At 41.2% G+C, this 72089-nt stretch overlaps 3 protein-coding genes and 3 non-coding genes across 6 annotated transcripts in view; 2 read left to right on the top strand and 4 right to left on the bottom strand.

Annotated features, from left to right (window-relative positions):
• The window catches only part of mats (MOB kinase activator-like 1), a 31251-nt gene extending 30006 nt beyond the window's left edge, over window positions 1-1245 (bottom strand). Inside the window, exon 1 of the mRNA XM_080277414.1 lies at window positions 1109-1245. Coding sequence (XP_080133540.1) covers window positions 1109-1122 — 14 coding nt within the window. The 5' untranslated portion in view covers window positions 1123-1245. The remainder of the gene's footprint in view (window positions 1-1108) is intronic.
• A 327-nt stretch (window positions 1246-1572) lies between these two features.
• On the bottom strand, window positions 1573-24349 carry LOC145406199 (heterogeneous nuclear ribonucleoprotein H-like). The gene is made up of 11 exons (XM_080277395.1): window positions 24172-24349; window positions 16200-16304; window positions 14025-14183; window positions 11045-11188; window positions 9158-9296; window positions 7485-7657; window positions 6804-6931; window positions 5249-5350; window positions 4994-5113; window positions 4655-4871; window positions 1573-2398 (listed from the first exon to the last, which is right to left on the bottom strand). The coding sequence occupies exons 1-11, from the start codon at window positions 24182-24184 to the stop codon at window positions 1989-1991; spliced, it is 1710 nt and encodes a 569-aa protein (XP_080133521.1). The 5' UTR covers window positions 24185-24349; the 3' UTR covers window positions 1573-1988.
• A 14271-nt stretch (window positions 24350-38620) lies between these two features.
• Window positions 38621-38692, top strand: TRNAA-UGC (transfer RNA alanine (anticodon UGC)). Its single transcript has one exon. It is a non-coding gene; the product is annotated as a tRNA-Ala (tRNA).
• A 9-nt stretch (window positions 38693-38701) lies between these two features.
• TRNAA-AGC (transfer RNA alanine (anticodon AGC)) lies at window positions 38702-38774 on the top strand. The gene has a single exon. It is a non-coding gene; the product is annotated as a tRNA-Ala (tRNA).
• A 13058-nt stretch (window positions 38775-51832) lies between these two features.
• LOC145406241 (5S ribosomal RNA) lies at window positions 51833-51951 on the bottom strand. The gene has a single exon (XR_013898516.1). It is a non-coding gene; the product is annotated as a 5S ribosomal RNA (ribosomal RNA).
• Window positions 51952-53641: 1690 nt separating this feature from the next.
• LOC145406030 (uncharacterized) lies at window positions 53642-68514 on the bottom strand. Its single transcript, XM_080277217.1, has 3 exons — window positions 68404-68514; window positions 58816-58928; window positions 53642-53911 (listed from the first exon to the last, which is right to left on the bottom strand). The coding sequence occupies exons 1-3, from the start codon at window positions 68512-68514 to the stop codon at window positions 53683-53685; spliced, it is 453 nt and encodes a 150-aa protein (XP_080133343.1). The 3' UTR covers window positions 53642-53682.
• Between the last annotated feature and the right edge of the window lie 3575 nt (window positions 68515-72089).

Below are 72089 nucleotides of genomic sequence, written 5' to 3'. Positions count from 1 at the left end.
AAACCTAGCCTAGTCTCAGCAGCCTTCAAACCCACCCTCATTATCTTCAGACATAAACTATGTAATGTACCAATGTGAAAAGTTTATTATATTCTATGTATCACAGAAAAAAGCTCATTATATTCTATGCATCACAGTAAAAATTCATGAGAATTAAAACTGTCAAAAAGATCCATCATTATACTTTTTCTTTCTCTACCTTCATCTGCATTTTACAGCTCAGACCATTTTTCTGTGTTCAGATTTTTACCATCTTTGCAGACTGTTTTGGCTTCTTAAGAGTTTTAATTTAAGCCAAATCACTGATGTGCCCAACTGCACACCACGCGTTTATGGTCTTGAAAGCACATACAGTATATATTTCAAGAACCTCTGGAAGTATGAGTCCCATCAGTATACTGAATTTACAAAATATCCCCAACAGATCAGTGGCTTTGGAAAGTGAATGGTAAATTTGCTGTTTTGGGGAGTCACGGTTATTGTGATTTTTTTAAAAGCCTAATCTAACTAATCTACCCTAACTTGGCCAAGACAACTAAGCAAACCCAATGACCTTAATCTAGCTCCTCAAACCTGACCAAACTTGCTCATGTAATGCATGTGACTGTTTGAAGTGTAATACCCTACTACATACTGTATATAATGACCAAGGTCTTTGTTCTCGGACTAATACATTATGTTCGTACAAATCTATCCAAAACTTGGGATAGGAGAGGCATAATCATCTCTTGCAAACATACCTCTCAATTGCCTAACACATTTCAGCTCTCCATATAAACAATGTCAACATGTTTTCCTATTATACTCCGATTTCTTTGTCTTCTCTTTAATCCCTTGGCCTATGTTTGCAAACTGTGGGAATCGCTGCCAACTTTTACCTGTAACACCTACGGTAACAAAACTGCATGGCCTTCAGTATTATTTACAGCGCATTAAACGTTCCAGTAAAATTCTTTGTCAGTCGTACACACCAAATTTATTCATATAACTAAGCATGCAACTTCATCCAAGGCCAAAACGTCTTGTATTACTTTAAATGGGAAACGCCTTTCCTGTTCACATTCCTACTGGATCAGCTGATCGACCATAACAAACCAAGTGTACTTACAAAAGGAAGCTCATGTTGATATCTGCCTATTTATTTTTCTATCCACTCTCTGCAGACAATCTGAAAATACGTAGCAACAATAATGTATCCACAAATCACTGAAAACAAAGGCGATGGCGGTAATAATAAAAGATCAAGTCAACCTGCCATCGTCCAACCACATTCAATATGGCTGACGTGGGTGCAGTGCATTGTGGGTAAGGGAGGAGCGATAACAACGCCCTACACACAAGCGCCAATTTTCTCCAGCAGGCGTTGCGTAATCATGCTTGAAACTTTCCCAGTCTTCATACTTATATCACCATCACTGCGCAATGACTTCACAGCCCCGCGTATAGCAATTACTGCTGTTCTCCCTTTCACCCGATGATTTGTATTATTTTTTGCATCATAGCTTAAAATCCCATCACTTTATATTTCCAACATTTCCCATCCATTTCAAGGATATACAAAAGAAATTTTGAATTACAAATTTATTCTAAAAGTACAGGCAAAGTCATCAACATAAACTGTTTCCAGCATCAACTTCCACATGGAATGTCACTTCTTTCTACATTCATTGTAAAGAAAGTTTCTTTTTAAGGACAACTTTATTACCGTCTGGCCAAGCAATCCAATAACCAAGCAACTTTCATAACAGGGAATAACCACAACACAACTGTGGTTGTGCAAAATCTATTGTTTGTATACAGTACTAAGAGTCCTGCCTACACAAGCATTCTACACATTGTATTCAAGTCAAACATAGATTACCTCTACATTCTTAAAATTTAAACAAAGTAATGTTTCAATCACACATGCTGCTTGATTAGTATAAAGACACTGTATCCAACAGTTGTTATTCAATACAGGAAAACATCAATCAGGAGATTCAAAATTTCTAGAAATTGTTGTAGTTGCTGCCCATCATCTGGTCACTGTAGCTGTTGTTGTTGGTACTGTAACCGTTGTTGAAACCGCTGGAGCCATATGAGCCGCTTCCACTCCCCATCCCAGAGCCCCCTGAGCCCAACCCCGAGCCACTGCTGCCCATCCCACTCCCCAGTCCACTGCTCAAACCACTGCCCATCCCCCTCAGGCTACTTGACAGGCTGCTGCCAAGACTGCTGCCCCCCATGCCACTGCCCATTCCCATCCCACTACCGAGGCCCGAGCTGCCCATCCCTCCGGACATGCCACCACCCAGGCCAGACCCACCCATGCCACTCCCCAATCCATCATCAAGGGAACTGTAGCCACCACTGTTGCCGCCACCACCGCCGCCCATTCCACTGTTATAGCCACTACCACCTGTACAAAAGAAGCAGGTTTCATTACTGCACTGTTATTATGAACTGAAAACTACCATGAAACTAGAACTCAAATCTGAGGGGGAAGCATTGTATAATGAATGTAAAAGCAGTTATACCTACATCAAAGTTTTGTTGGGAAGATTAAAAAACTTCTGGCTACAACTGGACCTTCTTTAGATAGCTATCTGAAGAAAGTCTATGTCTAGTAAGTTAGGTTATGTCCCTAATAAATAAATTTCCAAGTGTGGATAAAACTCTCATTTGAAAAGTCATAGAACTGTTAAGAAATTAATTCTTGTTCTGTCATTTTTGTCCATTTCAGCAATCAAGTCCAAAGTAAACTGCTACAAGACTATGCACGTTCCACAGTCATAATGAAACAGATTTGCCAGTTACTCCCATTTTACATCAACCAATATACAAGAGTTAGTGATAGCTGTAAACATATCCTTTAATGAGGACTGCCCATAGAGTATATAAAACTTCTTGTAACTAAATTCTAGTTGTCCAGTCAACTGTTCTGCAACTCTAGCTATGATTAAGGTAATTTTACAACGGTATCATATTATAGATGCTTGATATAAACATTAGGCTAACAATTGCAGAACAGGAAAAAATCAAACTCCTTGTTTCTTATAACCATTTACAACTCAGGTTCAGCGACCTGTAACAATATCAACCCTGTCAATATGAAGTACTGGTTTAGTTTTACCCTTGCTTCCTCCTCAAATTAGTAAAAAAAGGATTTGTAGTGTTGCTGGAGTTAATGTTAAATCCTACCCTCTTGCCCCCAGTAAACATATAAATCAATAAAAATGACAACACTGAATAGGTCACAATGCTGTACTATCGTAACCAAAAGTTCACCAACACCTCCCTGCCAGCAATTTACCAGTAGTGTTAGTACTAGTTGTGGTTCCGAGTTCATCTGGATATGAACCCAATGGACTAGAGGAACCCAACCACTTAAGTCAGGCACTCCCAGCAATCTTTAATTAGTTATGCTTACAGATTGTCTATGTTGTGAAAGTGAAGTGCATGAGGTACGGTGTCCTGTTGTGTGTGGAGGCTGTGAGGGTAAAAGTGGGTTGTTTGCAACTTATGTACTGGTAATGAGGCAAGAAGGGCAATGGCCACAATGTACTCAGGTGTATTTGTCTTTGGAAGGACAGTTTCTGGAGAACAAGTGTCTGGTGGTATTTCATGAAGGATGCAATTACGCTGGAGGTTTTGGATAGTTGTGGTGGCTGTTTGAGTACTTTTTTCTTCCTTTTACAAGGAAAATAAATGTAAGGGCTGGATATGTATTGAAGCAATGAAACATACACCTCACAGGAGTCTCCATACATGTACATCTTGTTGTAATGTGTTACATAGGTATTTAACCAAAATTCAGGGAGGAATAAAAAATGTCCATAAAAATTATGCTTGCAAGGAACTGTTGGTAAACTTTCAATTAATCTAGTACATAAATAAATAATGTCATAATTATAAAATTGTTTTTCTAATTACGGCAAACTAATACAACATAGCAAAACCCAAAAATAAGAAACCTGGTGATCATGTCTAAATTACTGATAGTATACTTTTATTTAAGCTTAATCATAGTTAATACACAGGATAACAACACCTTACAGTATGTTTACCAAAACTATATGTACAGCTACCTATAATTAACCACTTTTAATAATTGGTACTAATTCATCAAACAAATTACAATAAACATTAACCTAACGAACTCTGTTCATTCCCTGTCCATTGATAGCAAGTTTCTACACCTTGACTATCATATAACAAAATCATTACTACTGATCAGAATTTCAAACTAAAAATTAATACCAAAATGGGCCTTATTCAAATTCACCTACAGTAGTTTCTCAATTGTTTACAACTCATCCCTGTTTTACTTGCATGATTCAACTGTATACAGCGACAACTGTTAATCTTGACTATATACAACTGCAATTTCTAAAACAAACCAAATAAAGAGGTAAAGCATGTACAGATCATATTATTAACTACCCATAAACACATTTTCTTAATAATTAAACTTAAAACTGCATTTCTTGTTCAGTAAGTAATACTGCTTGAAGCTCTTATCACAGGTATTTTCTTAGTTTGCTTAACTTAAAGGAAACTTACATACTGTAATGTCTGTGATGCATACCCTAACCCTCTGCTGAGCCTGTCACTGGCTGCCCCCTATATAATTATCCCTTACTTACGGTAAATGGTGCGAATGCGACGTACCTACCTCCCCCCATACGGCTGCCCCCCCCATAGCCCCCACCAAACCCGCCGCCCATGTTGTTACTGCTGAAATTGCCGCCACCGCTACCAAAGTTGCCAGAGCCGGGTCCACCCATAGGGCCAACAGGACCACCCATTGGCCCTCCAGGGCCACCCATGTTTCCACCCGGGGTGGAATTTAAAAACAATTCGATGTAACGGTGCTGCATGTTGGCCTTGTCCTGTTAATGAAGAAAGTACATTCATGATACAAGGAAATTCTTAATATTTCAAGGTTTATACAGGCTACTCATATAAGAATTTAGTCAGTTAACTAAGTATGTACAAAGTGCAATAAAATTACCTTGCCCATAGCTTTTACTGCATCGTCATGTGTTGCAAATTCAATATCTGCTTCTCCAGATGGCCGATTGGAGCTGTCCATTATTATATTGATGTTGACAGGATTTAGAGGTCTGAAGAACTGTGGATGAGTAAAGAATTAGTTTTTTAAAAGCTGTCTATTCATGTATACTAGCAAAATATAAATACAAGGCTAAACTTTATTATAAAACTTGCACATATAGCAAGTCCAAGACAAAAATACATGCATACTTACATCGGCAATATCCATTTCTGTTGCTCTGAAAGGAAGCCCTCTCATGTGGACACAGTGCCCAGTACCATTGTTCCAGCTGCTACCACGTCCACCAAAGTTACCCTGAAAAACAAAATCCTTTTATGTACGCTAATCTATCAAGGCATTTCACATCACACTCACCCCATCTCCTCAGAAATGGGCTATCGGTAAGCTGGATCCAAAAACTGGGAATGGGAAATTATAATACATAACTATCATCAGAGCACCCAGTAACGAGCCATATACATCAATTCATGTCATTTAAATCTTCTCAAATTCGATGTTCCAACTCCCTAGCCTATATTTTCCACACCAGGTGTTTAATTTGAAGCTGACCTATCAGCAAACAGATGTCTCATCAACTCCCACATAATTACAATCTTTACCATGCTGCTCAATCTCTGGCACCCTCCCTATTCAGTCCCTTATCCCTGACCACCACTCTCATAACCCCGTCAGTTTCCCCTCCGCCTCCCTACCCTACCCCCAGTATTAACACTTCCCACCTTCAGGAACCAGTTGTCATCCTCAATCCTCTCGACATGCTCAAACTATCTCAATCTACATCTCCTCATCACACCACCAAAACACTGAAGCCCCATCCTTCCTTTCAGCTCTACAATCGCAATCCTAGCCTCCCCCTCCTGCCCCAGGCCTTGCATTCATGGACACACAACACATCCATCCAATCAATGTCATTTCTGTATGTCTGAGCCTACGAATATCCTCTTCCTTTATTACCCAGGTCTCACTACCATACAGCATTACATTCCTAACACATGCAGCATACAAAGATCCCTGGCACAGAGGGAGTGCCCTCTCAATGTTTAGAGTGGCAACAACTCCTTACCCTCACCACTGAGCTGGCTCCAGACACACCTAGAGTACAACATGTTCCCCAAACAACAAAACTCCACCACACACTCAAGAGACTCTCCAGCAAGATCAATTCTTTCACATTTGACAATCTCTACATGCTCTCCCCGAAACACCACACACATACGAAATCAGCATTATTTTGCAGCCCACTTCAAATACCACTACATCTCTTACGCATCCACTTATCACAAACACTGCAAGATGGAGATACTTCCCAAGCCCTTGTGGCAAACTGCACATGGCCACACTCCCTCTACTTTCATAGTACCGTCACCAGTCCTAGATGTCATCACTTTTGTTTATTTGCATTTACTCTCAAAATCTTGTACCCCATTCTGTCTCTCCACTGCCTATCTTACCTCCGCCTACCGTTCATTCTCCGAAATCAACACCAAGTCAACAGTATACATCTCCCATGCGAGTCCCTTCTGAAGTCATAAGAAAGCTTCAAGAACTTAGGTAATTTTACTTAACTTGGGGGAGACTTTTCAAGCTGGTGAGATCTGATTGTTTTCATTTACTCTTTCCAACAAGAGTTCTCATATAAGCTAAATAAAACAGTCAGGCTGTAGGAAGAATGTATTAATAAAAGATGAGACCACCAGATTCAAGTGACTGGGCTACTGTTGCCCCTGTGCATTGTCAGGCAGCTCACCTTCAGACCTGGGCCTCCCCCACGTCCTCCCCGGCCACTCATCCAGCCTGGACCATCATTGTAGCCACCAGAGCCACCCCAGCCAGGACCATCATCGTAATCATTATAACCACCTTCTGAGGCAAAGTCTGAAATACGATAGACAAACTTTGTTCTGGGGCAAAATAAAGCCAACATTAAATATATACCAGTATCTAACAATGGCAACCTCCTGGGAAGTAAATTATACAATGCTGTACAGGGGTAAAAACCACAGCACAAACAAATTGTTCAGCAAGGAGTTGTAAACCAGTTGCTAACACTTTTCAAGCCAAATGCAACAAAGTTATTTTCATGATTCTGAGGACTCCCTTTGGTGTTGGACACAATGAAGATACAGTACTTAAAATTAATTCCCATGGTTCTGAGGTTCCTCACTCTGGCACTACACAGTATGACACCCCCTTACATTGCAGTCATCATACATTAGAGATTCAGTTATCAAATTGTAACATACACTTTAGTTGCCAGATTTGGCTACATCCCCTTTTATATGAAATGTTCCAAAATGCCACAATAATGCTGAAAAGACATTGACCCATTTGCTACAGAGTAAGCTTGTTAGGCTAACCAGTGTGTGCATAGCCTGGCCAAAGAGTACACCAATGTGTGTATGTACATGTTATTGGTGCTGACACTTACGTGTTCGGCCGCGGCCACCCAGGCTGTACCGGTTCATGCCTCCAAATCTATCCCGTGAGTCATATGGACTGGGTCTGCTGTTGTATCCGCCCATGGGCCCGCCAGGACCTCGCATCTTGGGGCTCATGGCTGCACGCACCTCACCCAAGTTGCTCCTGAAGATCTCAATGTATCTGTGGGAAATATAACTGCAGTTCTCAACACTTGCACAAAACACTAGCTAAAAATTCTCCAATGCAAGTTCTTCTGACTGAGTTGAGGACAATACTCCAATTTTACATAAGTATCAGCCATTCTATGAAACTACAGAAATACTGGTTGAGACCCTTATCAGTGTATGACACTGTTCTTCAATTGTTTCCAAGAGAAACTTTCTTCATTCCAATCACTGTGACTGCCCAAGAACACAAGGTTCAGTATAATCCTCAGGCCAAGTAAATGGTTCAAGATTCAATTTAATGACAAATTTAACAACTCTGAAGACTGCTGTCACACAGCAGAAAATATGATCTCTCTTAAAGAACCTCTTTCTAACAAAGAAATCATGGTAACAAGTTTAAATTGCTACTTCCAATGTGTAATGACCATAACAGTCAGTGGTTACATCACAAAAACCTGAGTCAAGTGTTACCGCTATTGTGGATCATCCAACTCCCGTGCCCGTGCCCGGCCCCACCAGCCCGTGCCCGGTCCCGTCCCGGCCCGGCCCTGTGCCTCCTCCCGTCCTTCCCGGCCAGCCCAGCCCGGCCCGGCCCACTGCCCACAAGGTCTCTCTGCCTACCTCACTCACCGGCACCCTCCCGCCCAACCAGGAGTCCACTGCTGCAGCTTGACCCATACTGAACTGACTCTTATACACTAACATACACTCAAGCTCATTTAGATTGGGACATCAATCATCAAATTTCTACTGTAGCCAGAAGGAAAATCCATTCTGATCTGCTTACAAACTAAGAAAACAATTTACCTTCATGCAAATATTGTACAGTATATAAAAACTTAATGTCCCATCAGTATCAAAACTGCAAGATAAGCCCTTACCCACTGCAAGCAGTAATGGGTGTACTGCTCAGGATGTGAACCGAGTACTTCCTACCCTTAAGATTCACCCTAATTTAGCAGTACATTAAATCTAAAGGAACTGGGGTTTGGTTCTAGGGATCAGAGAATGGTACCCTCAGAGCTACAATTTAGACTACACAAACTGCAGTTTAAGTAAACAAATATTCAATGGATACCATTCTCTAAGGGACACTGGATATTCCTTGCTATGATTTGAGACTAATCACGATAGGTTTAAGCCTGACAGTATCTGCAGGTATAGGGCCTCCACCCAAAACTAATAAATGCAAGGAAACCCTCCTGGGAAGTGACACCCTCCCATTCCTCCCTCCTCCCGGCCTCCCCGCCAGTGGCTACGCCCCAACCAGTGCATCTCGGGTTGATCTGACTCAAATTTCACATAGTATACAATAGGCCATGATCACAATTCACTTGCTTTCAGTGTTCTCACTTTCCAGCAGGCAATACAGACAATCTGAAGTAATATTATAACTTAATTTGGTAAAGTAACAACTATATAAAGAAATCTGATGCCAGATCTTCCCATTTCCTGTACCATGTACTGATAACCTGAATGCAACACTGCTCCTCCTGTAGTGTTGCCATCCCACCTGTGAGCTATCTTTTCCTTATGCTTCTCAAGGGACTTTTCAGCGACCTCTTTGTTTATAAACTGAACGAATGCCTCCCCCGTATGCCGCCCCTGGTAGTCGGTAGGCAGAGCTATCCCGTTCGGAACTATCTCCAACCCTACCCAGCGACATTGAAAGAGAATAATGTTTAGAAAATTGTTCAAAAAATACACATCACTTACTTTAGTGGTCTGAATCAACTACATTAACCTTCTCATCATTATAGGGCCATATTAAATAACCCCCAAACTGCAATGTGAAAATCAACGTATAGTGCCTATTTCGTAACCTTGGTAAAAATATTCACAATTTTCACATAAACAAACATTAGCTTCTACATTGTCTGTCATTTTTCAACTCAATATATATGCAATTGTTATGGCTGAAACAGTTGAAAATGCTGCTACATAACTTCTAAATGTACAGTACAATCACTACAAACCCCCTGTATTTCAACCCCTACTGGACGGTCACAAAAAAATTTAACCAGGTCTAAGCCTACATTTTAATGGTTCACAATCACAAAATGATCACGACCTGTACTCAACTACTAACTCCTAAGTAGAGTACATTAAAGCTCTTTATAGCTACTAGTCTTCTGCTTTTTAAAAACATCTACCTACAGCACACTCTCCTCTTAAAAACAGAGGTTGAAGGTCTTTCAACAACCAAAGCTTAACTGTACTGATAATTATTATAGCTTTATTACTATTGGTTTTCACTACTAGGCATATATGGTTAACTTGCATGCCACATAAGTCCTATATCTTTACAGTTAAATTCAAAGGGTTAGAGACTCATGCCTGATGTGAATTCTGATACAGTGAAATCTTGTTTACAATAGACTGGGTCCTTCTTCAATCAGTCTGATATGGTGAGTTTTACTGTCTCATGCTATTACTATAACAGAGTATATGAGTGCCCCTAAGACCATTTTGGAAAGGATTTTCCATAATAACATGTTATACCTTGTAACATTATACCAACCTCTATACATATCAGAACATAGCCTCTCATTTCTTGTTAAATGTTCCAAACATCTTCCATTACTGTGATATGACTTTCGGTAACATCCAGGGTTGAAATAAAGAGGATTTGATACATAATACTAGTGTGTTATGGTCAAAAGGGCATGAAAATTATAAAGGCAGTTCCAACAGAAATTAATTGTAATAAAGTAATGAACAAAATCATCAACTAAAATCTAATATATTGCTTTACCAACAATGTAAACAATACAGTATACTGCCATACTTAGAATTCTGTGCTGAATTTCTTTGAAACTGCCCATGTCTGTTAAAACCTAATTTCAATCCTGTCTAAGATTTACATACCTAGTAAAAAAAATAAATAAATTAAAAAAAAAAAATCAAAGCAATTCTAGAACAATCATGTTTAGCAAATGATACTTATGATAAGCCCCAGTCTGTATAACCCTTATTAATGACTGCTGGCAAGCATGGGCTTCCAGATGAACCGAAGGCATTTATGAATTTGTTTAAACAGTATTACAACAAGTTAGTTTTGCAGGCAATGACATTTGCAATTGCTTTGTGGGCAGTGACATAAGGTATGTAATGAAGCTACTGTTCTGAGGGCAGTGACATTAATAGCTAATACAGCTAGTGTTTTTAGGGTAATTACTTTCACAGCAAAGCCACTGTTTTGAGTGTTAAAAGTGTAACCAAAACTTGATGTTCTGATCTCAGTAATAATGCAACATGTTTCCCACCCTTGAGCATCTTCCATCAATACCACCAGAATAACTACTGCGGGATGAGAATTATCTTTAGCTGCCCCAACAAGTATTTATACAGTTACTTAGAACTGTTATGGAACTACAAACCAAACTTTACTGAATCTTACCAGAGAAGAACTGTGCAATCTCTTCCTTTGAGCAACCAAATGGCAATCCACGCAACCTCACACAACCATCGTCTTCTCCTCCTGTTACTCCAAAACCGGCCCTCTTTACAACCCACTCCATTTCAGACTTCTTTGCCTTAAAAACTGAAATGAGAGTGTCATTTCTAGTTACTATTCTGGAGAATGATTTTTCTGCCTTAAATACTGAAACGAGAAACTTATATTTACAGTATTCAATTACGGACAGTTAACACACACACACACACAGGCAGTGCTCATTATATATCAGGGACAAATACATAATATTACACCTGTTATACAATGGGAACTCCTACGTTTGAGATAAACTGATCAATTAACTACAGAAACAGAAAAGGAGCTTCAACTACTAATTTTTCTGTAACGTACTTTCTATTGAAGAATAATGAAAGAAAACAGTGACAGAAGTCTTGTGAGTGGCAAGTACAGTTAATTACCGACCCTCATTCCGTGCATTCACGTTATTCAAGCCTCTGGAATCCTGACTCCCCTCACAAGAACACACATTCACATTCAAGCACTTCATATCAGCTATCAGCTGGTCAATCCGACAACTGATGTTCCATCGTTAAAGAACTGGCGTGTCAAACCCGTCATACACTCCTCTGTACAAAATTCTCCAATCAGCTTGATCTGCTCTAAGTTCCCTGTCATCACCCTCCATACCTTGCTTTCATGAGGTCTGAACTATGAAAACTGATGTAGAAATAAAATGGAGGTTGCTAAGAGGTGGTAATGTGATGTCCTATAAACAGGCTGGAACTGGAAGGGTGCTTGACATTTACCAAACTAAAGTGAGTTAAGTACCCAACATTACTTTAAGTAATGTTGGGTACTTAACTCACTTTAGTTTGGTAAATGTCAAGCACCCTTATTTGGCACACAGATTAAAATATCTTGGCAGGGAATGAAAACAGGCTTTAAATATTTTGGCAGGAAAGAGATAAACACAGGAAATGTTAAAATTACTAGCTCAAGAATGTAAAGTGGCCATAAGATACATGAGAAATGAGTACAGATACTACAAGAGGGATATATTTGTGTCATGCACAAATGAAGTGACAATAGGACTTACAGTATTTATGTGAAACAAGATTAAGAAACATTCAGCTGAGGTGTGAAAGCATACTGGTCAGTGTATAAAACTGCAAATATTTCTGCTGCTGCTGCTTAGCCCTGGTTTGTCTGGCGAAGCAGACTCATCAACAAGTAAGCAACTGCTTCTGGGGTTCATCCAACATGTACAGTACATGCAAAACATAGGGATCCAGTGTCCCCTTGTGGTAAACACTTCCTTACCCAGGTCCTCCCCATTTCAAGGTGAGATGGTATGGTTACAAAATGGGATAACTGATTCGAAGCTGGTGATGTAATAGGTATTGTGGTATAACTAGGTCTGGAGGTGCAAAGTACAGGAGGCAGAGACAATGCTTATACAGTTAATGTTCACACAATGTATGAGAAAGTGGGTGTATACAGTCAATGGTTAAGCAATATATGAGCAAGTAAGATACTCTTTGTAAGTTGAACAACAAAGAGAAATGACGAAGGATGATAATAAATATGGATGAAGGGATGACATATGTTGAAACAATCACTTCTACTTCTACTATCAACACAATGGTATCCATCACACATGGTAACTACAGTCATAAAGGAGACAATGAACATTTTAGTGTTAATCATTACTTACAACAATGGGGACGGATATTGGAAATCTCATATTTTGTGAAAAGTGGTAGAGATGGGATTCCTGAGAAATGTGAGTGGAGTGTGGAATGGGTAAGATATGTGATTCAAGAAAGACAGAGTAAGAAGGCCATGGACAACAAAGCTCAATGGTCCTGATGGTACAGTCATATAGATGGATGGATATAAGTAGAGACAGGAAAAGTGTCAATGTAAGTAAATTTGAAGGTGGGATGTGTGATATCTCAAGAAGGTGGATAAATCTAGCATGTAAGAAAAGGAGGGATGGAAGCTGATGAGGTTAGAGAGCTGACAAGTGAATGAGCTGGCTGAACAAATTTCATGGAGTGTATGACAAGTGTTTGGCATCCCCACCTTTTCTTTTTTTTTTTTACCCAACAGATTAACTGTTTAATAATTATGAAGCTACAAGCGAACAGGTATAACTATCAGGAAAAAAAGGCCAGAATTCTTTGAGACTCAAATGGTGAATGGCATGTGTGGTGCACTTCACCTGGTATATTACTGAGGTTTCCCCCAACCATATTTATTCATTTTCCTTGTTATCTATCCTATACTGAATGACAAGGCAAATCGTTTTCTGTACACCAGGAAACCACTTACTACGCTGGGTGGTAACCACGTAACTAAACTATGGCACCTGGTGGTTCAGTGGGTAAATAAGGCACTCTAGCAGGATTGAGCCTGTGTAGGTTTATATCCATGGGGTGGTTGGTGTTTAATGCTCACATAATGCCACTCAGGGATGAGTTAGGCTGAGCACTCTCATCTCAAATGTCGGGACCATGTTGTCTAGCCCCAGGCTTCTATGCTCCTGATAGGGGAACACAGGATTAGATGATGATGATCTGTATCCTACCTCACAGCACCAGCATGTGGGAAAAAGAGGTAGGATGACAAAAAAAAAAAAAAAAAAAATAAAAAAACTGGACATGTGACTAGTGTCAGTAAGCTTTGTTAACAGTCATACTTTAATCATAACATTCCTTTTACCTCTTTCTGATCATACCCAACCCATTTATCACTGTGGTCAGAAATTTAGTTAGTATGATGCTTATGTACAATAACTAAAATTTACAAGTCCCATAAAGAGGGGTAGTGCTTTAGCCATGAAAGGCATGCGTGGCTTTATCGTACCTAACTAACCATCCTATAAATAGGTAACCAAACACAATGTCAAAAACAAGAATTCTGAACAAAACTTAGCTTAATGGGAGTATGGCTGACTTACCTTCAATGTATCTGCGTCCCATGTGTTGGTTGTGCTTCTTCTCAGCCAAAGCCAAGTCTGCCTCTGATTCCATTTCGATGTATGCCTCTCCACTGGGACGACCCTCACGAGACAGTGTGAGATGGATGCCATTTTGACCATTTTTGATGTTTACGCCATCTGTTAGAACAACCAAGTCACATCACTGCCAGAATTTTGTAACATTTTCTTAAGATTTATACAGGGAAATTGTACCCTCCATGACCAGCAGCATGAATATACTGATACCTATAGTCCTAAGGTGAACTTTTTTTTTTTTTTTTTACTGCCTGGAAGAAGGAACCAAAGACCAGAAGCCCACAAGCCTGTTCCTTCCATGCCTCCAACACGCTTGCATACATCAGCCTTGGCCACCTAATAGCGGCTCTCCATACTGTTCGATCTCTGGCGGCCTCCCTATTCAGTCTCTTCTTCCTGAAGTGGCACTATGACACCAATTCAGGTTTTTTTTGGTCTGTCTCTTGGAACCCAACCCTCAATGTTCACATTTCTCATCCTCCACACCCAACTCTCCTCTCAACATGCCCAAACCAATCACAATCTATCCTTCCTCATCACAACACCAATACATTCCAGTTCCATTTCTTATCAACTCTTCTATGAGTATCATTATTCTAGCCCTCGGGCCTTACATTCATGGGTGCATTACACATCCATCTAATCACTGTTGCTTATATACATTTGAATCTATGAACATCTTCCTTTAATGCCCAGCTGTCACTACCATACAGCATTACACTCCTAACACATGCTGTATACAAAGATCCCTTATCGTGGAGGGACAGCCCTCTCAATGGTAGAAGAGGCAACAGCTTCCTGAACTTCCTCTAATTACTCCTCACCCTAGCCACAGAGCTTGCTCCAGGCCCACCTCCAGCACATAATTAAAAATAAAATTATAACAATAATCTGATTGAAGAGGTTAAGGCATTATCAAGAATCTTCCCCAACCACCCCTTGGATATAAACCTGCACCGGTTCAATCTGACTGGAAAGCCTTAATTACCCATTAAATCACAAGTAGTGTTTCACTTTGTGTAGCCTTAACCTACCCATGCAAATAAACATTTTCCATTCCACTGCGACTAAAACCAACCATACAATCAAGCTGTGACCAACCCTGAACTTTACTATCAGGGTCAGCCATTCTCTCATTCCACCCCACTTAACTATCTATCTATCTATTGCCAGACGCCTTAATCCCGGAAGGGGAGCCACAAACAAATCGCTTCCTCGTTACCCTGTCCTCCGCCATTTCACTGCCCTGCTCCTAGCTCACATCCCCCTCTCATATACCTCTCCACTCCATCCCTCCATCTCATCCTTGGCCTCCCCCTCCCACTTCCCCCCCTCCACCTCACTCACATACACTTAACCTGAACTCATAAAAACCATCTCAAATCCTGTACCTCACCGAGGGCCAGCCCTCTTACAATCAGCCCAATATTATAATTAGTTACACATATTTGCAAGCATTGTGATAATACAAAATCTATGATCAGCCTTTGCTGTTATGCTAAAATAATGAGAATAAATATCTACCTACGTACTGTACACATTTTTCTATCAGTCTTATATACTGTGTTACAAACAACTACCTGGTAAACAAAAGTGACCTTTATTCAGCCCTGATCATTATGAAACAAACCAAAGTGGGTCAAGCTACAAAAGAATGAGAAACCCCACACTGAAGAACGACAGTACTCAATGGGATGATTTCAAAGCCATCATCAGATATCTCCATACTATGGCAAGGGATCCTCATGACTTAATTAAAAACACTGTCATTCTTAGCAACAAGTGTTTGGTACCACAGAAGGAACTACAGTATAACATTCATTAACCTCTTTTTTTTTTTTTTTTTTTTTTTTTTTTTTTTTTTTGCTGCTGCCTTCAGATGGCTCTTAACATCTACAGTAATGACTTATAATGAAGTGGTTTGAAACAGTCAACAACATAATCTCTCAGATTTACAGTTGCAAAGAGCAATGCTCAAATTTTCTTTATTGGGAATCCTACTGCTTGACACTTCAAACTTTTGGTCACAATTACATAAACAAACATGCACATTGCAAATCAGTTCCTCGTACATATTTTCAAGAACAAGGATATGTGAATGCAAAACACTTAACTCACCAAAAAATTTCAAGACATCCTCCACTGAGGCTGACCATGGAAGCCCACGCACTCTCACCACAGTTTCCTCACCATCACCCTCCATTTTTGAACCTCTGTTGTCCCCTGCAAAAGTAGGAAATACAGTACTGTACACTGACAACATATCAAATCTCAGTCACCTGAACTGAGACACCAGTCAGGGTGAAGGTTTTATGGTCGTGTACTGTCATTATGGGTGTGTACTGCCACCACGGGTGTCAGGGTGAAGGTTTATGGGTGTGTACTGTCACCATGGGTGTCAGGGTGAAGGTTTATGGTTGAGTAGGCACCATGGGTATAAGAATAGCACCTACTCATAACTCCTTGGATTCAGGTAACACCCTTTATAAACATATTCCTACTGCTAGCATAAATTCATTTCAGGAAACAACCCTCATAATGGAGGTAGGCTAATCTAACCTCTCCTTGAAAACCCATCTCATGCTGAATAAAATCCAGGGAAAGACGACAATAATGAGAAAAATGTTACTGGACTCAATGGGTAAATGTGCTTGACCACGAGACTACAGCCGAGCCCCTATACACTGTAAATACTGCAATATGGATATGTTTGGTCCCCTTCCTCTCAAAATAGTTCTGAACAATATTTGCTTTAATTCTCGGACTAATAAGAAACGTTTATGCATATTATGAATTTCTCACAGTGATGGGTAGGAAAACATCTTAAAATCAACAGTACATATCATGAACCTGCTACATGATTATGGCTAACCTGTCTGTCTAACTGAACACCTTTAAAACACTGGTAAAGCAACTGCTTCTATGGGGCTATCCTACAGGTACAGTCATAAGAAAAACTATCATTACCCTTCAGAACTATGCACTACGACAATGACGAAGTGTGGAATGACGGAACAGGAAAGTTTGTGCCCCAAACCCGTCAATGTCGGTTATGTGAGACACAGGTATTAGAATTTGTGCTAGAGGTAATAAGAGCTCATTAGATTGTTTGGCCTCTGTGCATAGAGAAACTACGTTTTATTATCCGGCACCGAATCATTAAATAAAAATATAACAGAATGGTGTAGAGTCGGTAACACATACACAGACGGGCAATGAGTATGTGCACCCATGCCAGACGTGATAGTAATTCAACCGATACAAACCAAGTTAGTAAATTTTAATGTAATAATGATATGTAATGCTTTCTACATAAAATAAATACAGAACGATTATAGTCCCTTGTGGACTCTGCGACGTCTCCATAATGCATAACATGGATATACCACACCCCATCCATATTAACAATGAAGCATCCATCTGAAGCATTTAACCACCCACCTAAAGCTAACAGATGAACTTGTGCACCTCTGCTAGACTATATATAAAAAAAAATTCAATGCCTATAGATTTAATACCCTTCAAAATAATTTATCTGTTGTATTCTATAGCTAATAAGTGTTGAATAGTAGAAAAATAATAAAAGTGGTGTGTTTCAATATTAATCCCAAGCAGGGCACTCGAGGTAACGCAAACACGTCCTATATATTTCCCCACCACATGGCTCATTCTTGCTCATTATTCCAACTCTTGTAATGGGATTGTGATATGGCAACACTAGACAGGGGAGGGGCAAACAGCAAGGACCCGCCCACATAGCTCAACTAACGTTCATTTTGCATCGAACATGCCCTGGGGATAACGATACTTTTTCTTATGACTGTACAGCAGGCAGGAAACTGGCACCCCCTTGTGATAGATAGCACCTGGCAAGGGCCTGACAACGGTCGTTCTTATGGCAAGGTGCCAGAAAATATGTGGTTTGGCTCCCAGGTGAGTGCCACAGTAGCTCCACCCACAGTCACTGGATCACCACATGCAGGCTCCTCTTCAGCACCAAAGAGGTTAAAAGCAGTAAATGGTACACTTAAGAAAGTTCCACATTACTGCAAACACTCTCCAACCAATCTTAACCTATATTTGCAGAAGAAGTACCTGTGAGTCAGTAACTGTGTGCAAGTGTGTGTATGTGTGTGTGTGTGTGTGTGTGTGTGTGTGTGTGTGTGTGTGTGTGTGTGTGTGTGTGTGTGTTTTACAGAAGGTAATGAATGTTGACTCCTACCTCTAGTTCTCCCATCCCCAATCACACAGCTAGGCACAGGTAAGTGTCCGTTTCACACTTCACTAACCTCTTTCTCACATTCAGAGTTTCAAGTTGGTGGCTAAAGTCAAACATGGAACTTTCCTTGTGCACATAAATCTTCTCAAATACACACACACACACACTGGAATCTCCTTAATCGTGCATTTCTAAACAGCGACTTCATAATACGCGGCAACATTATGCAACATCGGAGAAGCATGGAAATTTCATGTACTGTAAGTCACAATTGAAACCTTGACAGTGAAGGTTTTCCGATGCATTTTTGAACATCTGTTCTGCTGTTTGCAAAAATGGTGGTTTCTGTCAAGTAAAGCTGTATGAAAATGAGATTTTCCTCTTGGTATCAGGTGGGTATATTTTGTATCACAGAAATATCTGAGACGAGTTGCCAGATGATGCTAGAGCGATTACCACTGCAGTGTTTACCTATTTTGCCTGTGGTTTTCAAATCTGATGGAGTTCTGATAGTATTTAAATAGTCATTCTTCTTGATATCCAAAACTGTGGTAAAGTGGTTTCCATCAGAATATTATTTAGGCTTACTATACCTCCCTGTGTGGATGTGGGGCAAATACTGAACATGAAACTTGCCTAGCAAAGCTGATGACATTCACTCACAGACCACCTTGCTCTCTACACCTTAATATCCCATAATTTTCTTCTTGGTGTATCACAAGGGAGTCAGAAAAGTCACATACAGGGTCCATCAGCATAACTGCACCCAAATACAGCACAATCAAACCATTAATGACAAAGCACCAGTAAACAAACACAGCACTACCTCCCTCCCCCCATTTTTGTGGCTGCAAACATTTTGGTTTGGCGACATTACAATTCAGCGATTATCTCGATGTTTACATAATTATGTAGATATAACAATTAAAGTGGATATCTTCAGTACAGTAGCTCAAATGAACAAAAACTACTGCAATTAAAGCGGTATTTTATTCATCAACCAATCATGTATGACAGCAGGTGACAAGGTGTTTTTGGACGAATCTGCAGTCAGCCAGCACCAGGGCAGTGAGGCCGTAGTCCTACTCAAGCCTTGGAACCCCTCCCCTTCCCCTGTCCATTCAAGCAATGGCGTCAATCAGTCATATAAGAATCTTACAATATACAGTATATTGTTCAATTAATTTCTTTTCCAGGCTGTTAATGTTTGCTGAAGACCAGTCCAATGTATGTTTGGGGTATTTGGGGGCACCTTTCCCAAAATGACATTCATAAGTAATCTTCCCCTAAAGATTAGCAATTTCTAAATCACAAAATTTTCAAATCATGGCCAGTACAGTACCCAGTCTCATAAGACTGCGATTTTGGCAATTCCACTGTATGTACAAGAAAGAAAAGAAACCCATACTGGTACCAACATATCTTCACAATTTCTGGGTATTTCCTTAGGGCAACAGGACATACAACACTGTTCCTAACTCTACGGCACATTCAATCTTGCCAACAACAACCTAAAATACCATACTGGATTCCTTAGGTGCATGCCCCTGTAAAAGTACAATTTGAATCTTTCCATGCCCTCATACAGTTCAATGAGTCCAAGTCTCTTGGACTGCACATTACTGAACCTCTCATCTCTGAACATCCAATACAGCATATTCTGGAAAATGCCAGCCCACTTAAATCAGCCTTGGTGAAATGTCAAACTGAAAGGGCAGGAATACCTGCAACTAGGGTTCATCTGTTTCTCTCAGGAAACTTTGGTATAACTACTTCACTTTCACGACACTATGGTTAATATATTTTATACAACCAACAGTCTGCCATTTTCTAGTATGGGAATGAACTTGTACAAATTCAGTCCAATCTCATGCAATTTTAAAAATGCTTTTGAAATTCTCTGACCAACTGGGGGGGAGGGGGAATTCTTTTCACAGACTTTTGGACAAGCTTTATTCTGTACTTAGTAAATAAGAAGGGGAGAAGATATTTCAGGTACTAATTTTATTAAATACTGTGTATTGTATCTACAATAAACATGAAGGGGGAAGATCCTCCAGCTACTAGTTCCACTACTTATCACATCTGCAATGCAACAAATTATCAAATCAGCACTTTTACTTGGAAAATATAATTCTTATCCCCATACAGGTTCAAACACAATTATCTGGGGGGGGGGGGGGGGATGTGGCATTGTTTCACCACTAAGTGCTACCTACTTTTTTCTTCACCATTATCATTCTTTTCCTGTGTCTGCCTTTTTCTCTTCCTGTTTCTCCCATCTTTCCCATCACTTTTTATTACTCTTTGCTTTCCAGGCAGCTTTACATTGCGTGACAAGCATAATGGTTTCCTGTAAGCCAGGAAACCATTTTCTGTGTTGGGAAGTACCCATACAACCAACCCATACATGTCAACAAGTGGGTTGGCAGAGGGTTAGTGTCCCTCCCCTTCAAACAACTAACTCTAAAGTCAAACGACCACCCTTTATGGGATTGTGGCATCTGCCTGTCGATAGACAGATAGATACCATTGACTGGTGTCATAAATACCACAGGGTTAGTGTCCCTCCCCTTCAAACAACTAACTCTAAAGTCAAACGACCACCCTTTATGGGATTGTGGCATCTGCCTATCGATAGACAGATAGATACCATTGACTGGTGTCATAAATACCACACATTCCTCATTATGCCATGCTTTCTCCCACCCAAAACCCTTGATTCCCACAGGTCCCCCTTCCTGCAGTTGTGGAAGTGGTAAAACAATAAACTTCTGACACAAATAAACAAAACCAGGTAAATCTGTTGTTTAGGACATCTCTTTGGAAGATGAGATCCTACACCTAACCAAGCCAAACCAAAAATTAACTACCCTAACCTAGGATTCTACCTTAATCTGAGTCAAGGTAAGTAGCAGCTCCCGAATAAAAAAGAAATTGGAGGTGCTGTCCGAAAGTGCAACCCCCCTCCCCCAAAAGTCAACAACACACTTTCCGGCAGTTGTCTCTTTACGGTACTTTCCCTCTGTGCTTGTTAAAACAATACTGTTGGCACTTCGAGTTTCCCTCTGAAATGGAACCCAACCACCACCACCACCAACTTGAGGCCTGAACTGTGGCAAAAATTCCATGTTACAGACAGAAACGTTATTACCCCTGACGTCTGCCTCAGTGCCTATGACACTCTGCCTACATTATAATCTTGCCAACAGGATACATCAGTGTATCCAAACCCAGCCTAACCTAACCGGGCACGGTATTATTTTACAAACTGAAAATATGCAGTTCAGGGATATTACCACCATAAACAAATAGTATGATACTTAACTCTAAGGTAAGCATTCCACTGCAGCAGGTTAGGTCAGGTCCATATAAATATACTGCAGAACCTGGGGGGTGTAATGGCAACTTGTAAAAATTTATCTTGCAATTATCATTGCATAACCACCAACAGAGGAATTAGTTGGAGAAGAACAGGGAGGCTTTAGGAAGGGAAGAGGTTGTGTAGATCAGATATGCATTCTTAGATCTTTAGTGGAAAAGTTTCTAGAGAAGGGAAAGAAGTTGCATGCGGCCTTCATGGATTTGGAGAAAGCATATGACAGGGTGGACAGACAAGGATTGTGGAAGGTATTAAGAATATATGGAGTAGATGGGAAGTTGTTGAATGCTGTGAAGAGTATGTACGATGGTGCGAAGGCTGCAGTGCGTGTGGATGGTGAACCAAGCGAATTTTTCTCTTTGAAAGTTGGGTTGAAACAGGGATGCGTCATGTCTCCATGGTTGTTCAATCTGTACATGGATGAGGTAATAAAAGAGGTACAAGGTAGGGTAGTGGATGTTGGAGTGGCCCTGGTGAGAGAGGATAGTGTTTGGAAACTCCCTGTACTGTTGTTTGCAGATGATACTGTGTTGTTGAGTGAAGACGAAGGGGAGCTGCAAGGCTTGGTGGATGAGTTTGGGAGAGTGTGTAAGAAATGGAATCTAAAGGTGAATGTAGGGAAGAGTAAGGTGATGGTCTCTGAGAGAGGTGAAGTAAGTGAATGTACAGTGAGGTTGGATGATGAGGAAAAGGAAAATGTGAGTATGTTTAAGTACTTCGTGAGTGTGATGAGTAAGGATGGAAGTTTTGAGGGTGAAATGCTTGAAAGGGTACAAGGAAGAAAGGTTGCTGGTTCCTTGAAAGCAGTGATAAGAAACAGGGAAGTTAAAAAGTTACTACATGACAGTATTGTGATACCAACTCAAACGTATTGAAGTGAAGCTTGGACGCTGCTGGAAGGAAACAAGTCAAGAGTGAGAGCAGTGGAAATGAGTTATTTAAGAGGAGCCTGTGGAGTCACATGGAGAGAGAGCCTGACAAATGAGGATGTAAAGAAGCATTGTGGTGTGGATGTGGATGTGATAGGAAGTGTTTGGGAGGAACACACTGAGGTGGTTTGGCCATGTGGAGAGGATGGAGGGTAAGAGACTGACGAGGAGAATTAATGTGAGTGAGGTGGAGGGGGAGAGAGGGAGGGGAAGGCCGAGGATGAGATGGAGGGATGGAGTGGAGAGGCATAAGAGAGAGAGAGAGAGGTGTGTGAGTTGGAAGCAGGGCAGTGGAATGGCGGGGGACACGGCGACAATTTGTTTGTGGCCACCCCGTACAGGATTGAGGCATCTGGCAATAGATTGATAGACTTATCACCGCCACTAGACCTAACCTGGAAAGCCCCATATACCTATCGTGTCAAAACGTCATCTAGCCCGTCCTGATCAACATGTGAACGACCAGCACTCAGCATCACACCTATTTCAGCAAGAACATCTTTCTGCACAATCCTAGTCATTTAAAAACCTAACTGCACAGTCACCAACAATGAAGGAAAAAATACAAACTAGCTAGCATAAAACAGGCATTTTATCAGCAATATCCAAGTCTTACAGATGTTAATATACGTATACAGAAAATACTTTATAACACTAACTGCAGTTGTACCTTGTAAATATTTACCCAAAAGCCATTCTACTTTCATTATGAGGAACAAAATGAGCCTTGTGTCAGCAGTTATTGGACACCCGTGTAGATGCATGGCAGAGGTGCTGTCTGACAACCATGAAGCCTCTACAAGATTAAACCAAGCAAGAAATTACTACATTAAACCACATAGCATCATTGGTGCAAAAAAAGTTATGGTGAACCTAAATCAATACTAATTACGCTTATTTTCCATTGGACATACAGTACTTCATCACTCCTATAATAAATGCATCATATTGCCCTACATACCTCATGTCATAATGATCACCCAAGACAATGATCTCAGTGACCCCATATCCTAAAACTGTGCTGCACACCTAAACGTATTAACCACAACCAGTGAACTTACCCTAATACAACATGTATGCTTCGATTTATTCAAGTGAGCAGGGTTAGATTATCTTACATAATACCGATACACAATAATGTAGATATACTGAATTCAGCACCACGTGGAAAATCTTTGAGCCTCGTCTATAAAATACGGCAAGAAAACTGTAGCACATGCACACCTTGATCAAGTAATCTTATGTGGTACGCCTAAATAAGCCATGTACGTAAGTGTATCAACTGGTAAACTCGCATCATTAATCATTTCACATGACATTTTGCCGCCAAACAAAGCCTTCTCCCTACCAGTTTCAGACGTCACGTTTTACGCGTAATGTACACTCAATACTCTAGATGAACCCCAGTGAACATTGTGCACATCAATAAAGCAAGCCATAGTGGCTATACGGTGTTCACCAGTGATATGCGTGTGTAGCATCACGCGGGCTGGGTGACGCTCAACATGGCGTCCCCTCCCTTGTCTCAATACAGCCGCCGGTCTACCCCAGTTTTCTTACCTGAATCTGACATTGTTAGCCCTCTTCTCTTAAGATGCTACCGCCACCAGCTTCTTCAGTACTTCCCCCCAACAAACTTGATATGCTGGATGGCCCTAACTGCTTCAAACCACTACGTTCCGAGTCAAAGATACAAACCCGAATTCCACTAGCAACACCAAGCGACCACGGGCGTCCCTACCTGGCTCAGCGGCGTGCTCTTCTCCCCAGCCCGCCAGCCCAGCCGCGCCACACCGCGGAGCAATACACCCGCCAATTTTGATTGCACAAATAGGTTTCCGATGTAACTCAATACAGTCAAGCTTTTCGGCATTATTTCTTGTCCTTGTTCACCCAGTGAGGCATATACGTGCCACTCACCACACCGCAGACTAATATATCCGTCAAGTTAACACTATAGATAGATAGATATTAGAGCTACAAATGAACCGGAATAAAACTAATGTTTAAAACAAATACACCAAAGGGCATCAAGTCGAGGAGACTAACGAAAGACCATGATAACGAAACAATCATGCATTACAATTGGATGAAAAACTTTCAGTAAACATACAGAGACATCAAGAGAAATTAAGTAGCTTTGCCAGTATGTGTGAAACGAAAAGTATACAACGAATGTGCAGTCCCAGCTATGACGTACGGAAACTGATAAAATCGATGGGAAAATCAACTAATCCGTTCTCAAAGAGCAATGGAAAGGTCAGTGCTGGGATTATCTTTAGGTTAAAGAAAAAGATCAACTTGGGTGAGAGTGCAGACTAAAGTCAAATACTTCTATTCTTTTATAGAAGTTATAAAAGAACAGAAATGAAGGTGGGCAGGTCATGTAGCAAGAATAAGGGATAACAGGTTGACTGACTGGACTACAAGAGACTATAAGCGTTGCAGGAAAAGGTCAGACAGAGGGAGAGATGAGATAGAGAAGTTTGCAGGCAAAAAGTGGCAGAGATTGGCACAGTCGTGGGGAAGGTTGGGGGAGGCCTTGAACTGTTCAGCAGTGGACTTGTAATGGCTGATGATGATTACATATACTGTATAGAGAGAGAGAGCATTTTAACTTTTTTTTAATGAAAGTGCTTTAGTCTGACAAAAATCCGTGATAAACATCAAACCAGTTCATGACAATGTGCTTCTGTTGTTGGTGCACCGGTAAGTCTTTTTCATCTTAACTTGGTAATACAAACTTTCGTCTTTTGGCAGCTTATTTCACGTATATAGCTCAGCGATAGAAAAATACACTACATGTTCTTCCCTTAGCACTTCATCATAACTAGCATCATATTCTAGTATAGGCTACTGCTACATAAGCCTTCAAGATAAAAAGACACCAGTAGTTAGGCAAGTGTGTGTATGGAGAGAGAGAGAGAGAGAGAGAGAGAGAGAGAGAGAGAGAACCAAGGAGACATTCCTACAACTGAGTCGCCATATTTCACACACCCACGTCTTCCTTTCAGGTTGTGGGAGTTGTTCAGTTCAGTCAGGTAGGAAAGAAACCGACCACTGAACTAGTCATGATAAGGTGAGATATAACCTGGCATACCTGGTCCAGCGCTGAGGTGTCTAAAGTCACCACAGCCAGCCTGGACGTTCGCGCCTTCACAGAGTATGTCCCTTTTCATAACTTGGCCCCTTATGGAGTACCTTTTATAACAATATGTATTTGAAAGCCCCCCCCCCAAAAAAAAAGCTGACATTAACGTAATATGAATGGCAAGCAAGAGAATGTTAAGGTGTAGACTAGTAAAAAAAAAAATAATAAAACAAAAGAAAAATAAATCGCCTAGGAAGAGGTGCTACGAAGCCTCCCGGACATTCGAACATACGATCGAGTCCCTGTCGTAACCGCGATTTTTTTTTTTTTTTTTTTTTTTTTTTTAATGGGAAGGACTGGAGACATGGAATATGTTTCTACCGTTTTCCTTCTCAGTCCTTCAATCCAGAGCAATTTGCCTCTCGCCACAGGATTTTTGTTATTATTATTATTATTTATTCTATTTATTTATTTATTTTTTTTTGACGAGAGAACGCAAGACAGGGAAAGGCTCTAATGTCGTTGACTCTCCTGCAAAAACTATTGAAAATACGTCTTTTAGTCTTTTTTACCATCTTGGTGGAGTTGATTTAGCTGACGAGAGAATTTCCAAATTGAGGACGTTATACGTGGTGTTCATTAACCTGGTCAGTACGAAAATTTCAGATGTAATACAGTGTTCAATAACCCCTCCAGTACAAGAAACTTTTTAAATTTGAAAAGTAAATAGGACAGGGAACCCGTCGCAAATCCCTTCAGTTAAGTTAGGATCCATAAAATTCTGATATATACCTGTAGATTCATTTTGCTACTTAATGCCATCCACATCCTTCGCATCAATTTCGTCTTGTTAATTTATTTTACGTCAGTCAGCAGTGGTCCGCTTAGTTCATTCCTACCCATTAACGAACTGCATGAGGACGGAACAGATATACCGTGACACATGAAAACTGGGAAAACACACACACACACACACACACACACACACACACACACAAGTAGCATTCACATATATAAATGAAGACATCATGAGAAAGATAATAACATCATTCATCAGACCAGCCCTGGAGTATGCATCAGTTGTCTGGAATCCTCATCTCAAAAGCACATAGATAAGACTGAAAAAATACAAAGGGCGGCTACAAGACGGGTACCAAGCTTAAGGGACCTAAGCTACGAAGAAAAACTAAAAAAACTGAATCTGCCAACACTACAGGACAGAAGGAAAAGAGGTGACATGATAATGCTATATAAGTGCATATCAGGGAAGGAGAAAATAGACATAAATGAATGGGGAAGCATCAGCAAGAGGACACTTCAAAAAAATACATAGAAAGAGAGGCGGTAAAGAGGTAAGGAAATTCAGCTTCCCAAATAGGGCAACTGACCAGTGGGATGCACTACCGAATGAAGTAGTGTGTGCCATAAACTATTAAAATTTAAGGATATGTATGATAAAAATGGTTTAATACGCGGGACACTATGAGCTTGACTCATTCCTGTAAAGATAAAATTAGGTAAAAAGTTAGGTAAGAGCACACACACACACACACACACACACACACATACAACACACACACACACACACACACACACACACCTCTTAATGTCTAATTCTGAGACCCTCTCTCTCTCTCTCTCTAGCTTCATGTGGCCAAATTCTGGGACCGTCTCACACACACACACACACACACACACACACACACACATGATGTCTAGTGCTGGGTGACTGGGTCCGTTGTATGAGTATCAACCATAATGAGGGTGATGGTGAAAAAGTACATGCTCAGAATGTGGACTAGTAAAAAAAAAAAAAAAAAAGTATGTCCGTTTTCTAGTTTCTTTCCTAACCTACACGATCAAATTGTGTACAGGAAAAAACAAAATGAAGCAAAGCAAGAAAACAATTTCACAGTTCAATCAGTTGAAGATTAAAGTAGATTAGTCCAAAGGCGGGAGTTTTGAATATGTTTACAGTCGTTTCTTCGTCGGTATCATGATTTGTCTCTGCAGGAAGGACAAGGAGGGGAGAACAGTCTTTTGCACGTCTTCTGACCCTCTTATAAAATCCAGCCTTAGCTACGAAAAGAAAATTATCATAGTATATATATATATATATATATATATATATATATATATATATATATATATATATATATATATATTTTTTTCCTTCCATGAAGAATAGATAAAAGGGATGGGTAAATCTTGCCATGTCTCCAGGTCTTTCTTTTAAAATATCTAAGTAGCGACAAGGAAACGATCATATACTGTATATGTTTAAGGAGCCCGCCCTGGGTCTACATCGGTTCATTCACATCCAGCTAGGGTCATTCAGATCCGTTTGCATCGTTCAAATTCGTTCAGGCTCAGTCAAGTCAGTTTAGTCTCATTTACGGACATTCAGTTCAGTTCAAATTCACTCAGGCTCAGTCAAGTCATGTACGGACATTCAGGTTGGTTCAGATCCAGTAGCTTAAAAAAAAAAAAAAAAAATCCAATCTGTGTTTCATTTATTTCACTTCGGCGGATATTTTTCAACCTCTTGTAGCAGTTTTCTGTTGAGACCAAATAAGATAATCCTATAGCCCTACATCGTCTCCATAGCATTCGTCGTAAAGCCCTACAATATACGTCCCCATAGTATTCTTCGTGACTAGCACCATATCCTAGTGTTAATCTGTTGTTATAGCTCAGCAGTCAAGATGGAGAGATGGAAATTTGTTCATTAATTTTAAGTAGGCTGAGATTTCCGTCCTTTCTTATCTAATATTATTTCCCGTGGCTCAAGGACAGGATAAGATAACAGTACGGCTCACTTGCCTCCCATAAAACTTCTTCGTGACAAGCACCATATTCTATCTATCTATATCTATCTATAGCCCGACGCCCTAATCCCGCAAAGGGTGGCCGCAGACAAAACGCCTCCAAGTCACTCTGTCACCCACCAATTGACTACCCTCCCCCCAACTCACCCCCCCCTCCCTCATATACCTCTCAACTCCATCCCTCCACCTCATCCACGGTCTACCCCTCCCTCTCCCTCCCTCCACCTCACCTACATACACCCTCTTAGTCAGTCTTTCATTCTCCATTCTCTCCACATGTCCAAACCACCTCAGTGTATTTCTCCTAATCTTTTCAACCACATCCACATCTACCCCACAACGTTCCTTCACTTCTTCATTCGTCAACCTGTCCCTCTACGTCACTCCACATGCTCCTCTCAAGTAACTCATTTCCACTGCTCTCACTCTTGACTTGTTCCCCTCTTGCAAGGTCCACGCCTCGCTTCCATACGTCAGGGTAGGGATCACAATACCATCATGCAGTGACTTCTTAACTTCCATACTCACCTCCCTATTTCTCATCACTGATTTCAGTGTACCAACAACCTTTCTTCCCTGCTGTACCCTTTCACGTACTTCATCCCCCAAAGTTCCATCCTTACTCATCACACTACCCAAGTACTTGAATGCACTCACATTCTCCATATCCTCACCATCCAACCTCACTGCACACTCTGTGACTTCATTCCTCTCAAACACAATAACTTTGCTTTTGTTTACATTAACTTTCAGCTTCCTCCTCCTACACACTGTCCCAAATTCATTCACCAAACCTTGCAACTCCCATTCATCTTCACTCAACAATACTGTATCATCAGCAAACAGCAACACCGGAAGCTTCCAAATCTCACCCTCATTCATTAGGGCCAGCCCCACATCCACTGCCCTACCTTGCATCTCCTTTACAACCCCATCCATATATATATTAAACAGCCATGGAGACATCACACACCCCTGTTTCAGTCCCACATTGAGATCAAAGAACTCACTCAGCTCACCATCCACTCGCACCGTAGCCCTAGCTCCCTCGTACATACTCTTCACAGCACTCAACAATTTCCCCTCCACTCCATATATTCTTAATACCTTCCACATACCTTGCCTATCTATTCTGTCATAAGCTTTCTCCAAGTCCATGAAGGCAGCATACACTTTCCTTCCCTTCTCTAGATACTTCTCCACTAAACATCTTAGAACAAATATCTGATCTACACACCCTTTTCCCTTCCTAAATCCCCCTTGTTCTTCTCCAACTAGCTCCTCTGTCATATGCCTAACCCTATCAATGACTATTCTACCATATATTTTACCAGTCACACTAAGAAGGCAAATACCCCTATGGTTACCACATACTTCTCTCTCCCCTTTTCCTTTGTACAGAGGAACAATTATGCCTGATTTCCAGTCCTCTGGAACCCTTCCCTCTTCCCAAGCCAATCTACACAACTTCCATATCCACTCCACAACAATCTCACCCCCAATACCTAAGCATTTCACCACACACTCCATCAATTCCTGGGGCCTTTCCCAGCTTAATCTTCTTCATCGCTTCCTCTACTTCCGCCCTACTGATCTCTTCCTCCCTCCTCTCATCTCTTCTTCTCCCAGCCATTCCCCAACCACTTATACTCACACTGCTCTCACTCTCTACATTCAACAAATCCTCAAAGTGCTCCTTCCATCTCCTCAATTTCTCTCTCTTCTCCACCAACAATCTATTATTCCTATCTTTCACTCCCCTACTATTTCCCCTTTCACACTGCCTTACTTTCTTTACCTCCTTCCAAAACAATTTCTTACTCTCCCTCCATTTCACACTCAGATTCCTCCCAAACTCTTCATCCACTTTCTTCTTACTCTCCTTCACCCAGTCTCTTAACCTTCTATAGTTCGTATATATTAATACTGCTGCATATTTATGATGGAGAGACGGCAGTTTTACTCCTATATAGTTAAAGTGAACAGTTCATTTCATACATGTTCAGACGTATTCTATCTAGACTGTTGCCAGACCCCATAATCCCTTAAGGGGTGACCGTTTGTCTTTCAGTTTGCTGTTTTACGGGGAGGGGCACTAACCCTCCACCAGCCCATTTGAGGGAACACGTATGGGTTGGTTATGTGGTCACCACCCAGCGTTGTAAATGATTTCCCTGCCTACAGGAAACCATTAGGTCTGTCACTCAATGTAAATCAAACTGAAAAGAAAAGACTAATAATAAAAAATGACGGGAAAGATGGGAGAAACAGGAAGAGAGGAGGGCAGTCACAAAAAAAGAATGATGGTGAAGGAATCAAGTGTATGGATGATGGTCGCCGTTAGACCTAACCAGTTAAATAACGTTAGGTTAGTTAGTCTTTTCGGGTCATCTCAGATTCATTAAGTTTACCTGAGACAATAATAATCACTTCAGGTAATGCAGACCAGTGTGTATGCAAAAATAAATAACATAATGAGTGAAACAAAGAGAAAAAGAGAACGAAGGTCTAGTTAGTGTTTGATTATTCTTATTCTTATTGTTACTGTATTATTATTATTATTATTATTATTTTATTATTATTGGCTACACCCACGATTTCATAACCACTAACTATATATAACTATCTTGGTGGAAGAAGGTGTGTGGCAATACCCATCACCTTTTGTTATGTAAGTGTTATGCCTTTTACAAGAAATTTCAAATCAAAGGATATAACCCGTTTTCTTCGTTTTCTTTCAGGACTAAGTGGCACGGACAGGGTGGACTAAAGAAGAGATTAGCGTCTGGTATATTTCAACGAACTTATCCTGATGGAGAGTTGGGTTGTACTGCAGCTTATTTCACGTAGCTCAGTGGGAGAATTAGACACTGCTACGGCTCTACATACCTTTTCATATCACCTCTTTGGGATTAATGTTATATTCTGGTGTTAATCTCTCATTACAGCTCAGCATTCAAGAGGGAGCTAGGTCAATTTTAGGCCAAGTTGAAGTGAAGAAGTTGCTGTGAAGAATACTATAGACTGACAGGGGGTGGGGAGCAGTGGGTGGGATGGGAGTGGGTGGGGGCGCAGTAGGTGGGATGGGAGTGGGTGGGGAACAGTGGATGAGATGGGAGTGGTTGGAGAGCAGTGGGTGGGGTGAGCGTGGATGGGAGCAGGTGGGATGGAGGTGGATGTGGAGCAGTGGGTGGGATGGGAGTAGATGGGGAGCAGTGGGTGGGATAGGAGTGGATGGAGAGCAGTGGATGGGATGGGAGTAGGTGGGGAGCAGTGGGTGATGGGTGGGATGGGTGGAGAGTGATGGGATGGTGGTGGGACAGGCAGAAGTGTATGTTGTGATGGTGTGTTGTAGAAATGCCAGTAAGATGCAGGTCAGAGGCAGGGTGGGGGAGGAGGGTGTATGGTGTGTATTGAGGGTGGTGTGGACACAGAAAAGTGAGTATAGTGGGTGAGGTGTGGTAAGTCGGTGGTGTAGGGCAAGATGAGTATCAGCGAAAATGTATGATGTATGAGGAATGGAACTGACGGTAAAAACAGACGTCTTTTGAGGGATGTGAGGTGATGCAGGTCCTCGTTTATAAATTTGAATAAAGTAAGCAGATTATCAAATTAGTTAGCACGCGGACAAGAAAAGTAGCACAGTTCGCTATTTGTTGCTAAATCTGGCACCGTTATATTATCACACTGGCGCTCGTTTTAAAAGCTTTAGCATCAACATAGCGGTGTTTCCTGCATTTTCAGTTTTCCCGTCTATTTTAAACAACTGCATTTGTGAGTGTGTGTGTGTGTGTGTGTGTGTGTGTGTGTGTGTGTGTGTGTGTGTAAATGCTGAAGGTGTTTCGAGGGCAGTAGTTTTAATTTTGCACATGGTCTGGATTGCTTGACCTGTGTGGGTGATATTTATATAGCATATCCCCGCTTGACCCATTTGTTGGAAGGATTTATTCCCCCATCCTTCTAGGACCTACGCCCACGGTGAAGTGGATATGATGCTAGTCACGAAGAGGTGCCATAGAAAAGATTTTGAACAAAAGCAGTCTTTTTCTGACACTGAGCTACATAAAATAATCTGCAAAAGGACGAAAATCTAGGCCAAGTTAAGGTGAAAGGGTTATACAAGGCATGTAATATTCATCTGTCTATCTATAAACAGACGCCCTAGTCCCGTAAGGGGTGGCCGCAAACATATCGCCTCCATTCGCACTGTCCCCTGCACTTTTGATGCCCTCCCCGCCAACTTTCATCTCCTCTTTCATATACCTCTCCAGTACATCCCTCTATCTCATCGTCAGTCTCCCTGTCCCTCTCCCCTCCTCCATCCCACTCACATATACTCTCCTCGTTAGTCTCACTCTCCATCCTTTCCTCATGGCCAAATCACCTTAGTGTATTTCTCTCCACATCCACACCACAACGCTCCTTCACTTCTTCATTTGTCAGTCTGTCTATCCATGTAACTCCACATGCTTGTCAAATATCTTATTTCCACTGCTCTCACTCTTGACTTGTGCCTTTCCAACAAGGTCCAACTTCATTCCCATACACATCACACATATCACAATACTATCATGCACCGACTTTATTACTCCCATGCTCTCTTCCCTATTTTTTTTTTAATAGATAATGAATGGAAGAAGGAAAAACAAAGGGGAAAAAAAAATAAGTCCATGTGGCTAAAGGCATCCTCCATTCATAAAATATCATAACAACTGGACTTGAACTGAAGTGGATCAAATGTTTGTGGGAAACAACTCCCAGGGAGCGAATTCCAGAGAGTAGTAGTTCTGGGGATAAATGAATTTTGATAAGCAGAGGTTCTGCATTGCGAGGGAAAGAGTGTGAATTCATGGGCGCTCCCAACTGCCCGAGTATATCGGGAGAAAATGTGCAGGGGAGGAACAATTGAAGCCAGGTCGTTTGAACACTTACGGTAAAAATATCTATAAAATAATGTTAAAGATGCAACATCTCTACGTACTGATAATGGAGGAAGGTCTTGCGTGATGGCAGGATTATTGATTAATCTAATGGCTTTATTTTGAAATTATTATCACTGCCTTCAATGACCCAGCAACCTTTCTTCCCTGTTGTACCCTTTCAAACACTTCGTCCTCTAAACTTCCGTCCGTACTCATTACATTACCCACTCGCACATTCCATGCATTCAGTGACTTCATTTCGTTTTTAAGGAAAGCATATATTTCTAAGTCTGCATTGCTTTATGAATGGTATTTGTTGCTGGACTGTATCATCTTGCACAACAAGCTGTGAGTTTCTGAGTATTAAAAGCAAGGGTCTATGAATACATTTTAAAATGCCTGTGAAGTTGTTCACCTTCAGCAGATGATAATTTTTGTGTAACCTTTCGAATAAAACATTTGGCTGAATCATGGTGTAATAAAGTAAACTGAGTTTTCGCATGTTGTAATAGACTGTTTCTGCAAGTTATTATCCCTCGGCAACGCATGGAAACTGCATGGTGGCAGCTCAGTTTTAAGCTTCCCTCCCTTCATATTAGTTGACTATGAAATCCTGTAATTAGCAGGATGTTTCATCCTCAGATTCAGATTATAGGAGATCCAATTTCTCAAATTGCTACAATGACGACGGACGCAGTTGTTTTGGTTCTTGGATACGATTTACAGTATATATTGGTGATAGTGAATTCGTGAAATTAGAAAAAATATATTTCACAACTATATTCAGTCCTAAATGTAACAAAATTAATTTCATTGTAAAATAATGGCCTATTACGTTGCGTCAGGAAAATATTATTAACATTATTATATTTAAACATATGTCGAATGCGACTGGCAACTTGCGGTCACCACAAAAAGAAGAAGACCATCAGTGTTATGGAGTGTCCCGGTTATTGTGTTTCGTTGCAGGTGGTCGTCTCACCCGGACAGAAAGAACTGGATGACTTCAGACAAGTATGTGGTTGCTGTAGTGAGTTTTTGGAGGTATCGAAAACCGTTACTGAACTCGATCTCCGACTACGAAGGATGATATTTGGACAAATGTCTTTCCCAGCCACGGAAGATCATTGTGTTCTGTTAACCGAACCGTTACAGAAAAGGTAGAACCAGCAGCCGTATTTCATACTCATGGCTTACATCGGCATTGATACGAGTGCAGGCCACTGGTGGCTCCAAAATCAGGAACCAAGGGGAAGTGGTAAGATATTGACAATAAGTTCGAAAAAAGCAAAATGGAGGGATTTGTCGCTGTCGAGGTTTAGCGAGATGGGTGAGGAAGTTTGCAAAATTTGAGGTTTTACGAATCTTGCCCCTGCTACCGACGTCCTGCAGCCACACATCATCCCATCACAGTCTCAGCCACCCCTCAGACTGCCACACTCGGGTGCTAACATCGATGATGACTTGTGAGGTAAGAATGTGACCAGTGCTTTATCGTAAGCCATACTGGGGTAAGGATTTGGGTGGGCACAATGTTTACAGGGTCTTTTTCGGCTGTTTTTTCTTTTCACCAGCTGGTTTTTGTCTCGTATGGGTTAATTTGACGTTGTAGATTATCGAAAACGTGTATTAATTTAATAAGCTAACCTCATTTGGCCGCACCAAAAAGATTATAACGGGTAGCCTACTGGTGACATTACCTCGTCATGGACAAAAACTGGTGCAGGTAATTCCCGACCACAATACAACGTCCCCTTTCTGTGTTTCGGGGTAGATTAAGTTAATTTCTAAAAATGCGCTTCCGACCACCTACATCAAATCAATCCATTAAAAAAAAAAATGCCGAAAAAGAGCTAGTAAATTTAAAGTACTGTAGGGTATAACTTTAGAAGTAACCAACGTTACCAATTTTCATTATATTACGTCCCTGAACTATTCTAACTAAGACTTACCTTTTAAGCCTAGTTTGAGTTGGGGGAGCATATTTTATAGGGGTAGTCATATAGTGACTTAGGTTAGGCTGTCGCTCAGTAGCGGATGAATGTTGCGCCATATTGGCTGGTGCAGGCGTGTGCATTCGGTCTATGTCAGGCCCTAGATTAGGCCTAGGTTAGGTTAGTTTAATGCAAAACAGTGTGTTTTTAATTAATCTTGATCTTGATTTTGGGGGATAAACCCACTTTGGAAATCTTACTCAAAATTCCAAAAGGGGGATTTTCCCTCCAAAGAGGGTCAAAACTAATTAAAGCACAGTATTTTGCATTGGAAACCATAAAAAAAATAATAAAAGGAAACGTTGGTTACTTCTAAAAATTTACCTAAAGTAGGTTTTGTTAAGGTTATGCTAAAGATGATTTTTATAGCTGTTAAGTTTGTCATGGAGTATAATATCAGAAGTACTTATTTCCGACATTCATTACCAAAATCGAAACACACACACACACACACACACACACACACATCAATATGGGCAACTTCTAAAAATTTACGGGTTAGGTTAGGTTTGGTTAATTCGCTTACGGTGATTTAGGAAGTTAGTGAAGTTTTGTATTGCGGGTTGGTTGTTTATTTCTTTTAATTTTGTTGTGATTCAAAATCGTTTCATTCGCATACCGTTTCAGGTACGGCCTTCATTCTTTGCCATATTATAGTACTGGTTGGCCGCTTCATCTGACCAAATGTCCTCCAGATCCGACCACCGGATAGGATCCGGAAAAAAAAAAAAATGGCCCAAAAGCTCAGGAACCACTTAGGTTAGAGGACTGATATTTTTATGGCATATACCTGGCACATGGCCAGAATGCAGTGCTTAATATAGTACAGATCGGAACAGTATTATCTGAGATCGCTTGTGGTCCAAAATTTTGGACCATTCCGGAAAGTCATAGAAGTCACCCGATTTTACATGAAAGAATGAAGTTAGAACCACCAAACTTGATGGACTTACTGATTTGGATGACCTAAGGTGACATGCACAAGATCAGTGACCTCGACCTCAAGTTCCCTGTATAGATCGACTTCCAGTGGGCAATAGTGGGAAATTTATGTAAAATATTCCCCGGACAATTTTACGGCGTTCTGATAATAATAATAATTATTATTATTGACACCAACGATACTGACTTCCTACATGGAACGAATGGGAAAGAGGGGGGGGGGAGTTGGGCGGATTTCAGATTCAAAAAACATTTCCGCTACATTAACCCAAACTTCTCAACCTTGAGCTCACTTCCATCAAACATTTCATTATTTTTCAGTGTAGACATTTACGTTCTTCCACCCTGAATACCCCTTTCTTCCTTATTCCATGCTGCTCTCAACGTCATTATGCATACGGCAAACAGATGTTGGAACAAGTCTCATCATCCTCTCTAATCTCGTATTAACCCACCCAGGCATCTCTTAATCTGGAAACATTAATTGCTCCCTTAGTTATCTGTTAGGTGTATTTTGCGTAACTCTGTTCAAATATGAATTAGTTAGGCTCCACTTTTCTGACATAGTTCTTCAGCAGACATTCATTACCGTTCAGCTGTGGCGCACCAAAACGATCCATTTCATCACCAGATTCCATCCAGATCGAGGTTCATTATAAACGCAATGTTACTCGATCACTGGCATGTGTTCTGTCAAGCTAATTTCAGAATCTATCCATCAAGTACTCTCCTCACATGGCGCTATGCAGTATTATGAATCTATTTCTTCGCTCTCATATTCCTGCATCCGGATTCAGATTCACGTGAAAGTATAATTAACTTTTCCATTATCCACTGCCTACCTATCCACCAGTTCATCAAGATCCGATAACAGCTTTTTGAGATTTTTTTTTTTTTTAAATAAATAAACATTATGACATACACCGTCAGCTTCGTCGGCGGAGGTCGTTGATCATGTCTCTGTCATTCACATTCCATCAGAAACACGTCTTTAGTCCGTCAACGAGTGTCTGTGCCTGACTATACAGCCTATGTGTCATCTCCAAAAATTATGAATAAATCGTGTTCAGAATTCTCATGCTTGATGACGAAACCGGACAGATTTGGAACAGCCCGTCAACTGTAACTCTTCCGGATTGGGAAAGGCCTCCCTGTTTTCCTGCCTCCCCTTTCTCTTCCTCCAAGTCCTTGTTCTTGTTGATTGTTGTTTGTGTCTGAGCTGAAGAACAATCCCACAGTTCATGTAACGTCCACAACCCGTAACAGGCATTATATAACCTTGCGTAATTCACTATATCCACTGCACATTTGCCTCATGCTTATATTTTACAAAGAAAATTGAGGAAAATCCAAAAGAGAAAACGTAAACTTGTGACCAGTAACTTCGATAGATTTTTCACCTTTGTTGGTTGTCAGTAAATCCATCATACCAATCAAATATTTAGATATTTTTGCCTAGGACAGTCAAAATTGCCAGACTCACTTTCATTGTCTTGGATTCCCGTATTTGCTTCTAAATTACTGAGCCACTTGCATGAGGAAACGCATAGAAACTCTCATGAATTTTAAAGCTGACATACCAGACATTCCATTTGTATTTGTAGTATTGTCAGTGCCCTAAACAGTGATGCTTTAACTCGAGATCCCTGCCTTGTTTATGCAGGAAGGGTAGAGAGAAGGAAGTACAGAATCTTCCTTGGTTTCTTATTCTCTCTCTCTCTCTCTCGATTCCTCCTGAGAAAGTTCTAGAGTACGAGGAATATTGTCGTAAGGAATTTATGAATCATCGTCGAGGTATTTTTCCTGACTGCATGCGTTGACCACTTGCTTTTATTTCGGCGAAGAGCATAGTGAATCAGTGCCCAAATTTAGACTAAGTAACTGCAGTGTAACTAGGCTGTGATGTGTATTATGATCAATATCTTAGTGCTATTTTCCATATTTATTTATTGCTGTTTTTGTGAATTTGATACCAGTAGAGCTCCATCCCTGAAATTGAAACATGTGATATAGCTAATTTGGGCTTCGTAGTGCTTCTTCTTTAGCGATTTACTTTTGCATCTTCATTCACATTGCTTTTCTCTTGTATGTTACGGAATGTGTACAGTATGTTTAGCATCAGTACATACATTTAGCATCAGTAATGTACAAGATAATTTTAGAGATGTTTAGAATAAGTCGCTGAAGCAGAGGCGTTGCGAAATTTACCTGGCCGGTGGGTGGATTGTACAAGGGGGTGTAGCTCAGTGGTAGAGCGTTCGCTTTGCATGTGAAAGGCCCCGGGTTCGATCCCCGGCACCTCCATGACCTGTTGGGGATGTAGCTCAAATGGTAGAGCGCTCGCTTAGCATGCGAGAGGTACGGGGATCGATGCCCCGCATCTCCAAAAACGTGTCACTTTTTTTTCTCTCTCTCTCCTATTTGCACTGTGGTATAAATTCTACATAGGGACCGAAGATCGAAACTCACTAGATCAGATGAAGTTTTTAATTATACAATGAGTACCAGTAGGTCCTGTTGTATGAAGTTAACAAGGCAAGAACAGTAAGAGTGATGCTTTGACCGCTATTTTTTCTGAGATAGGCTGTTAGGAGGGGTGGCGGAGGGGTGAGGGGGTATTAGGAGTTGGGGATGGTGGTTTGGCCGCGGGTAGGTAGGTGCGGACGTCACAGTACCAGCGCACAGTACCCCCCTCATCCCCTCCCCCCCAAACACGTGTGAACGGTGGATCAGTAGTATCTCTTTTACACTAACGCTACCTGGCTTTTCGTCCTTTTGTAGCTTATTTCACGTAGTTCAGTGGCAGAAAGACAATGCTACAGATTTACATCCGTTGCATAGCATGTCGTAGTGATTAGCTTTATATTTTAGTTTTGATATAGGCCTAGTCTTATGAATCTGTATTCAGGATTGAGGGATGACAATTTTAGACCAGGTTTGAGCAAAAAAGGGCATAGTTTATTTAAATTGCATTTTTTTTTGTCGGTTACGTATGCAGATTTCGTGTACAGTATGTATACTGTATATGTAACGTATGTATGTTTGCATGTATGTGTATAGGTATTTATTATGTATGTTTTTATGTATGTACTGTATGTATATATGTAGGCTATGTATTATGTATTTATGTATATATGAATGTATGTGTTTATGTATGTATGTATAAATATGTATAATATAAAAATTACAGATATTGATATAAGAGGAAAAACTAGAAGGCAATGCTGAAGATGAATCACTTCGGTTAGAGAAATATTAGTAAGTTAAGCAATCAGTCGAGGATATTACCCAATGATCTTAACCCCTTCAGTCCAGTAACATTTTTTTTTTTTAAGCAAGGAAGAAGGAACCAAAGGCCAGGAGCCCACAAACTATTCCTTCCAAGAAAAAAAAAAAAAGGCCAAATTCAAGATCCGTTCATTTCTACCCCTTGTCACCCCTAGACGATTTTGGTCCATTCCTATCAGTTAAGGAAGCTCCCTAACACCTCTTCCTTAGCGATTTAGTTTTGGATACGACTGGTTAATATTAGTTTGTTATTTACGCTGGGTATGGTGGTACTGGAATGATTATAATGACAAAGTAGAGGACAGTAAGGAGCACTCAGCAAAATAATTCGCTAAGGAAAATGTGTTAGGGAGTTTCATTATTTATGTGGAAAAACCCCTGTAATGAGGATTAAATGAAAACAATATATATCTTGCCAATTCAAAGGTTTCTCCAAATCTAAATAAAATAGTGTATAGTGAACAGGTCAGAGATAAACACTAAGACGTGGGATGGAGGGGGCGAAGTAGGTGACGTGCATGAGTGGCCATTTTCTGGTGAGCTAAATGGGTCTTTGCATTATGTGTTTCTGAGTCAGATGTTTTAAGTATTGCAGTTTAATATTTTCCTGTGCTGTGTATATGGTGTTACAGAGGGACGCCAGGGAGCTTAGTATTCCCCAGTGCTGTTTATATAGTGCTGGAGAGACGCCTTGTGGCTTAGTATGCTCTTGTGCTGTTTATATAGTGCTGCAGAGAGACGCACTGTGGCTTAATATATCCTTGTGCTGTGTATACAGTATAGTGCTGCAGAGACGGCTTGTAGCTTAATATACCCTTGTGCTGTTTATATAGTGCTGGAGAGACGCATTGTGGCTTAGTATGCTCTTGTGCTGTTTATATAGTGCTGGAGAGACGCCTTGTAGCTTAATATACCCTTGTACTGTTTATATAGTGCTGGAGAGACGCTTTGTAGCTTAATATTCCCTTGTACTGTTTATATAGTGCTGGAGAGACGCCTTGTAGCTTAATATTCCCTTGTGCTGTTTATATAGTGCTGCAAAGAGACGCATTGTAGCTTAATATTCCCTTGGGCTGTTTATATAGTGCTGGAATGACGCCATGTAGCTTAATATTCCCTTATGCTGTTTATATAGTGCTGCAAAGAGACACCTTGTAGCGTAATATACCTTTGTGCTGTTTATATAGTGCTGCAGAGACGCCTTGTAGCTAAATATTCCCTTGTGCTGTTTATATAGTGCTGGAAAGAGACGCCTTGTAGCTAAACATTCCCTTGTGCTGTTTATATAGTGCTGGAAAGACGCCTTGTGGCTTAATATTCCCTTGTGCTGTTTATATAGTGCTGGAGAGACGCCATGTAACTTAATATTTTCTTGTGCTGTTTATAAAGTGCTGGAGAGTCGCCTTGTGGCTTAATATTTTCTTGTGCTGTTTATATAGTGCAAGAGACGCCTTCATGTGGTGGCACTGATACCAGTATAGGTAAGTGGCCCTGCTTGCGGAAATATTAGGCCAGAGAAACATATCAGGGCTCTTTCAGCTTAGGAATATTAACCAGGAGAGGAAAGTGACAAGTACAGTAGAAGAGGTGAAATATTAGGGCAAGTAGAAAAGGTGAAATATTAGGCCTGAGAAACATATCAAGGCTCTCTTAGGAATATTCAAAGTCAAAGTCAAATGTTTATTTAGCCTTAGAGATTACAATAGTTGACATAACACTTAGTCTACTAGCGGCTGAGCTTTTTGAGAGTCCGGGAACTCTCTTTAAAGGCACCTTGTTTTTCTTGCACTTTTGGTAAACATCAATTGTCTGTTAAGGCTTAAAACTACGATTTGACTAAATCAGCTGTATGACTTTTAAGTAATAATGGTTATCCCCGAATGACAATAGTTTAAGATTTTAATAAAGGGTATATACAAGATAGCACTACAACAAAACGGAGGTAATTTTATATTAATACCAGTAATAATAGTAACAATAATAATAACTACCACAATAACAATAATAATAATAAATAATAATAATAATGAAAGTCAACTAATTTAAAGAATTAGTACTTTGATAGTAAGTAGGATTTATAAGCAGATTTGAAAGATACATCCTCGCTTAGTTCCCGAATGGCCATTGGGATACCATTCCAAACTTTGGGTCCCTGATAAGTGATATGTGACTGGGACTGGGTTGAAGCCATGAGCGGTATTTTTAGATTACAGTTATTTCGGAGATTATACCGATCATTCATATTAAAATCAAAGTAACTGTTAAATGACAGGTTGTGCAGAGACTTGTAAACAAACAAAGCAGTGCAGTAGGACTATATCAGGCAATTTTAGGATACCCAATTTCTTGAAAGATGGATTAGTGTGGTCATATTTGCGTAAGTTTTCCATTATACGGACCGATTTCTTTTGGGCTATAAATAAGCGGTTTAGTTGTGTCTTATAAGCACCACTCCATACATTGTTACAATAAAACAATAAAGGAAAAATCAGCGAGTAATAAATGAGCTTAAAAGACCGTGTTGTTAGTTGATCACGAATTTGGTACATGATACCACACTGTTTGCTAATCTTTGTATGGAGATGCTGGATATGTAAATGCCATGACAAACGTTCATCAGTTATAACACCAAGGAATTTTATACTGTCCACTCTTTCAATTGACTGGGCACCTATGTAGATGTTGGGTTGATTTGCAGTGCTTTGTTTCCTTCTAAATATAATGTAATGAGATTTGCTTACGTTTAGCGTGAGTTTGTTGCTTGTTATCCATTTCTTAATATCTGTTAGGCTGCTATTTACAACATTTGATAGTTCATTGAGATTTTGGTGGCTTGCATAATAGGTACTATCATCAGCAAATAGTACTGGCTTCATATGTGAGGTAGCATACACGATGTCATATATGTACAAAATAAACAACAGTGGTCCTAAGACTGACCCTGGGGATCTCCAGATTCTACTGGCATACAAGTAGACTGGCACTGTTTGTATTGCACAAACTGTTTGCGATTGGCTAAGTAGGAAGCAAACCATTGATCTGAAGTGCCTCGTATACCATAGTGGTCAAGCTTCTTTAGTAATATAGAGTGATTAACCGTATCAAAAGCCTTGGCCAGATCTAGAAATACATCCATAGTAAATTTATTTTCATCAAATGAAGCCAGCACGTCCTTGGTGAATGACAGCAAAGCACTCTCGGTAGACAATTTTTCCCCAAAACCAAATAGTGAATCAGTGATAATATTGTTGTTGGTGCAAAATTGAATTAACCTACCATAAACCAATTTCTCTATTATCTTACTGATTGCTGGCAGGATTGAGATAGGGCGATAATTGATTAACAGTTTACGATCACCAGCTTTAAAAACTGGAATGACTTTGGCCAATTTCAACATGTCAGGAAACTTTCCAGTCTCAAAAGATAAATTAAAGAGGAAGACAAGTACAGGAACTAGATAGTCCATTATTTCCTTAATGATGGACATGGGGATATCGTCATATCTGGGACCAACATTCCGTAGATTTTTTATAGTCTGAGTAACTTCATGTTCAGTAGCAGGTGACAAAACGAATACACTGTCTTGCCTATTGCGTAAATATGAATAGAAATTAACCTCAGACTCTCCAACAGACTCAGCAAGTTTCTTACCAACACTGACAAAATAATTATTAAAATGGTCAGCTACTTCCTTAGGTTCATATACCTCATTATTGTTTACTAAATAAAAGCAATTATTTCTTTGTCGTGGAGAAGGCTTACTAAGGATAGAGTTTATTACACACCAGGTTTTTTTTTACTGTTACCTATATTTTCACTTATTCTTATAGTAATCTGACTTTGCCTTTCTGATTTTAGCTGTGATATCATTGCCAGTCTGCGATACTCTGCACCGTACGTAATGGGTGTCTTGGCACACTTTCTTTGAAGCTTGTTTCTTTCTCGGATCATCTGCCTAATATCTGCAGTAATGAAGGGCTTATCAGCATGTTTAGATTTAATTATTTTCTGTTTTAACGGAAACTGGTTATGAAATATACTAGAAAGTAGATTAAAATTACAATACCCTACGTCTGGGTCTAACACATAAAACAAGGTCCCAAGACACTTGACTAATTTTTTCTTTAAATGTATTTATACTACTTTCGTTAAAGTCTCTGTACTGGAGGACAGTTTGTTCTCCTTTCGGTAAATATGGTGCGGATTTGAACACCGATACAATAGGAAAATGATCTGAAATTTTATTATATATAATATTGCTTGTGAAGCAGTTTATGTAGTCATTAGTCCATATATGATCTATTAGTGAGGCGGATGTTAAAGTTACGCGTGTGGGTTTATTAATAGTGTTATAAAAATTACGAGAATAGCACATAGATAAAAGGTTACTGACATGTGGGTTTGTTCTACTTTTAAACAGGTCAATATTAAAATTACCCCCGATGTAACAAGATTTACCTTCCGATCTGACTAAACCAATAATGTAGTGAAAGTCGTCAAAGAACCTTGCGATATTAGTGTTTGGGCGTCTGTAAATAATCCCTTAGACTATGGAATTAGTACTAAGATAAACTTCAATAAATATCGTTTCAATATGTTCTTTCTTAAATACCAAGTCATTTCGCACGTTACATGAAAAATGTTTTTATAAACAAAGCAACTCCTCCACTGTTTCGAGAGCAGTTATTTGCGTAGACACGGTAGTTTGGGATACTAAAAAGATTCTCAGTATCATCCGTTAACCTTGTCTCGCAAAATCCTAAAGCGTCAAAATGAAATTGAATAGGATTTATGCACTGATCCAAAATTTCATCAGAATGCAGTGGTAGGCTCCCTATATTATAGCAAAGCAATGAAAAAATATTTGTAGACTGATTTATGTTATTAGTCAGGAGAGGAAAATGACTAGAAGAGGTGAAATATCAGGGCAGAGAAACATATCAAGCCCCTCTCAGCTTAGGAATATTAGCCAGCAGAGGAAATTGACAAGTGGAAGTGAAATATTAGGCCTGAGAAACATAGGAAGCCTCTCTCAGCATAGGAATATTAGCCAGCAGAGGAAACTGACAAGTAAAAGTGAAATATTAGGCCAGAGAAACATATCAAGCCTCTCTCAACTTAGGAACATTAGCCAGCAGAGGAAATTGACAAGTAGAAGTGAAATATTAGGCCAGAGAAACATAGGAAGGCTCTCTCAGCTTAGGAACATTAGCCAGCAGAGGAAATTGACAAGAAGTGAAATATTAGGCCAGAGAAACACAGCAAGGGTCTCAGCATAGGAATATTAGCCTTGGGAGGAAAATGAGAAATACAGGTGAAGAATTACCGTAAGCGAACTTACTTTTTTCTCCGACCGTAGCGATAACGTAGTAAGAACAGGATTAAAAGAAAAAAACAAAGGCTGAACCACTTTTTAGCATAAACAGGCCTCCACGGCAAGTCATTATTTCTGGCATGCATTGGTGTTTTCTCTGCTTTGATTTTAGTGTGGTATCTACAGTCCAGTCCGGTTTTTGGCCTCAGCCTTTGGTTCCTTCTTTCTTGCATAAAAAAAAAAACTAGGCGGAGATTTGCGTCCTTTTGCAGCCTACAACCCCGTGTCAGAATAAGATAATACTAGGGTTCTCTATCCATTCCAGAGCACTTCTTCGTGACTGGCATCATATCCTAGCGTCATCCTCTCGCCACAGCTCAGCATTCAAGATGGAAAGATTCGGTTTTACATGTATACTCCTTTCACTCTAACTTGGCCGAAAATCGCCATATCTGTCTTGAATGCTGAGCTGTAGTGAATAAACGCTGTATGACGATGCTAGTCACGAAGAAGTGTTACGGAATCGATGTAGCGCCGTAGTGTTGCCTTATTCTGCCACTGAGCTACGTGAAATAAGCTATCTATCTATCTATCTATCTATTGCCAGACGCCATAATCCCGTTAGGGGTGGCCATTTGACTCTGAGTTATTTGTTTTACGGGGAGGGGCACTAACCCTCCACCAACCCACTTGTTGACACGTAGGGAGCACGTATGGTTTGGTTATATGGTTACCACCCAGCGTTGTAAATGGTTTCCTAGCTTACAGGAAACCATTTGACTTGTCACTCAATGTAAAGCCACCTGTAAAGGAAAGAAAAGCAATAAGAAGTGACAGGAAGGATGGGAGAAACAGGAAGAGAGGAGGGCAGGCACAGAAAAAGAATGATAAAAGCTAAGGAAGAAGTAGGCAGCACTACATCAAGTGAGTGGATGGACCAGGTTAAGATAAGAGGAGTATAGTTAAAATGAGCAGAATATAATAATGTGATATGCTGGAGCTGGCTGAGTGAAGGTATATGTATAAATATTCTTAAGATAATTATATAAACAGTCTTTAGATGAATGTATAACGTGTTAAGATGAATGTGTATACAGTGATCTGGAGGTAGCTGATAAGAACACACACACACACACACTCTCTCTCTCTCTCTCTCTCCACACACACACACACACACACACACACACACACACACACTCTCTCTCTCTCTCTCTCTCTCTCTCTCTCTCTCTCTCTCTGACACACACACACACACACACTCTCTCTCTCTCTCTCTCTCTCTCTCTCTCTCTCTCTCTCACACACACACACACACACACACACACACACACACACACACACACACACACACACACTCTCTCTCTCTCTCTCTCTCTCTCTCTCTCACACACACACACACACACACACACACACACACACACACACACACACACACACACTCTCTCTCTCTCTCTCTCTCTCTCTCTCTCTCTCACACACTCTCACACACACACACACACACACACACACAACAGGTCCTGGGTTTGAGGAGGTTAAGGTTAAGAAAGTTTATGAATATCCGCTCCAGTTGTGTCAAGGCGACGACCCCACAAAATATACTGGTTTGACTTTCACATTACTCACCTCAGAGCATCATCATCATCATCATCACCATCATCATCATCATCATCATCGTCTTCATCATAATCATCATCATCATCATCAATCATCACCACCATCATTATCATCATTGTCATCATCAGTATCATCTTTATCGTCATTATCATCAGTCATCATCATCTTCAGTCATAATCATCATCATCATCATCATCATCATCTTCAGTCATAATCGTCTTCAGTCATAATCATCATCATCTTCACCATCATCAATCATCACCACCATCATTATTATCGTCGTCATCTTCATCATCATCATCACCACCATCATCAGCATCATCATCTTCAGTTTTAATCATCATCATCGTCGTCATCATCATCGCCATCATCATTATCATCATCGTTATCACCTTCATCGTCATTATCATCATCATCATCATCATCAACTTCGGTCATAATCATCATCAGTTATCATCGTATTCATCATCATCATCATCATCATGACCATCATCAATCATCACCACCATCATTATCATCGTCGTCATCTTCATCAACATCATCATCTTCCGTCATAATCATCATCAGCATCATTATCTTCAATTTTAATCATCATCATCAATCATCATCATCATCGTCGTCATCATCATCGCAATCATCATTATCATCATCGTTATCACCTTCATCGTCATTATCATCATCATCATCGTCTTTGGTCATAATCATTATCAGTCATTATCGTCGTCGTCGTCATCATCATCATCATCATCATCATCATCATCATCATCATCATCAGAGACAGCACTACAGGACCAAGGCTTCTCCCGTCTTTCCCCAGAACTGATCTATAAGCTGCCTGTGTACGCCTGTTCCGTCGAATTCCAGGAAATGTGAGAAATAGACCTGGATTTTATTGTCCGCCTGCCTCTTCCTTGGTGTCCGTCTCTGGGCTGCCACACAGTTACGCAGAAATACACATATCCTGCCCATGTCCAGTTCTGCATTTTGGACTGATTACAGAAACCACTTTTAGGCCTATCTGTTTCTTTCTCCAGCCGGCTCTTGTAATCCGTCCTTCTGATGCCTGACGTAAGTTTTTTAGGTCCTTTTTCAGCAGTCCTAAAATTGCACCTAAGGATTTTGTTTGTAGTATTCTGGCCCACTAAAATTCTGGACCATTAGTCAGAACAGGAAGGGCATAAGAATATAACGTACACCTGACATTCCTTTTAGTGTACGTTCCCAAACATTTCCTGATCATTCCCTTCTTTTCCCGGATTTTATTTATTTATTTATTTTTAATGATTTCCCTCCCTCATGTCCCAATAGGGGGAATTCCCTCCCCCCTTTGGGAAATACTTTAAATGTCTCAAGATTCTGGAGTTATTCGCCTCCATTTAGCGGTACGTTTTTAGTGTAGCGGTAAGAAATGTAGCGCTGTTATTAGTATTATTATTAGTTTTAGGAATATGTTAGAGATTTTGTACATAACATGATAGGTGAGGGCAAAAATTCTTTAAAAAAAATTGATAAAAGCCGAAAAGCATTTGACCCTAAAAAATGTCACAAACCAATAAACAGCTGGACATTAAAAGGGATACTTTGGCCATTTCCGTTTTATGCTTATTACCCCCTGGATTGTCCAAATTTCTCCCAGGGGGGAATCCCTCCCCCCATTTGGGAATCCTCGTTTTAGAATCTAGATTACTATTTTTCTTCGTCGTGATGTTACCCAGCTTACCTAAACCTTCCATTCCAGTCCTCTTCTTCGCCAGATTCCGTTGTCGTGAACTGGTAATGTCTGTGCTGCCTGTCCTGATATACTCTTATTCTCCTTTTGTCTCTACCCTTAGGGGTCGCCACAGCGGATCACCCGTCTCCATCTTACTCTGTCTTCTGCATCTTCTCTTACACCTACCACCCGCATGTCCTCCTTCACTACATCCACAAACCTTCTCTTTGGCCTTCCTCTATTTCTCCTGCCTGGTAACTCCATTTCCAGCATCCTCCTCCCGACATACTCCTCATCTCTCCTCCGCACACGTCCAGACCATCTCAGTCTCGCCTCTCTAGCTTTGTCCCCAAACTGACTTACGTGTGCTGTCCCTCTAATATGTTCATTTCTAATTTTGTCCAACCTCGTCACTCCTAATGAAAAACGCAACATCTTCAATTCTGCTACCTCCAACTGTGCCTCCTGTTTTTTTGTCAGTGGTACTGTCTCCATTCCGTACAACATGGCTGGCCTCACTACAGTCTTAGAAACTTTCCCTTTCATTTCTGCAGAGACCCTTCTGTCACAGATCACTCCTGTCACCTTTCTCTACCCACTCCATCCCGCCTGCAGTCTCATTTTTACCTCTCTACCACACTCTCCGTTACTTTGTATACAGTTGACCCCAAGTATTTGAATTCATCTACCTTTGCCACCTCTACACCTTGCAGCCTCACGGTTCCCCTGTCATCACTCTCATTTACACACATGTACTGAGTCTTGCTTCTGCTTACTTTCATTCCCCTTCTCTCCAGTGTATATCTCCATCTCTCCAGCTCTGCCTCAGCTTCCTCCCGGCTCTCATTACATACCACAATGTCGTCCGCAAACACCATCGTCCACGGAGGCTCCTGTCTAATCTCATCTGTCAATGTGTCCATCACCATTGCAAACAAGAAGTGGCTCAAAGTGGATCCTTGATGCACTCCCACCTCCACCTTGAAAAGCAACTATGGCGTCTGTAGTACTTCTCCCTGGCATGAAACCAAATTGCTCCTCGCAGATCCTCACTTCTCTTCTCAGCCTAGCTTCCACCATTCCTTCCTATATCTTCATTGCATGGCTGATCAGCTTTATACCTCTGTAGTTGCTGCAGCACTGCACATCACCCTTGTTCTTGAAAATCGGAACTAGAATACTTTTTCTTCACCACTCCGGCATCCTCTCACCCTCCAGGATTTTGTTAAACAATCTGGTAAACCACTTCACAGCCATCTCTCCTAAGCTTCTCCATGTTTCCACTGGTATACCATCTGGGCCCACTGCCTTGTCATCCTTCATCCTCCTCATGGCATTCCTCACTTCCTCTCTGCTGATCTCTTGCACTTCCTGACTCACTACCTCCAACTCTTCCAACCTTCCATCTCATATTTTCTGTATTCATCAACTCTTCGAAATACTCCTTCCACTTTCTTAGTACACTCTCCTCACTTGTCAGTACATTGCCATCTGCATCAATTATCACCCTAACGTGCTGCACATCCTGCCCAGCTCTGTCTTTCTACCAGACTAAATAGTGCTGCACAAGAAACTCGCAGGATGGTATCATGTGTTTTGTGGGGAGGGCTCAGTCTGCTGGTGTGGGCACATGTGGCAGTGGGAGTAGGAGAAAAATAAATGGTGCAAAGTAGACATTGGTTACTCTAAACCGTGCCCGTAACATAACAAATCGCCTGGCGGGGAAGAAGAGAAGCATTAGCCATACATGAATCACTTACCATACGACTCCAAAGCCTTTCGTAAATAGTAATGCTTTTTGTTTTATGCCAAATACCCCGCCTCCTTAATGAGATCAATGGTGAGAGCGTTTCCACCTGTTTCACGCTGCTGGGAATCACTGCATCAGGCTTTCTGTATCTTGAACTGACTCTGTTTTACGTCTAGCAATACTGTCATTCTGCATTTTATTCTTTGGCTAGTTTGATGAGTTAAGTTTCGTTGATTACTGCTTTTTCGTGAGTCTGTGGTTTGCAGTGTGTGTGTGTGTGTGTGTGTGTGTGTGTGTGTGTGTGTGTGTGTGTGTGTAAATATATATGTTCCTAGAATATCGAATGTTTTAGAAAGTGTGTGTGTGTGTGTGTGTGTGTGTGTGTGTGTGTGTGTGTGTGTGTGTGTGTCAGAAATAATAATCCCCCCAAAATAGGTAAAACAAACCGTAGTACAAATATCTAAATTTACTCAAACTTACAATACAGTCATAAGAGCATAATATTCAATAAATTCTTAAAGCAGAGTAACACACAGCCTTATAATCACACAGTACTGGTCACCTCAAGATCATTTACAGGGTGACAGCGTTTACCATACTCCGTTCACTAGTACTTGGTCAAAATTGTCCTCCTTTGCAGCTTATTTCTTCATCCTTTGCAGCTTATTTCTTCATCCTTTGCAGTTTATTATATTCATCCTTTGCAGCTTATTATTTTCATCCTTTGCAGCTTATTTCTTCATCCTTTGCAGCTTATTTCTTCATTCTCAACAGCTTATTCCTTCATCCTTTGCAGCTTATTTCCTCATCCTCTGCAGCTTATTTCCTCATCCTTTGCAGCTTATTTCCTCATCCTTTGCAGCTTATTTCCTCATCCTTTGCAGCTTATTTCTTCATCCTCTGCAGCTTATTGCACGTAGCTCAGTGGCAGAAAAGGACAATATTGTGTGGCTCTACATCGTTCCTTTAGCACTTCCTCGTGACTAGCATCATATTCTAGTGTTAATCTGTTGTTATAGCCCAGCGTTTAAGATGGAGGGATGGCAGTTTTAGGCCAAGTTAAAGTGAACAGAGTATAGCATTATGTTATTCTAATGATATATAACAGATTGATAGTGAAGAGGAGTTGAACACTGCTTCACACGTTAGCTGAAAGGAAGAATCAAGAATAATAATAATAATAATAAAAATAATAATAATAATAGGTTAATAATATAATAATAATAATACGGCAATAATAATAATAATGGTAATAATAATAATAATAATACGGCAATAATAATAATAATAATAATACGGTAATAATAATAATAGTAATAATAATAATAATACGGCAATAATAATAATAATAATAATAATAATAATGATGATAATACGGCAATAATAATAATAATAACAATGTCTATAGCCAGACGCCTTAATCCAGTAAGGGGTGGCCACAAACAAATCGCCTCCTTGTCGCCCTGCCCTTCCCCTGCTCACACCCCACACTCTCAATACCTCTTCACTCCATCCATCTCATCCTCGGTCTTCCCCTCCTTGTCTCCCGTCTCCCGCACCTCACTCACATACACTGTCCTCGTCAGTCTCTCGCTGTCCATCCTCTCCACATAGCAATAATAATATTATTATAATAACAACAACAATAATAATAATAATTCATTGCCAGACGCCATGTATCCCAGACGGGGTGGCCAATGGCTTAGAGTTAATTGTTTTACAGGGAGGGGCACTAATCCTCCACCAACCCCACTTGACACGTAGGGATGCCAACAGCATCTGGTGTTCCCAGGCGGTCACCCATCCAAGTACTAACCAGACCCAGCGTTGCTTAACTTCGCTGATCGGACGGGAAGCGGTGTACTCAACGTGGTATGGCCTATAAATAATAATAATATAATGATAATAATAACTAGTAGTAGTAGTAGTAGTGATAATAAAAATAATAATAACAGTAGTAGTAGTAGTAATAATAATAATAATAACTAGTAGTAGTAATAATAATAATAATAATAATAACAGTAGTAGTAGTAATAATAATAATAATAATAATAACAGTAGTAGTAGTAGTAATAATAATAATAATAACAGTAGTAGTAGTAGTAATAATAATAATAATAATAATAATAATAATAATAACAGTAGTAGTAGTAGTAATAATAATAATACTACTAATAATAATAACGGTAGTAGTAGTAGTAATAATACTAATACTAATAATAATAATAATAATAATAACAGTAGTAGTAGTAGTAATAATAATAATACTAATAATACTAATAATAATAACGGTAGTAGTAGTAGTAATAATACTAATACTAATAATAATAACAGTAGTAGTAGTAGTATTAATAATAATAATAACAATAATAAGTTAACAGTAGGAATTGCTGGAGAAAAATAATCTTCCTTCTCCCTCATTGTTCTTCAAGCCTCACAGTCGCCGAGCCAACAAAGGGCTGTATTCTAGATGGTATCAGACACTCCTTAACAGCTCTTCTTCAGCGATTTATTTCACCTATTACAGTCTCTTGCCTGTATTGCTGCCTACGTCTTCCTTCACCTTTGTCTTCTGTGTCTGCCTTCCTCTCTTCCTACTTCCCCCTTTCTTTCCTTTCTCGTCCTGTTACGCTTCTTTCCACTTCAGGTGACTCTACACTGAGTGACAAGTCTATTTCCTGTAACCCAGCACACCATTCACAACGCTGGGTGGTAACCATATAACCAGATCACGGGACGAAGTGGATGGAGCCTTCTGTGGTGCCCCTGTTAACTGGGTTGAGAGATGCAAGTGTGGCATCCACCCAGGAACCCAAATCACACATTTCCCCGCTCCTCACTTTGGCGAGTCGCTGTCAGCCGCAAGGGAACATCCATTCACTGTACGGGACGACTCTGCATGGGGGGTTCCTTGTCTGTGGTTGATAGGTCTAACCAGAGGGAGTGGATTTGATGGGCAACAATCAAAAACTGCATCAATAACGAGCAAGAGGATACTGAGGGATGGAGTGGAGAGGTATATGAGAGAGGGGGGTGTGAGCTGGGAGCAAGGCAGTGAAATGGTGGGGGACAGGGCGACATGGAGGCGATTTGCTTGTGGCCACCCCGTACGGGCTTAAGGCGTCTGGCAATAGATAGACAGATAGGATACTGAGGCGTAATGTACAGAATAAATAGCTATGGAGAAGATGCTACGGAATATCTAAAGCGACTTAGAGTAACCTACGACCCTACCAGAGTCGGAAAAAGCATGCCCAGTTGCCCACGCCATTCCTACATAATTATTGATACAGGAGATCGTGTGTGTGTGTGTGTGTGTGTGTGTTGGTACAAGGTCTGGTGGCGGGTGCATCATGAAGCTTTAGTGTGTGTGTGTGTGTGTGTGTGTGTGTGTGTGTGTGTGTGTGTGTGTGTGTTAGCGTAGTGTATTGGTGCAGGGTCTGGTGGCGGGCGCATCATGAAGCTTCAGGGAGACATTGAGTGTGTGTGTGTGTGTGTGTGTGTGTACTAGCGTAGTGTATTGGTGCAGGGTCTGGTGGCGGGTGCATCATGAAGCTTCAGGGAGACATTGAGTGTGTGTGTGTGTGTGTGTGTGTGTGTGTGTGTGTGTGTGTGTGTTAGCGAAGTGTATTGGTGCAGGGTCTGGTGGCGGGCGCATCGTGGAGCTTGAGGGAGACATTGAGTGTATCGAGGAGCGTGGTGCGTCGCTGGTAGAGTTGACACTTGTACTGGCCCGTGTGGTTGGCGAGGAAGCCTTTGAAGACGAGGTAGGCGCGTGGCATGTGGTACCTGTTGCCCACCATGAACACTGTGTCGTCCATCCCCACGCCGCTGGGTAACTCCCAGCTGAAAGCCAACAACATATTGCTTTACTATCGACATTATTATTATTACTATTGTTATTATTATTATTATTATTGTTATTTTTATTATTATTATTGGTATTATTATTATTATTATTATTATTATTATTATTTATTACTATTATTATTATTATTATTATTATTATTATTTTTGGTATTATTATTATTAAGTGATGAGAAATAGGGAGGTGAGTATGGAAGTTAAGAAATCACTGCATGATAGTATTGTGATCCCTACCCTGACTTATGGAAGCGAGGCATGGACCTTGCAAGAGTGGAACAAGTCAAGAGTGAGAGCAGTGGAAATGAGTTACTTGAGAGGAGCATGTGGAGTGACGTGGAGGGACAGGTTGACGAATGAAGAAGTGAAGGAACGTTGTGGGGTGGATGTGGATGTGGTTGAGAAGATTAGGAGAAATACACTGAGGTGGTTTGGACATGTGGAGAGAATGGAGAATGAAAGACTGACTAAGAGGGTGTATGTAGGTGAGGTGGAGGGAGGGAGAGGGAGGGGTAGACCAAGGATGAGGTGGAGGGATGGAGTTGAGAGGTATATGAGGGAGGGGGGGGGTGAGTTGGGGAGAGGGTAGTCAAATGGTGGGTGACAGTGACTTGGAGGCGTTTTGTCTGCGGCCACCCTTTGCGGGATTAGGGCGTCGGGCTATAGATAGATAGATTATTATTATTATTATTATTATTATTTATTATTATTATTATTATTACTACTAATACTACTACTACTACTACTATTATTTTTGTTATTATTATTATTATTATTATTATTTTGTCACCCCCCACGCCGCTAGGTAACTCCCAGCTGAAAGGCAACAACATATTGGTTTAGTATCGACATTATTATTATTATTATTATTGTTATTATTATTATTATTATTATTATTATTATTATTATTATTTTTATCAGTGTCTGACGTCATCATTATTATTATTATTATTATTGTTATTATTTTTATTACGGCATTATTATTATTATTATTATTATTATTATTATTATTATTATTATCATAGTGTCTGACATCATCATTATTATTATTATTATTGTTATTATTTTTATTATTATTATTTTGTCACCCCCCACGCCGCTTGGTAACTCCCAACTGAAAGGCAACAAATATTGGTTTAGTATCTGATATCAGCATTATTATTATTATTATTGTTATTATTATTATTATTATTATTATTATTGTTATTATTAGTTATTATTATTATTATTACTACTACTACTACTACTACTACTGCTACTACTACTATTATTATTGTTATTATTATTATTATTATTATTATTATTATTATTATTATTATTTTGTCACCCCCTACGCCGCTTGGTAACTCCCAACTGAAAGGCAAGATATTGGTTTAGTATCTTGACATTAGCATTAATAATAATAATACTAATAATAATAATAATAATATTAATACTACTACTACTACTACTAATAATATTATTATTATTATTACTCATTGTTATTATTATTATTATTGTTATTATTATTATTATTACTCTATTATTATTATTATTATTATTATTATTATTGGTATTATCATTATCATCATCATTATTATAATCATCATTATTATTATTATTACTATTATTATTATTATTATTATTATTATCATCTGACATCATCATCATCATTATTATTTCATTTATCACCATCATCATTATCATCCGGACCTCCTTTCCCACCCTAGGGCAAGGGTGAGGAGTAGCAACGTCCAGACAGCCCAAATTTGCCCAATCCAGTGGGCCACGCTTCCATTCACTCACCATTCAAGCCCCCGGAATCCTAGCTGTATCTAATTTCATTTATTTATTTTTCTGGAGTTTTATACCGTGTACCCTTTTTTCGATAAGGGCTAAGGCGTTGCCCCTGGGTGGAGGACTTAGGTTTGGAGCGTGTAGCACTCTGTGACCGGATGCCCTTCCTGATGTATACCAGTGACCCTTGGGTGGACTTGAACCTCCGACCCTTCGTCCAGAGTGGAGTGCCAAAACCCACTGAGCCACGACTTATCGTTATCATAGTATTTTGCAACAACACCTGGCTGAAAAATAGCAGATAGTTGGACCAAATCTTTAGGATAAAAATACTTGGTAAATTTCGTTCATCATCATCATCATCAGTATCATCATGTATCTCCTCTCTTCCTATGTCTCCCGTCTTTCCTGTCACTTCTTAGTACTTTTCTTTCCTTTACAGGTGGCTTTGCATTGAGTGACAAGCCAACTGGTTTCCTGTAAGCCAAGAAACCATTTACAACGCTGGGTGGTAACCATATAACCAAACCATACGTGCTCCCTACGTGTCAGCAAGTGAGTTGGTGGAGGATTAGTGCCCCTCCCTGTAAAACAAATAACTCAGAGTCAGGTGGCCACCCCTTGGGATTATGGCGTCTGGCAATAAAAAAATAAAATCAAATCGTCAGTGTCATCATGTACCTGCTTATCCGAGTTCTTTTATACCCCAGGCTGCATATCTTTAGAGGTCGCTGCCCCAGAGTGGTTTCCCCCCAAGCATCAACCTATAGCTGTTCAATTGTTACAGGTTTTTTACGAATGGAGGACACCCGTAATCTGGCGTATGGATTATTTTTTTTTTTTATGTTTTTCCTTCCTCATAAAAAATACAAAATAAAAAGAAATCACCTTCATCATCATCATCATTATAATCACCAAAGCCATCAGTAACTCCCAAGTGACATATACGACAAACTTTATCATCATCATCATCATACTGTACTTTCAAACATCAGCCAGCCGCAGCGGAAGGCGGGACCCCAACTGCCTTCACTCTCTTCATCACCCCATGCAAGTTCGAGCCTCGCCCGGGCTGCCGCGCTGGGAGGGGTAGCTCCCTCCTGTAACCCTAGCGGGGCTATATAGTCCAATACAGGGCTTAGCTCGGAGGAACTCCATTTCTCCCATTTTCTTCATCACCGCAGCACTCTTTCCAGCTAAGGGGTGGGGTGAGGCAAATTAATTCAGGAAAAGGAGGAAAACAGATGTGGTGAACTGAACACAATGACAAAAACGCAGGAAAAAGCTGATACAGAGTCCGCGAAATCCTGTGACGTGTCTGTCGTTCTGACCGCCGTAACGGTCTTGCGTCACCGTATCTCATGAAGCGGTTATTACGTCACGTACTCAGAAATTTAAACGTTCATGACACATTACTTCGAAGCGTAGGGACCCGAGGCTAGGTAATTTTTAGTCCAGGAAGAGGGTAAGAGATCGTCTAGGAATGCCTTTAACTCAAACAGACGACCCGAGCGCTGTCAGAGGCGAAAGAAGTTAGGTCTCGTCACTTCCAGTAGTATAAGCTTTAGAACAAATCGCTAAGGAAAAAGTGCAACGGAGCGCTACACTGCCACTTAAAATACAGCTCTTAGACGGGATCAGACAGCAGAAACAGATCTCGTCACCTCCATTAGGTATAAGCTTTAGAATAAATCGCTAAGGAAAAGGTGCAACGAAGCGCTACATTGCCACTTAGAATACAGCTCTTAGACGCGATTAGACAGGAAAAACAGATACAGTATACAGCGATTTGCAAACACTCAGAGAGAGAGAGAGAGAGAGACCAGTGCACATCATCATATTACAAGGAACCGTCCCGGGATAAAGATTTTTTCCAGTGAGTCACTCCGTTGGCGGGAAGGTTGTTATCTGTTTCCCCGTAAAAGACGTTACCTTCCGTTTTCTGTTTGTCTTCAACGACCAGATATTTGAACGTTTGAAAAGAGGGGGAGAGAGCAAATTTAAGACGTAACTATCCACGTGTGCACATTTTTAGCGAAGTTGTATGTTATTTTACTGATCGTGGTATATTACTGAGGGTGGTACTGAGTGAACGTGGGGTTACTGAATGTGATGGTAATAGTAATGCGTAGTGTTGTTATTGTACTTACTGATGATTGTACTTAGGATTACAGTAGTGTGTGTGTGTGTGTGTGTGTGTGTGTGTGTGTGTGTGTGTGTGTGTGTTCTTACCTAATTGTATCTTTACAGGAATGAGTCAAGCTCGTACTGTCCCGTGTCTTAAACCATATTTATCGTACATATTCTTAAATTTGTGAATTGTTTTGGCACACACTATTTCATTCGGTAGTGCATTCCATTGATCAATTGCTCTATTTGGGAAACTAAATTTCCTTACGTCTTTATCGCCTCTCTTATGCAGTTTTTTTGCAGTGTCCTCTTGCTGATGCTTCCCCATAGGTTAAGTAATCATTTATGTCTATTTTCACCTTCCCTGATATGCATTTATATAGCATTATCATGTCACCCCTTTTCCTTCTCCCCTGTAGTGTGTGTGTGTGTGTGTGTGTGTGTGTGTGTGTGTGTGTGTGTGTGTGTGTGTGTGTACTTACTGAACATCGTAATCCTAGTAGTGCTTCTTGTCCTTAGTAATATACGTAAATAAAGGACGTAGCAGCTAGCAAAATTATGTTACTTTACTGAATGGAGTGCAGTGTACTTACGGAACGTGGCACCTACTTACAGAACGTGATGGCCGTTGACTGATTAAGGTGGTACTTACAGAACGTGATATAGTGTAGGTACTGAAGGGTGGCAGCTGGTAAATGCGGTACTTACGGAAGGTGGGAGGTACTCACGAAAGGAGAAAGGGACTTACTGATGGTGGGAGGTACTTACTGAAGGTTGTAGGTACTTACTGAAGGTTGTAGTTACTTACGGAAGGTGGGAGGTACCTACTGAAGGTGGAAGGTACTTACTGAAGGTGGGAGGTACTTACTGAAGGTGGGAGGTACTTACTGAACGCTTTAGGTACTTAAGGAAGGTGGGAAGTACTTACTGAACGTAGGTACTGACAACGTGGCAGTGTGTAACGGTGTAGCGGTACTTACTGAACGTGGTAGTCCCAGTAGTGCACAGTATCGTTGACGGTGACGGTACTGGCTTGGCAGAAGAGGTAACCACACTCCAGGAAAGGCACCAGACCGTTCACCTCACCAGCAGCCTGTCAGATACACAATACTATACTCCTTTCACCTTAACCTGGCCCAGATTTTCGTCCCTTTGCATCTAATTTCACGTAGCTCAGTGGCGGAGAAAGTGATAGGTTCAACATTTCCATAGCACTTCTTCGTGACTAGCATCATATTTTTTTTTTTAACGCCAGGAAGAAGGAACCAAAGGCCAGGAGCCCGCAAACTGTTCCTTCTAAGAGAGAGAGAGAAATTCAAGATCTGATCATTTCGAGATGCCTGGACACACTGCGTTTGAAAGACTGGAGATCATAGGAAGCAGGAAATAAAGACAGAGGGAGACAGTTCCAGAGTTGACCTGTTGCATTGTAATGTTAATCTACTGCTACACCTCAGCATTCAAGATGGAGAGATGGCAATTTGAGGCCAAGTTAGAGTGGAAAACGTAACAGCTATAGGCCTACTCCTTTTACTCCAACATGGCCAAAAATTGCCATCCCTCCATCTTGAATGCTGGGTTTGTAGCGACAGATTAACACTCAAATGTAGTGCTAGTCACGAAGAAGGGAAGATGTGGAGTTGTTGCATTGTCTTTTTCTGCCACTGAGCTACGTGAAATAAGCTGCAAAAGGACAAGAATCTGGGCTGTTAGATAATTCATCATTATCATCATCATCATCATCATCATCATCATCATCATCCGGACTTTCCTAGGGCAGGGTGAGGAGTAGCAATGTCCAGACAGCGCAAATTTACCCAGTCCAATGGGACATGCTTCCATTCACTCATCATTCAAGCCCCCGGAATCCTGGCTCTATCGGATACTCCAAAAACATTCACCACGTTTTGTAGCTTCACATAAACATATCCAGTAGAGTCAGGCCACCTTAAAAAGGGGTGCCAAATCTCACACACACACACACACACACACACACACACACACACACACACACACACACACACACACACACACACACACACACACACACACGTACATATATCCATTTTGATCTAGTGACAGTTCCTTGGCAATAGATAGCTAGACTGATAGATAGACAGTTCCTTAGCAGTGGATAGATAGACTGATATATAGACAATTCCTTAGCAGTAGATAGATAGACTGATCGATAGACAGTTCCTTAGCAATAGATTGATAGTCTGATCGATAGACAATTCCTTAGCAGTAGATGGATAGATTGAGACAATTCCTTAGCAATAGATAGATAGAAAGACAATTCCTTAGCAGTAGATAGATAGATTGATAGATAGACAATTCCTTAGCAGTAGATGGATAGATTGATAGATAGACAATTCCTCAGCTTCGTCTCCTTCCTTCTGTCTCTTCTCTCACACACCCATCTATAACATTCATCCATCCTCCTGGCCTATCACGCCTCATCCTGCCTTCACTACCACTCTCATATACCCTTTTACTACCCACCACTATCCATTCTGTCTATAACTTATCTATGCACAGCCAATTTTAGAATTTCCTTACTTCAGATATTCGATGGAACTCTTGTGTATATTTTCCTGTTCACTCTAGCCATCCCACACACAGTCTTCGTATTTCCACGGATCTCTTTCTTGTCACACTCACTGCATACCGACGCGTGGCAGTCAGACGCTGCTGTGGGCACCGACACACCTGTTTAATTAGCAGTGGCTTCATAACACCGGCCACTTATCTTCTGTGAACCATCCTGTCCTTCCCGTCCTTCACACATTTACCTCTTTCTGTTGCTACTCCAAGAACACGATACTTAAACTCTTTCAAAAATTGTAGTCTCTCTCCAGTCTCCATCCACTAGCACACCAGAAAGAGTCACTTCAACAGCATTCACTGCACTCGTATCTAGCTACATTTACATTCAAGCCACGCCGCTCACAGGCAGCCAGAGAGCTTTGAACCTGACTGCATTCATCCCGCACGGCACCATCTGTATACCTCGAGTCTGTTGTGCTCCACCCTTCACCATATGTCACCAGCACCTTACCCTTTCCATAGCTTTGGCTTTGACCTTTCACACCTCCAGAATATATATATATATATATAATGTGGTAGGTGGGGGCGCTCACCATCCACTCACTCAGTGTAGTGCTGCTGTCGGGTGTCTGTCCTTTCCTCTCCTTCATCCTTCTTTCCTTCCATCCTCTTCTGTCTTCCTTTCCTTCATTCTTTCCTTGTCCTTCTGCCTACGGGTAACTTTACACTCCCTCTACTGTCTTTCTTTCCTTCATTCTTTCCTCTTCCTTCTGCTTGTGGGTGACTCTACACTGAGTGACAAGCCAAATGGTTTCCTGTACACCAGGAAACCATTTACTACGCTGGGTGGTAACCATATAACCAAATTTTGGCGCCTGGTGGTTTAGTGGGTAATTATTGCACTCCAATCGGATTGAGCCGGTGAAGGTTTATATCCAAGGGATGGTTGGGGTTGATTGCTTATGTAATGCCACTCAGGGATAAGTGAGGCTGGTCACTCTCATCTTAAATGTCAGGACCAACTTGCCTTGCCCCGGGTTCCTACGCTCCTCTGTGGGGCGACATAGCATTGGATGATGATGATGATCATATATATATATATATATATATATATATATATATATATATATATATATATATATATATATATATATATATATATATGGTCTTCCATGTTCATTACTAAGATCATAAAAACTGTATAAAGGACTCAACAGGCATTTGCCTGAACCATTGATAATTAAACCCTTCATAATTCTCGTCTTTTAACCTTGTCCTCTGTGTATTAGCATTATCCCTCCCCTCTTCCCCTCCCTCCTCTCTTTTCCTTCATACCTGCCCTTCCGTCCCCTCCACGCCCCTCTCCCCTCCTTCTTGTCTCTTCCTTCGTATCTCCCCCTCCTTCCCCTCCCCTCACCCGCCTTCCCACGGGCCTATCTGACTCACCTAAACCCTTCCCGGCTGGAGGGTTTTTCCTAGCCAGCATCAGGAATAAAACCCAAAGACGTTAGTGTAGTAGAAAGGTCAGTGTAGTTCGTTTACGAGTCTGTCACCACGAGAGGCACTTCCTGAGGTGAATCAGGCGTAGATCATAATTATACCCAGTTCACACAAATGCCTGAAACGTAGCCAACACGTTCTTGATATTTCCGCTGAGAGAGAGAGAGAGAGAGAGAGAGAGAGGAGAAGAAAAAGAAAACACGTAGAGAACTGCATACAATTTCTCTTATTAAAGTTTTACCACAGTTTTGTAAGAGAGAGAGAGAGAGAGAAGAAGAAGAAGAAAATATCACGTAAAGAACTGCCTACAATTTCTTATCAAAGTGTTACCACAGAATTTTAAGAGAGAGAGAGAGAGAGAGAGTACTGAAGCGAACGTATGCGTGAAAAAAGCAGATTTCCCTATTGCCACCCTGCTATGAGAGAGAGAGGGAGAGAGAGAGAGAGATGTTTCGTGGATGAAAGAGGCGCAACCGATTTCTCACCCTATGCCATTAGGGTAAGGGGTGGTGGTGAGGGTGAGGGTTAGGGGGTGGTGGTGAGGGTGAGGGTAAGGGGGTGGTGGTGAGGGTGAGGGTAAGGGGGTGGTGGTGAGGGTGAGGGTAAGGGGGTGGTGGTGAGGGTGAGGGTAAGGGGGTGGTGGTGAGGGTGAGGGTAAGGGGGTGGTGGTGAGGGTGAGGGTGAGGGGGTAGTGGTGAGGGTGAGGGTAAGGGGGTGGTGGTGAGGGTAAGGGGGTGGTGGTGAGGGTAAGGGTAAGGGGGTGGTGGTGAGGGTGAGGGTAAGGGGGTGGTGGTGAGGGTGAGGGTAAGGGGGTGGTGGTGAGGGTAAGGGGGTGGTGGTGAGGGTGAGGGTAAGGGGGTGGTGGTGAGAGTGAGGGTAAGGGGGTGGTGGTGAGGGTGAGGGTAAGGGGGTGGTGGTGAGGGTGAGGGTAAGGGGGTGGTGGTGAGAGTGAGGGTAAGGGGGTGGTGGTGAGAGTGAGGGTAAGGGGGTGGTGGTGAGGGTGAGGGTAAGGGGGTGGTGGTGAGAGTGAGGGTAAGGGGGTGGTGAGGGTGAGGGTAAGGGGGTGGTGGTGAGGGTGAGGGTAAGGGGGTGGTGGTGAGGGTGAGGGTAAGGGGGTGGTGGTGAGAGTGAGGGTAAGGGGGTGGTGGTGAGGGTGAGGGTAAGGGGGTGGTGGTGGTGGTGAGGGTGAGGGTGAGAGGGTAGTGGTGGTGGTGAGGGTGAGTGAGGGAGGATAGTAGTGGGAGTAAGTGTAAAGGAGTAATAGTGTGTGTGTGTGTGTGTGTAGGGGGGGTTAAACGTCAATAACCCAGCAGCAAGACAATCACAACTACTTAGTAACGCACCACAATCACTACCACACTCAATAACGCACCACAATCACTACCACACTCAATAACGCACCACAATCACTACCACACTCAATAACGCGCCACAATCACTACCACACTCAATAACGCACCACAATCACTACCACACTCAGTAACGCACCACAATCACTACCACACTCAATAACGCACCACAATCACTACCACACTCAATAACGCATCAATCACCACTACACTCAATAACGCACCACAATCACCACTACACTCAATAACCCGCCACAGTCACTACCACTACTCAATAACGCGCCACAATCACCACTACACTCAATAACGCGCCACAGTCACCACTACTCAATAACGCGCCACAATCACCACTACTCAATAACGCGCCACAATCACCACTACACTCAATAACGCGCCACAATCACCACTACTCAGTAACGCGCCACAATCACCACTGCACTCAAATAACGCGCCACAATCACTACCACACTCAGTAACGCGCCACAATCACCACCACACTCAATAACGTACCACAATCACCACCACACTCAATAACGCGCCACAATCACTACCACACTCAATAACGCGCCACAATCACCACTACTCAATAACGCGCCAGTGTTTATGTTTGAGTGCGTTTGGTGTTAGCTGTTTTGATGGCAACTAGAATCTCTCTCTCTCTCTCTAATCTTCTACGGTTCAAAAGTAAGTATACATTAAGGTTTGAATATCATGTAACAGTATGAAAGTCTGTATATATGTAACTCTCTCTCTCTCTCTCTCTCTCTAATCTTCTACGGTTCAAAAGTAAGTATACATGAAGGTTTGAATATCATGTAACAGTATGAAGGTCTGTATATATGTAACTCTCTCTCTCATCTAAAGACCAATAGACTAAAACCTTAAAAAAAAAAGCAAAATAAAGACAATCAATAAGTTTTTCATGCCGAGAGAGAGAGAGAGAGAGAGAGAGAGGGAGCGTCGCATTCCTTCGTCGGTGGGACCCGCATGCAAGCACTTTCTCTTTTTTTATTTATTTTTTCACTTTTTTCGTTCCTAGAGGTGTGTTATTCGTGTTCTTGGTGCGGTAAAGCTTCCTCACCCCTGTCTTCCTCACCTCCGTCTTCCTCACCTCCGTCTTCCTCACCTGTCTTCCTCACCCCTGTCTTCCTCACCCCTGTCTTCCTCACTCCTGTCTTCCTCACCCCTGTCTTCCTCACCTCTGTCTTCCTCACTCCTGTCTTCCTCACCCCTGTCTTCCTCACTCCTGTCTTCCTCACCCCTGTCTTCCTCACCCCTGTCTTCCTCACTCCTGTCTTCCTCACCCCTGTCTTCCTCACCCCTGTCTTCCTTACTCCTGTCTTCCTCACCCCTGTCATCCTCACCCCTGTCTTCCTCACCTCTGTCTTCCTCACTCCTGTCTTCCTCACCCCTGTCTTCCTCACCCCTGTCTTCCTCACCTCTGTCTTCCTCACTCCTGTCTTCCTCACCTCTGTCTTCCTCACTCCTGTCTTCCTCACTCCTGTCTTCCTCACCTCTGTCTTCCTCACCTGTCGTCCTCACCTCTGGCATGGTTTTCCTAGTGTAGGCCCGTTTTCTTATACCTGCCTCACACCTGATATTCTTTAGGCTAATTGTTTTTATGCATTTGTTACATTATTATTATTATGATTATTATTATTATTATTATTATTGACCTAGCTCCATGCTCCTACGTTCCTGTTACGGCAAATGAGGAGAACATGGATTATTATTATTATTATTATTATTATTATTAAAGCTTTCAACATCCCTGTGGAAAGTTTTCTTGTTTTTGTCTATTATCAGTAAAACTTGCCAGATCCCTGTGCGAAAGTTTGCTATTAGCCTTGTTAGATATACCGTAGCCTTGTTAGATGTAGTTAGCCTTTGTTAAATATAGCCCTTGTTAGATATAGCCTGTGTTAGGAGTTAATGGATTAATGTACGGTGTCTCTCTCTCTCCCCCCCTCTCTCTCTGTCATAATAATAATAATAATAATAATAATAATAGTAGTAATAATACACTAAACAGATCACTAAAGCACTTTCTAACTCAACGAGAATAATGCCCGTAGCCTTAAACTGTGCAAGAGTTAACCGTTACTCCCAGTCCTTCATTTATGCAACAGGTCAACTCTGGAACTGTCTCCCTCTGTCTGTATTTCCTGCTGCCTATGATCTCCAGTCTTTCAGACGCAGTGTGTCCAGGCATCTCGAAATGATCGGATCTTGAATTTGGCTCTTTCTTGTATTTTGTTTTTCTCTTGGAGGGAATTGTTACTGCGGGCTCATGGCCTTTGGTTCCTTCTTCCTAGCATAAAAATAAAAAAAAAACTAGCCCTATCTGTCTGTATCTTTTGGTAGTCTTAACGCACGACAGGCAGAGGACTGGTAAGCGATTGAACTCAGCTTTACGACCTGGAAGGGTTAGAGATAGCTTTAATTTCACTACTACTGGGCGTCAGTTTGGTTGAGATAGCTTTAATTTCTTTACTACTGAGCCTCCTTCAGACTTGTAATGCTTTGAGCTAGCTTTATTTTCTTCACTACTGAAGAGGATGGAAAGCGGGAGACGGACGAGGAGAGTGTATGTGAGTGAGGTGGAAGGGGAGCGAGGGAGGGGAAGGCCAAGGATGAGATGGAGGGATGGAGTGGAGGTACGGTACATGAGAGAGGGGTGTGTGTGAATTGGGAGCAGGGCAGTGAAATGGCGGGGGACAAGGTGACGTGGAGGCGATTTGTTTGTGGCCACCCCATATAAGGGATTAAGGCGTCTGGCAATAGATAGATAGATAGATTACTGACCGTTCGTCCGAATTTTAAAAGTTTGGGTGAGATAGCTTTAATTTCTTTACTTCTTGGCGTCCTTCAAACTATGTATACTTTGAGCTAGCTTTAAATTATTTCTTTAGTACTGGGCTTCCTTCCCAATTTCAATACTGTGAGCTAGCTTTAATTTCTGTACTACTGGGCTTCCTTCCCAATTTCAATACTGTGAGCTAGCTTTAATATCTTTACTACTGGGCGTCCCTCCGAACTTTAATAGAGTGGGTGAGCTAGCTTTAATTTCTTTACAACTGGACGTCCTGCATTGTAATACTTTGAGCAGGCTTTAATTTCTTTACCACTGGGCCTCCTTCAGAATATTTATACTCTGAGCTAGCTTTAATTTCTTTACTATTGGGCGTCCGTCCGAATTTTAACCCCATTGCCCCCCACGTCCCCAGTATAGGACGGAACTGGGCATTTTCAGAATTTAATAAGGAAGGGAACTCCGGGGTAGAGACCTATGAGCTTCGCGACTATGGGCCGACAGGCGGAGGGCGGCACGTGTAGCACCCTTCCAGCAAAATCCCTCAACTCTGGCGGTATGGGGTTAATGGTTTGGTGGTCTGCACACACACACACACACACACACACACACACACACACACACACACGTCATCGCAGCGAAGTATATAAATAGTTATTGTACCGACTCTCGTGTGTGTGTGTGTGTGTGTGTGTGTGTGTGTGTGTGTGAGAGAGAGAGAGAGAGAGAGACAGACAGACAGACAGAGAAGTCATCGCAGTGAAGTTTTTAAATAATGTACCGAGTCGTGTGTGTGTGTGTGAGAGAGAGAGAGAGGGGGGGGGGTCACCGCAACAAAGTATATAAATAGCTACTGTACCGACTCGTGTGTGTGTGTGTGTGTGTGTGTGTGTGTGTGTGTGTGTGTGTGTGTGTGTGTTTTAGAGAGAGAGAGAGAGTTTAATATTGTACCGACTCATGTTCTAATTACGTTAAATCAGCTTTTTGCGTCTCACGGTGTGATAGCCTTGGTTAGATATTATTATTATTATTATTATTACTGCTACTACTACTACTACTACTACCACCATTATTATCATTATCATCATCATCATTATTATTATTATTATTATTACTGTATTCTGTAGCTAACCATGAGATTGCTTAAACACCCAGACCTGTTTATAGAGACTGGAAATATGGCGAAAAACCCGTTGATTTAAAGTTATAACTGCCAAAAGTATCTTAGCATCAGCAGCAGTCAGTTATCACCATCATCATCATTATCGTCATTATCAACGTCATCATCATCATTATCGTCATTATCAGCGTCATCATCATCGTCATCATCATCATCATTATTACTATCGTCATTATCATCATTATCGTCATTATCAGCGTCATCATCATCATTGTCATCGTTATCATCATTATCAACGTCATCATCATTATCGTCATTATCAGCGTGATCATCATGGTCATCATCACCAACATCTTTATCATCACTATCATCATCATCATCATCGTCATCATTATCATCATTGTCAACGTCATCATCATTATTATTTTCGTCATTATTTATTTATTGCAACTAAGGAAAGACTTGTTGCATAAAGGAGTTAGTGAAGGCTGTATCGCCATGTGGGTGAGTGGTACAGGGGTGTTGCCTAAGCTGCCCTGGAAACTAACTCTGGTATCATACTAAGTTTTCAAGAACTGTGTATACTGTATATCAAATGGATCTTTTAGTGGCTATTGTATTTATTTATTTATTGTGTTTATTTGTTTAGTGTTTATTATTTATTGTTTTATTTTATTTAGTGGCTATCCTGTTTATTTCTCCCTCACAAACCAACCTTGCTGACAATTTTTTCTTTGTCGGCGTAAAATCACTGCTTTGGAAAATATGGCAACACCTTGAAAATATTCATGGATCCGCCCTTCATCTCCTCCCCTTGTCCCCCCAAAAAATAATAATAATAACAATATAACCTTAATAAGTCTTTGGATGCATGGTAGAAAGGACAAGAACGATACTCTGTTCATTTTAACAAGGCCTAAAATTACCATCTCTTCTCCCTACTAAACCGTAATAGGAAAGTAACACTAAAATAGAATGCTAGTCATGAAGAAGCGCTGTGAAGTAGATGAAGTATTGTTTTAGTGTTTCAGTGAATTATATGATGTAAAAGGACGAAAATTCATGTTAAAATGAACGAAGTATAGGCACATCATGCAGTCCACCATCATCTGTTTAGTGGATAGGGAGGGAGATGAGGGACGTTTGTATAACCGGTAAGTGTCACAGGTCGATTGTATCAGTGCCACCACGTGAAGGCGTCATGGGATTTGTTTAGGCAGAAATGGCGATTGCAACTGACCTGGTCTCCGGTGAGAGGGATGGACGAGGTGATGGATAAGAGGTGGTTGGATCCCGCTGCACCACCACACACCACACTCATCACCACCACCACCACTGCCAACATCACCATCTTCACCCTACACATACCGCACACACCGTTACTCCTCACTAATTACTTGTATCTATCCACCCTTCACAAACAAGAGATAGTCTGCCTGCCGAGAACGTTTAGCTGTGTGTACCGGTGTTTACGTTTGGTAGAGTTCACTAGTCTGGCGTGTGTTGAATGTCGTGCATATATAGATCATTCGCTACAGTGTGAGTGCTCGCAAACTATTCACATGTAGCATTCTTTGTGCCACTCACACGCGAAAGGCAGTGTATACGTGAAAAACGCTAAATATATATCGGTATTCTAAGCAGTACTCAAAGATACGGTGAGATTGGAATGTCGTTGAATATCGTACTTGTATATCACTCGATCCACAATGTTTCTGTTTACACACGATATTTATCAGTCCTTACGCCACTCGCGAAGGAAAGGTAGCGTATGTGTGGCCAGAAGTCTCAATTGCACCAGTGTTAGTGATGCTCAAAGATGTGATAGAGGTTGAATATCCTTTGGCTGTCCCGGGTCAGGAAAGCATGAAGAAGGCACTTGGGGAGAGACGTTACACAACCTCCCTCTGCAACCGCTGGGCGCATACTGACTGCCTGGCTGCTTGTATGAGTGTAGCCTTACCGGAATGCACGTCCGCGGCGCGTGCCCGGGCTGACAGTGACATGTGCACCCACTCCTTAAACACGCCCACCCCACCCAGTCCTGAACCACACCCACCCCACCCACTCCTGAAACACACCCACTCCTGAAACATCTGAGGCTGCCTGTCATTGTCTTCACCTTTTTGCCCTTTTAACTCACGCATTTAAATTTTTATTGTATATTCTTGCATTTCTCGCTCCCCCGACTTAACATGTGCGGTGGTGGTGTGGTGATAACACGTGCGGTGGTGGTGTGGTGTGTTGTGTCATGTGGCTCGTTTCGTTTCGTTTTTTCTTGCATGCGCCGGCCTTGGTCATCTAATGGCGGCTGTCCATGCTGCTCGATCTCTGGCAGCTTCCCTGTTTAGTCCCTTTATCCCTGAGGTCACACTCAATGATCTCGTCCCAGGTCTTTTTCGGTCTGCCTCTCGCAACCCCACCCCCAGCATTTCTACTTCTCACTTTCTGGCTGAGGCCACGGATAAGATGGAGGGATGGATTGGAGAGGTATATGAGAGAGGGGGGTGTGAGTTGGGAGCAGGGCAGGAAAATGGTGGGGGACGGCGACGTGGAGGCGATTTGTTTGTGGCCACCCCGTATGGGATTAAGGCGTCTGACAATAGATAGATAGATAGACTTTCTGCCCCAGTTATCATCCCCCATCTTCTCTTGTGTTTTGTGGTATGTGGTGAGATAGCCTTTGTAGTGTGGTTTGTACTTCTTTATGTGGTGTGTGTGTGTGTGTGTGTGTGTGTGTGTGTTTAGATAGCAGAACAGAGGAAGGAAAAACAAATGAATTAAAGAAGATAATCCATACACCAGATTACAGATGTCCTCCTTCATAAAAAAATCCGTAACATTTGGACTTGAACAGCTGTAGGTTGAAGTTTGGGGGGAACAACTCTATAGTGTGTTATTTAGTGCTGTGTGGTACCGTATGTAGTGTGTTATGTGATGTGCTATATGGTGTGTGAAGTGGTATGTATTACGTGGTGTGGTATTTGGTGTTGTGTGGTATTATAAGTGTGGTGGTGGTAACGTATTGTGCGGTGTGTTATGTATGTGTTTGTTTTGTGGTGTTATGCATGGTGTGTGTGGTGTTATGGATGTAGTGTGTTGTGTTATGTGTTGTGTTAAGATATGGGTATGCGGTGTTATGCCTGGTGTGTGTGATGTTATGGATGTAGTGTGTTGTGGTATTGTGTTAAGATATGGGTATGTGGTGTTATGCATGGTGTGTGGTGTGTTATGGATGTAGTGTGTTGTGGTATTGTGTTGTGTTAAGATATGGGTATGTGGTGTTATGCATGGTGTGTGGTGTGTTATGGATGTAGTGTGTTGTGGTATGTATTGCGTTATGGTATGGGTATGTGGTGTTATGTGTTCCTGGTGTAAGAGAGGGGTCATGTTGGGAAGGAAAAGGGAAAAAGAGTATCAGGATTTACACACTTAACGCGAAATAAGCTGGGCACAGTAGGGCGTCCTGTATGTGTGTGTGTGTGTGTGTGTGTGTGTGTGTGTGAGAGAGAGAGAGAGAGAGAGAGAGAGAAGGAAAAGGGAAAAGAGTGAGCCTGGGCAAAGTAGGGCATCCTGTATGTGTTTGTGTGACGTGTGTGTGTGTGTGTGTGTGTGTGTGAGAGAGAGAGAGAGAGAGAGAGAGAGAGAGAGAGAGAGAGAGAGAGAGAAGAAAAAGAGTGAGCCTGGGCAAAGTAGGGCATCCTGTGTGTGTTTGTGTGACGGTCCTTCCCTTCTGGTGGATTCCCGGAAGGTGATGGCAAGGCGGCGGAAATGACGCTGATGAATGGACGCGAGCTGGTATAGGCAGGAAAATAACGCACAGGGAAAAGCAGGAAAATAAAGTGCGTAAGTGAAATAAAGTGCGTAAGTGAAAGTGCGTAAGTGAAATAAAGTGCGTAAGTGAAAGAATGTGCGTAAGTGAAAGAATGTGCGTAAGTGAAAGAATGTGCGTAAGTGAAAGAAAGTGTGTAAGTGAAATAAAGTGCGTAAGTGAAAGAATGTGCGTAAGTGAAAGAATGTGCGTAAGTGAAAGAAAGTGCGTAAGTAAAATAAAGTGCGTAAGTAAAATAAAGTGCGTAAGTAAAATAAAGTGCGTAAGTAAAATAAAGTGCGTAAGTAAAATAAAGTGCGTAAGTAAAATAAAGTGCGTAAGTAAAATAAAGTGCGTAAGTAAAATAAAGTGCGTAAGTAAAATAAAGTGCGTAAGTAAAATAAAGTGCGTAAGTAAAATAAAGTGCGTAAGGAAAATAAAGTGCGTAAGGAAAATAAAGTGCGTAAGTGCGTAGGGAAAATAAAGTGCGTAAGGAAAATAAAGTGCGTAAGTAAAATAAAGTGCGTAAGGAAAATAAAGTGCGTAAGTAAAATAAAGTGCGTAAGGAAAATAAAGTGCGTAAGGAAAATAAAGTGCGTAAGTAAAATAAAGTGCGTAGGGAAAATAAAGTGCGTAAGGAAAATAAAGTGCGTAAGGAAAATAAAGTGCGTAAGTGAAATAAAGTGCGTAAGGAAAATAAAGTGCGTAAGTAAAATAAAGTGCGTAGGTAAAGTGCGTAAAGAAAATAAAGTGCGTAAGGCGTAATCTATCCCTTAATTACTGTCAGTCATTAATTTAACAGCTGTAATTATTTGACCATGCGAAGAGGATGGAGAGCGAGAGACTAACGAGGAGTGTGTGGGGTGGAGGGGGGGAGAGGGAGAGGGAGGCCAAGGATGAGATGGAATGATGGAGTGGAATTGTATATGAGAGAGGGGTGTGAGCTGGAGGGGAGGGCAGTGAAGTGGCGGGGGACAGGGTGACATGGAGGCGATTTGTTTGTGGCCACCCCTTACTGAACTGAGGCGTCTGGCGATAAATAGATAGAACTCTTAGATCCTGCATCCTACAATAAGGAGTGCAGTTAGCAATGGTATGGCAGAGTGGAGGGCTGA

The sequence above is a fragment of the Coenobita brevimanus genome, chromosome 69, assembly GCF_032717465.1.
Source record: "Coenobita brevimanus isolate Jiangsu-jjx chromosome 69, ASM3271746v2, whole genome shotgun sequence".
NCBI lineage: Eukaryota > Metazoa > Arthropoda > Malacostraca > Decapoda > Coenobitidae > Coenobita > Coenobita brevimanus.
This window is presented reverse-complemented; position numbering and strand designations above follow the sequence as displayed.

What these genes read in the sequence shown, in the direction of transcription:
- LOC145406030 (XM_080277217.1), bottom strand. Translation starts at nt 68,514, where the DNA reads ATGGTGATGTTGGCAGTGGTGGTGGTGGTGATGAGTGTGGTGTGTGGT. An exon ending in TCCCTCTCACCGGAGACCAG is followed by an intron (nt 58,929 to 68,403) that starts GTCAGTTGCAAT and finishes TGTATCTGACAG; the next exon opens with GCTGCTGGTGAGGTGAACGG. An exon ending in TACTGGGACTACCACGTTCA is followed by an intron (nt 53,912 to 58,815) that starts GTAAGTACCGCT and finishes GTTGGCTTTCAG; the next exon opens with CTGGGAGTTACCCAGCGGCG.
- LOC145406199 (XM_080277395.1), bottom strand. An exon ending in GGGACGCAGATACATTGAAG is followed by an intron (nt 11,189 to 14,024) that starts GTAAGTCAGCCA and finishes CTCTCATTTCAG; the next exon opens with TTTTTAAGGCAAAGAAGTCT. An exon ending in CAGTAAAAGCTATGGGCAAG is followed by an intron (nt 4,872 to 4,993) that starts GTAATTTTATTG and finishes CTTCATTAACAG; the next exon opens with GACAAGGCCAACATGCAGCA.